General features: G+C 32.5%; 5 protein-coding genes across 7 annotated transcripts; 1 reads left to right on the top strand and 4 right to left on the bottom strand.

Annotated features, from left to right (window-relative positions):
- Window positions 1-14,142: 14,142 nt before the first annotated feature.
- On the bottom strand, window positions 14,143-15,755 carry LOC124846784 (Kelch repeat-containing F-box family protein). Its single transcript, XM_047324130.2, has one exon. The coding sequence runs from the start codon at window positions 15,571-15,573 to the stop codon at window positions 14,407-14,409; it is 1,167 nt and encodes a 388-aa protein (XP_047180086.1). The 5' UTR covers window positions 15,574-15,755; the 3' UTR covers window positions 14,143-14,406.
- Window positions 15,756-30,319: 14,564 nt separating this feature from the next.
- On the bottom strand, window positions 30,320-33,473 carry LOC124846783 (uncharacterized). Of its 2 annotated transcripts, none has more exons than XM_088113095.1 (9): window positions 33,342-33,473; window positions 32,695-33,181; window positions 32,407-32,440; window positions 32,154-32,291; window positions 31,925-32,017; window positions 31,363-31,428; window positions 30,878-30,969; window positions 30,758-30,805; window positions 30,320-30,697 (listed from the first exon to the last, which is right to left on the bottom strand). In XM_088113095.1, exons 2-9 carry the CDS (start codon window positions 33,060-33,062, stop codon window positions 30,565-30,567), a joined length of 972 nt encoding a protein of 323 aa, XP_087969221.1. In that variant the 5' UTR covers window positions 33,063-33,181; window positions 33,342-33,473; the 3' UTR covers window positions 30,320-30,564. The 2 variants fall into 2 exon arrangements, with proteins under 2 accessions (XP_087969221.1, XP_047180085.1); XM_047324129.2 differs by having other exon boundaries at window positions 30,320-30,678.
- A 1,641-nt stretch (window positions 33,474-35,114) lies between these two features.
- Window positions 35,115-47,716, bottom strand: CAF2 (RNA-binding CRS1 / YhbY (CRM) domain-containing protein). 2 transcript variants are annotated; one of them, XM_088104187.1, is made up of 7 exons: window positions 47,244-47,716; window positions 47,086-47,160; window positions 45,239-46,162; window positions 41,596-41,821; window positions 39,771-39,898; window positions 36,552-36,696; window positions 35,115-35,591 (listed from the first exon to the last, which is right to left on the bottom strand). In XM_088104187.1, the coding sequence occupies exons 3-7, from the start codon at window positions 46,031-46,033 to the stop codon at window positions 35,170-35,172; spliced, it is 1,716 nt and encodes a 571-aa protein (XP_087960313.1). In that variant the 5' UTR covers window positions 46,034-46,162; window positions 47,086-47,160; window positions 47,244-47,716; the 3' UTR covers window positions 35,115-35,169. The 2 variants fall into 2 exon arrangements, with proteins under 2 accessions (XP_087960313.1, XP_047180084.1); XM_047324128.2 differs by having other exon boundaries at window positions 47,332-47,716.
- Window positions 47,717-56,698: 8,982 nt separating this feature from the next.
- On the top strand, window positions 56,699-58,019 carry LOC124846785 (uncharacterized). The gene is made up of 4 exons (XM_047324131.2): window positions 56,699-56,857; window positions 57,006-57,111; window positions 57,243-57,320; window positions 57,483-58,019. The coding sequence occupies exons 1-4, from the start codon at window positions 56,792-56,794 to the stop codon at window positions 57,539-57,541; spliced, it is 309 nt and encodes a 102-aa protein (XP_047180087.1). The 5' UTR covers window positions 56,699-56,791; the 3' UTR covers window positions 57,542-58,019.
- A 660-nt stretch (window positions 58,020-58,679) lies between these two features.
- INO (Plant-specific transcription factor YABBY family protein) lies at window positions 58,680-65,714 on the bottom strand. Its single transcript, XM_088107485.1, has 7 exons — window positions 65,601-65,714; window positions 65,380-65,514; window positions 64,526-64,649; window positions 64,393-64,441; window positions 64,216-64,291; window positions 64,049-64,144; window positions 58,680-58,736 (listed from the first exon to the last, which is right to left on the bottom strand). Exons 1-7 carry the CDS (start codon window positions 65,679-65,681, stop codon window positions 58,680-58,682), a joined length of 618 nt encoding a protein of 205 aa, XP_087963611.1. The 5' UTR covers window positions 65,682-65,714.
- Between the last annotated feature and the right edge of the window lie 6,375 nt (window positions 65,715-72,089).

Raw genomic sequence — 72,089 nt, 5'->3', positions numbered from 1 at the left:
TTGCTTAATTTATGTTTTTGGATCATTTATACATAAATTATGATTTCCGCCTCATTAACCGTTGGATTGGACTGAAAATTTTACCATATGAGTTAAACATGTTGTTTATTAGTTTGATTGGTTCAGATCTGTAATTAATGATATGAGTGAAGAGTAATATTTTCACGAAATAGTAAATTTATTTGTATTGGGTAAAAACTTGGATAATTATATTCTTAAATTGTATGTGTAGTTGTATTTTGGAGATTGGAGGATGAGTAATATAATATATTCTATATTAGAAAATTTAATTATATTGAACATTCTGAGTTGTAATAATTATTTGAGTTAAATCATGAATTGTAAATAAGTTGATGGTAAATTTGGATGGGTGGTATAGGCATTATTGCCATAATTGTAAATCTGAAATTTTATTTATTTTCCTACGACTTTGGTAAGTCGGGAGAGGAGAGGTTTGAAGTCGGACACTACTTTGGTAAGTAGGTGGGAAAATGAGAGGTGAATTTGACATAAACCGCACTGCTTTGGTAAGTAGGCGGAGTGTTCCACGCTATGCTACTTTGGTAAGTAGATAATATTACATTATTGTGCTACTTTGGTAAGTAGACAATATCACCTTGTTATACTACTTTGGTAAGTAGATCACCTCGTTAGATTACTTTGGTAAGTAGTCAGTATCACATGGTTATACTACTTTGGTAAGTAGATCACCTTGTTAGATTACTTTGGTAAGTAATCAGTATATCATGGTTATACTACTTTGGTAAGTAGACAGAAGGATTGTTGACTGCTGTGCTTTGGTAAGTAGGCAGATTAATAATATGTTATATTGACTCTAGTGAATCGACTGATGATTTTGACTGGAGAAATATTATAAAGTATCAGTGTAATAGTTGGTTTTTTGAGTATGTTTGAGATGCATGTATTTGACTGATTGCCACACTTGTGATGTTAGTAAGATTGTGGATGATGTATATTTCTTGAATCGGTTAGCTCACCCTACTGTTTGTGTTTGTGTTTGTGCATGTGAATGCGATGATCGTATAATGTGTGATATTATACGGGAGCAGAAACTATATCAGATGAATTAGCAGATGGTTCTGGACTCGCTTAGAAGATGAGAGATCTGTGGGGAAAAGGAGACATGGGGAATTTCTAAAATAAATCTGTGTTTGAATTTCCGAACTGTGAGAAATTTTAAATTTCAGAAGTTTATGAACTGTGTGGAATTTTATTTTCAGAAGACTTGTGCTGTAATAAAGAACTTAATATTTTATGGGTGTTGAAATTTGTTAAAGACGAATTACATATGTATTTTGTGGAAAATAAATTGTAACGCCTAAATCGGGGTGTTACACTCTAGCCCTAATCCCTTAGGTGAAAGAGCCTAGGTTTTCCTTAAAATTTAAAGTGCAGTTACAAAAATTATTTAGATATACTTTCCCTTACTATTTTTATCTTCTCAACAATATATATCTTTCCTCAGAAGATATATCATTACATTTTAGTATATTTATTTTCTTAAATAAGATGGACGTACTAAAGATTACTCTCATTGAGAGATACCCAATTTCTTTTAAAAAGAAGAAAGAAATAGTCGAAATCTAATTCCATTAAATAGCCGGGAAATAATCATGAGCGTTGGGAGACATATCTAAAAGGGACAAAGAAAGTATTCTAGCATGAGGTTTGTCAGAGCATTGATGAGAAAAGGAAGAAGATAAGAAAAAAAATTGAAAGGTAGTTACACATTATATCTCAAAGTTCTTATCACTTTGGATTCAATCATGTTTTGGATAACGATCTTCATCATCGCCATTCTACACATACACTATAGTCACAACTTTTGAACCATAGAAAAAATGTATTCGTACAAACTCAACTTTAAGGCATTCCACGAACAGGTGAATGCATTAAAGGGTATAATAACTCAATTCATTTCTGCCAGAATCCTCATCCTATCAACAGATCTTCATCCTCTTATCTAATAGAATATAGGAAATTTTAAAAATCGATAAAATATCAAAAATAAATAAAAGCTAAAAACCTAACTTCCTTTTAGTAAAATTTGAAGAATAATAATTAAACTAAAATATGCTAAAATATAGTGTTTGTGTTTTATACTTTTTGCGATTATATATTTTAAAATACTTATTTTAATCTTTTAATTTTCTTAATTTGGAGAATATAGTCCTCAAAACCTCCACATGTCAATTTCTCTTTGAGATTCTTTTCTCTTCCCTTCGTTGTCTTTGCCCACTGTATTATACGGGCCTTAAACACATGTCGGGGTAACAAGATATGATATTTGAGGCTAAAATAAAACCATATAAGTATCAAGATTTATGTAAAATAGATTTTTTATTATTATATGATCAAATATTATACAAATAATATATTTACAAGAAAGATGTTAGATTGTTTAAGGCATACAAAATTATGAATGATAATCATCAATCTCACATGTCACTAATTTTTATAACATTTAATTATAATATTTATAACTCTATAACAATTATAATAAATTTCCCGTTTTATATATTTAAAATATTCTTAAATATATTTTTCTCTGTGTATAAGTCACACAATATCTGAGTATCCTCCAACCATTCCATTTAGTTTTTATATTTTCAAAGTCTTTTTGTATCATAAAAAAACGACCAAAAATATATTTTAAAGAATTGTTTATGACGTTTTAATTATAATATTTAAAACTGACTTAAATTATAAAGATGTAGAAAATAATATTTTAAAAGTGGCAGTGGTTTAAATATAGTAAAACTTGATAATTTTAATACTAAATGGTTTTAATATAAATAATTTTGTTATAGATGAGTTTCATTATTTTAATACACATCATCTTTATAAATCACTTTTTTATAATTATCTGACTTCTCTCTAAGGATTATTTTTCCTGGTTATCTAATTGAAGAACCAAGATCATAGGATTGATCATTGTGGCGAGCTCTTCAATCTCAGCCGATCAGTTTCTCTGTTTAAGTAAGTTGAGTTTTCAACCAGTTTCCTTAGTCTTTTCTTATATTTGTTGCATGTGGGCATTGCTAAGCTTGCATGTGTCTTTTGAGTCTTTAGTATGAGTATTTGCTGATTAGTGGTTCTAACAGTGTATCCTGATCGTGTTTTTGTTGTTTCTTGAAGCATATACTAGGCTTTTGGAGCTATTTTAGGACCACTACAGTTGTTTGATGATCTCTCAGGTAGGGGAGCTAGTTTTATTTGATTTTTATTCATAGAAAATTTTCATTTGATGTTTCTATGATGGTATGGTGGTTGATTTGTGAAATTAAATTTTTCTATGAGATTTGGTATGTTGAGTTACTTGTTGGAGTTTGGTATGTTGAGTTGAGTTTCTTGAATTCTTGTGTGTAGATGAAATTTTGATATTGTGCTTGATATTTTAATGAATTGGGAATGTTATATTGGCTATTTTTTTTTGGTAGATTGTTGTAAAACCTTGGTTTGATCATAGGTTAGAAGAATGATGCATTTTTGGTTAAAAATAGGGTTTTAATAGGTGAAATTCTAGAGGAGTGGTTATTAGTGTAAGTTTGAAGTTTGGGGACTATTTTTAGGTAATTTAAGACATGGTTGACTTCTAACTTTGCAAACAATCTGGTTTCTATAGATTCAAAATTGTTATATGAATTTTTAGGTAGTTAGGTTGGTTTAATGAACTCAATTCATGTTCAAATAGGAAAATTTGTATTCAATATGAGTGATAAACGTGTTTACCAGTCAATTTTAGCTTTAAGAATACCAATTTAGTTATTTGAATAGGTTTATAGTGCATTTAAATCAAATTTGTATTCAATATGAGTGATAAACGTGTTTACTAGTCAATTTTAGCGTTAAGAATACCAATTTAGTTATTTGAATAGGTTTATAGTGCATTTAAATCAAATTTATATTCAATATGAGTGATAAACGTGTTTACAAGTCAATTTTAGCGTTAAGAATACCAATTTAGTTATTTGAATAGGTTTATAGTGCATTTAAATCAAATTTATATTTAATATGAGTGATAAACGTGTTTACAAGTCAATTTTAGCGTTAAGAATACCAATTTAGTTATTTGAATAGGTTTATAGTGCATTTAAATCAAATTTTGAGTTGTTTTCATCTGATATAGTGTTGAGCGGCCTTGTAGGGCCTTGAACGCTATAAAACGCGAGAGCTACTCAGTTCTAGGACGTTGAGCACCACTTTGGGCATTGAGCAATAGGAAGTCAAATAGCTCTTTGACTTGTAGACATTGAGCGATGGAATTTTGCGTTGAGTGCCATTTTTATACTACAACCTAAAACCTTTTTTTCCTTTTAATTCGCTGGACCCGAACACTCTTCTAATTTTGTTAATTCATTTTAAAGCTTTATGATGTATGTATTGTTTGAATTGGTTTCAAGTGAATATATTTTGATATCTACTAATGCGTTTGGAACGGTATAATTATGTTTATGAGAATGAAAGATATGTGTTGTGAGAAGAATCTCAAGGAGAGATTCTATATTTGAGTAAGTTGTGGTGAATGCTTGACAGTGAGATTTCTGAAAGGAGGTATGATATTCTATCAACCATTCAACTCATGTAGAGATGAATGGGGTGACAAAGAGAATAGAAAGAGGTCTTTACCCTAGACTTTCGAGTCTTAGGATTGGAAGATTAAACTCATATGTAGTAGGTCTAGCTATCCTTGTTTATAACTCTACAGACTATAAATACTACCATGGGTGTAAACCTTCATTGACGTCTATGTCAAAGCATCGCATCCAGATAATTGAGTTTAGAGTCAAATGATTGCATGTTTATATAAGTTATAAAATGTTTCAATGTTGAACTAATATGTGATGTATTATATTGTTTATATAGTTTTCTTTTGAACATTATTTTACCTTATTTTCGCTTTTGTTGTTCTTCGTGTACTGTATGTTTCTTCTACTACGATCACCTTATTGGTGGGAGCAGATAAGGGATAAGTGTTGAAGTATGCTAGTGGAGGACGATGATGTTGCAGAGCATCTTGTTTGTCTAGTGGTTAAGTTTAGTTCTTATTCATATAATTATTATTAAAGTTATTTTATTTTAGACAATTGTAATAATACTATATATATTAGTGATGACAAATATGTTTTGTTTTATCAATTTTATTAGGGTTATTGATATAATTATTATTTGGGCTATTTTATTTTAGACAATTGTAGTAATACTATATCTATGAGTGATGACAAATATGTTTTGTTTTATCAATTTTATAACGTCTTATTTTATCAGTGGTAAACTGCTGGAATATTATTTAAATTAAAAAAAATGTGAACTTACATTCTCACAATTGCATTTTCACTAATTTGTTATAACATATATATCAAAAATTAAGTTGTTAATTATTATAATATTTGTAGGTTTGATAGATTAACAAATTTATTATATAATATTGAATTTTTAAATTGATAAAATTTTTAATTAAATATTTCTATTATAAATTAAGATATTTCTATTCATTTGTGTAAAATGTAATTCTCATAATATAAACACTACAAAGGAGTTATCACATGATTAATAATATAGAACAATTAATAAGACGAGGAATAAAAGTTTCATTACAGACATATAACAACCAAAAATTAAACTTTATATACAATTGCTAAACCAAAACTATATACAGAGATTTTCTAATAGATCCAAACAAAACATAAAAGGAATAAAGATATATGTGTCAGCACCTTCTCCACCTAAGACTTGCTCCATTGACACGTCACACCCACTAGATGATCATAGTCGATGCATGAACAAAAGATAAAACCCAAGCATAGAGAAGACAAGTAGGGTAAGCTAATGATACAGAAAAATTCATAATATACATTAACATTTCATACATGAGTCAAATTTCACATAAAGCAACATCTTAATAATGCCAAGACCTAAATTGGACTATCCGGATATTGTATGAACATAGAGCTATGGCCGGTTCTTCACTTGCCTAGTGGAACAACTGACTCACTCAAAGCTATCACACAAGGTTAGTTCGTTAAAGCGCCTTTTGCCAATTGGAGAAAGGCCCCCAAACTAGGATCTCCTGCTACTTTCACCACATGATTCATGTCTCTTTATTTTAGCCCAGATGATCATTAGAATGTTAGAATAACCCCAAGAATTAAGTTGCATAAATTCATACCACCAACACTTGAAACCGCTCATAAGAATTTCACGTTAGAAATTCTTTACAAACCACACTTTACTTCAATCATAACCTCATTCATAAATCATTCAAACAATTCATATACTATATCAAACACATATTAAATCATCAATGTAATCATTATTCACAAAATCATAAAACAAAGAAACTCAAAACTCACCAAAGGAACATGGCCCACAACGCCAGAAATCCATTGCTCAGCCCCAGCGTCACTAGAAAATTGGTGCTTAGCACCACTATTATGGTGCTCAACCCCAGCGCCATTGGAAAAATGATGCTCAACACTACTATCTTGGCGCTCAACCCCATACCAGATGACAACACCCTATTTTTATGGTTTTTGATACGCCTAAAACTGATCCAATTGATCAAATGGATTCCTTACACCCTAGAATTGATGTAAGAATACGTTTATAGTTAAAGCAAAGTACCCCTTTGATTATTAAACCCGAAACTAGGTGCATTAAACCCATTTGATATCTCTAAAAGTACCCAAACTCAAATCTACACCTTTTTACATCAAATTCTGCAAACTAAAGGTTTGAACAAGTCATAATACTTAATAACATACCCTAAAACCTCATTTTCAGCACAACATCTATACTTTAGATTTTCACTAGTTAGGACCTCCGAAATGAACTAAAACGCGACAGAAATTCAACATATGATCAAGTTACCAGTTCCACCTCAAATTTTGCCTAACTCAACATCTAAACAAGTCCTAAATGAATTAAAAATTAACCCTAAACTTTTGGTTTTCCCATTCAACCATTATCTCAAAATCTCTACTGTCAAAATCCCTAAAATTGAACATAAAACCTTCTAAAAACACCCTATTAACTAACACTTATTTTTATCTCAAATTTGTACTCATTCTAAGCTCTAACAAGTTCAATTGACATAAAACCAGAGCTGAAATCCTAGATTTCTCACTCCAACCATTATCTCACAAACTTGCGTATCAAAACCTTTATTTTAACTACAAAAACCTATAACTTTGATAACTCACTACCCCGTAAACATTTTAGCCAATTTCAATCATCAACACAACTTCATAACATACTATTCATTACAATAATAACATCAAAATCACATCATACCAGAAATCAATCATCAAATAACCAAATACACTCATTTAAATGAACTAATAGTAACATAAATATTGTAATTATAATTAAATCAACTTAACATACATGAAAGCACCAAACTTACACCACAAACATAATTTAAAGATCGATGACTAATTTTCTTTACCTTACACTAAAGCTACCAAGCTCTAAAAATACCAAAACTCTTGCTTCCGACTCGAGGAATCTTCAAAACGCCTACAAACCATGGAATTGAAAAAATAGTGAGTCCTTAGGATCACTGATCAATAAGGAACAAGAAAAGAGAGGTGGGCAACACATGCGTCACCCTTAAACCAAAGATTTTAGGAACAAAATAGCAAAAAGAAATCAATCGGGTAAAAATATATAACTCGTTGTTTTGGTCATTTAGGTGCTTCCTGATCATGAAAGAGATGATTCAGAAGTTATAAAAGGTAAAGAGAAGGAAAAAAAAACTCAGACACAAAATTTTGAAAAAAATACGAGTATTTTAGATAATAAGACGAGTTTAAAAATTCTATTTATATTATTAAATTATTTTAAAATTAAAACATCAGGTATCATTATTTCAAAATACTTATAAATCTAATACTCAAATTTAGTTCTTTGTATTTAATAAATCGTACTTTTAAAAAATTTAATTGTCGATAATGTTTTGTTGTGCTGGAATTATACTGTTTATCTGTTATACTTTTAAAATATAATGATAAATAGTGAGTTTGATGTTTTAAAATATATTAAAAAAGATTTAAAATATAAATATTAGTGTATTGTTATTGAGCAACAGGACAGTACTAAAATAAATCTGTTATCCAATAGCGAATGTCTACTCTTAACAAAACCAAGAAAAATATTCATTAATGAGTTGTCCCAAAACATATATGATTATAATGAGAATGAAAGATTTAAAAATCTAACTTCAGTGTAACAACAAAATATAGAAAAAGGTTCTCCACGAAAACATCATTATAAAAGATGAAAAAAGTCCGTGTTTTCACGGCATCAACAAATATTCATCGTGGGAGAAGAGGACCTACGTCACAACAACTTTCGCAATAATTGTCCCTCCTTCTTAAATATAAAAAGAAAACAATACCACAGACTAAGAAAATCTTAAAGAAAAAATATTTTATTATTTTTTACTAAAATACTAGAAAAGAAAACAAGGAATTTATTATTTTTATTAAAAATACTGTGCTCTTTTTATAAAATAAAATAGTTTTTTAATAAAATAACGTTGTGTTCCTTTGGAGGGAAAACACTATTCACGTGAATTACCGCGGATGGATTTCCAAAAGCAAGGTCGTTCGTTTTGGTGGATTTGCTCAGATTTGGTAAGACGGATATACGCTGATTTACGAGATTCCATTGTTTAGCTCATCTCGCAAATGTGAGAGGATTTGCGATGATTTATGAGGGAAAGACGTATATACCCATCTTTGCTTCCATACATCAACCAAAAATATCAGTTAAAAATAACGAAGTTATTCGATTCTGCACATTAATAACCAGTTACAGCAGAGTGTAACGGTTACAGAGAAGAATGAACTTTTGCTTGCACACGCGTAACCGGTTACGCGATATATATTTTTTCAGTTTTTTTTATAATTATTTTAATATTATAATTTAAAAAGATGCACATTTTAATAAAATTAGGTATATTATATTTTCTAATTTATTAAAAATAAGTTGATTATTTAATTTTTATAATTTTTAAACATTAATTTTATAAATTATTCATAATTTTTTTTTTCTTTATAAACATTTTTACAATTAAATATAACATTTTATATTACTTTTATAACTAGGGGCATTTTGGTAATCTTTAATTTCTACCAATTAAACTAATTTTTAAAATCTATCACATCAATCAAATCCTACACTAATTCTCACAAACTTTATTACCAAATTCACTCTCAATTACCCACAAATCTACTCAAAACAACAACTAAAAAATTACCCTCAAATCCACTCAAATCCATTCAAATCATCTCCCCCAAATCATCTCTCCCAAATCTACCCAAAAGAACACAGCCTAAGAGAAATAACAAAATAAAATTCTCCCATAATGTAGGTCGTCTTGTCTATATTTAGGGTTAGATTAAAGGTGTATATTAATAGACTAAACCTTTCTATGCATGCATTAAGTTGGTGTTATCCAAGTGGTGCATAAGAATTATGTTGTGTTCATATATAGATATTGTTTATGAAGATGAACTATAAATAGAAATACAAAAAGCAAATTTAACTTTTTAGCTTTCTTTTCTTAAGTCCAAACAATTTAACTTTTAACTGTCTTTCCCTTTTTTTTCTTACCTCTGATAGAGCGTTAATGAATAGTATAGGTAGTTCATGACAACCTTCTTGAATCAATTTTTCGTGGCCAACAAACGTAAGATACTGAATCATATATCCGCAAGGTTGTATCTGCTTCTGCATGTTGCTTTCACCCATAAATACATATTGAATCTCAACATTCTCCCTTCGTCCATCACAATACCATACAATTTAGTACATATTTCATCTCATATTTTTTCCTTCTTTTATTTCTCTTAAATACTAAAATTTATTTTATAAAGGGAATAAGTAATATGGAACTAACATTATTCTTCAAAGAAAAGCAGGACTCGAACAGTGACTAAATTTTAATGGCCATAATTTGACGAAGAAACAGGTTTGCTGTATTATTTGATGTTAGATTTTACATCTCTTGATTTTTATTGCTGAAAAGACGTCCGCTATCTATTTTAATAATTGGTTGAATTAAAAACAAGTAATTGTCCTTTGAAATTATAATTATTTTGTAATCATTAAACTGTTTGTTCCTTCTTGTTAAAAATCATTTTAGCGGAAGAGTTTATATATCTACCCTAAATTGTAACTTGATTCATTATATGAAAGTAAAATTTATGTTATTTAATTTATGTCTGATAATGAGAAAGATCACTTTAAAAGAATAACATTTTTATGAATAAGTATAAAGGTATTTATATTGTTTGATGCAAAATTTACATCAAAATGACGTAAGATAAATCATCTGCATTAAACATAAAGTTTGATGAAAATAATTTATTAGAAAAACATATATTAATGTTTATGTAACATCCCAGTAATAAATATTTAATTATAAAGAAACTATCACATGATTAATAAATTAGATTGGTTAATAGATAGAAAATATAAAGTTAGTTTACAGGCATCTAATTAACTATAAAAACTAACTTTATATATAACTTACAAGTATCAAAACTAATTAACTATAAAAACTAACTTTATATACAACTTACAAGTATCAAAACTATGTACAATAACGACTCTTTATTCAAACCAACAAAACATAACAAAAGGGAATATAAATCCTAAAACTACTATGCATCTGAGTTGTCTTCACCTAATGTTTGCTCAATAGATACATCTTCTTCCTCTACTCACACTCGATGATCATCACCAACACATCAAAGCACCAATACAAAGAGATAAGATACAAATAGAAGGGTAAGCTGTTGATAGAAAAAAAAATCATAAAATACATTAATATTTAATCTAGGACTCAACTTTCACACAAAACAATCCAAATATCTTAATCATGCTAAGACCTAGATTGAACTATTCGGATATGGTATGAATATACACTAGTGCAGTAAAAGAAAACAACACCGATTATTTTCGTCTATACGCAGCGGTTCATGAACCGAGGTATATACAGGCGAGGTAAAAAGAGGTAGCCTTTTTGCCTCGGTTCAGAACCGAGGCAATATGTGGGGCTCTTTTACCTCGATTGGATTCAAACCGAGGCGGTAGATGCTTTTTATTTAAAAAAATGGGGACTTTTGGCTATTCAGAAAAAGGGCGATTGACGGTGAAGTCGCCCTAGTAGGTGTCGGGGACGACGGTGGGGAGGGAGATCTGCTGGCTACGGTAGGAGGCGTGGAGGTGGAGTGCATGTTAGTAGACACCGATGCGGGAGTTAGGGTTGTGGGCGGATAGGGTAACCTGCATGGTGAGAGAGAGAGTGTTGGGGATGGGGGAAGAGAGGTTGAAGGTGAAGAGGGTGACGTCTTGGAGGGTGAAGTGGAGCTTGGTAGCGCGGAGGATGACCCATATGAGGAAGACAAGGAAGAGGACTAGGAGGATGAAGGCGACGACGCCGATGAGTATGAAGCGGAGGAGACGATGACCAATGGTGGAGGCAACAGCGATGACCAATGGTGGAGGCAACGGTGGGAAGCGACAAACTGTTCGGGCAAGATTGGAAGCAACAGTTCGCGTTCTCTGGCGCAAGAAGAAGAAGAAGAAAGACCGAAAATGTGCTTACTATGTTTACGCTTCTGGAATTTAACTATCAAAGAGGTTATTACCTCGGTTATAAAAATAACCGATACGTAAACCTTTTAGAAAAAATTCAAAATAAAATTGAAAATGAAAATTTTGAAAATATCTACTAACTATAGGCCTCGGTTCGTGCCTAAACCGAGACATAAAGGTAAAGGGCCTATGACATCAGTTAAAATGGAACCGAGGCAATAAAGGTTGACAAGATGGATTTGAAACGTTCAGAATTAGTTTCTTGTAGGACATATTGCCTCGGTTGGTCAGAGAACCGAGGCAGTAGACCTATTTCGAAAAAGTTGTCAGATTTTTTTGCCTCGGTTGGTCAGAGAACCGAGGCAGTAGACCTGTTTCAAAAAAGCTATCAGGTGAAAAGTCTGATTCAGCAAGGTGTTTGGCCTTGGTTGGTCAGAGAACCGAGGCAGTATACCCCTTAGGCATGAGTTCAAATTGAGCCAAGGCATATAGTGTCGCAAGAATTACAAAATTGTCACCGCTTTTTTATACGCTTCGGGTTTTTTAAAACCAATGCGTAACGCACGATTTAAAATGTCGTTTATTTACTAGTGATAGAGCTATGGAAGGTTTTTCACTTGTGTGGTGGAACAGTTGACCATTTCAAAGCTACCACATAAGGTTAGTCCATTAAAACGTCATTTGTCAATTGAAAAAAGACCCCAAACTAGGACCTTCTGCTACTCTCACCACATGAATTAGAGCGCCTGGATAACCCTCGAGAATTAAGCTGCCTACATTCATACTAACAACGCTTGAAACTACCAATAAGAATTTCCTCCTTGAAACTCTTTTTCACACATCTCATTCACATATATGTAACTTCATATAACATAAAATACAATCACATAACACCATTTAAACATCCATCAAAGTACCATAAACAATGCATACAAAAATCACAAACAACCTAAAACACCATAAATGAATAACTTGAAAAAAAGGTGCTCACGAGGCGCTTAGGGATGCTTAGTGCCAAATCTTGCGCAAAAAGGGCGCTCAAGAAGGCGTTCAACACCAAACCTTGCACAAAAAGGGCGCTCAAGAGGCGCTCAACATCATACCAGAATTTAAATTCCTTTAATCTGACCTTTGCTACTCTCTATATAGGTTTAACTTATTCCTATGAACTTCTAGACATTGTAAAACCTTTGAAAACATATTCCTAACTCAGAATAGTCACTCCAAACCCATTTGATCATTATAAACTACTCAAACTCACTTATACTCCTTTTACTCCAAAACTTTGAAGGCTAGGGGTCTAATCCAGTTTGAATAAGCATAACAACTCACTTTAAACCATCCAATTCAACACAAATATACTCCTTTAGAAATTCACCACTCAAAACCCCTTATTTGTACCAAAACATCCAAGTACACACTCATTATTCCACTATTGAATTCCACATCAAAATTGACTAGATTTAGAGTTTTAACAAGTCTTAAATGACTTAAAAACTACCCCTCAAACTTATTTTTTCTCCAACCAACAATTTTCTCATAAATTCACCTATTAAAACCTCTAAGGTACCTTTAAAAAACATGGTAATCAATCTATAATGACCATCATTCTAGTCTAAACCATCTATCAACTCATTCTCATTCTAAACAAATCACAAAAAGCCCAATTAAATGTCCTAAACCTCAAATCTTTCCCTTAGACCAATATTTCAGCAATTCATCTTTAAACCCTCAAATTTAGATTACAAATGGACTTATAATTGTACTTATGTCTTTACTCTTAACATTGTAACCAAGATTTACACCAACAACTTCACACCAATTATTTCCACACAATTCACACAATACAAGGAATCAAGCTTCACTCATTCGTTATTTTCAATCAAACACAATTGGCACCAAAACAAGTATTTCATACATAGTCAACCATATATACAACAACATACATCCTCATAATCACAATTTCATACATTATAATCCAATTTAAGTACGAACACTAGTTTTCATTACCTTACATTGTGCTATAGAGCTTTAAAACACTGACACATATCTATTGTAATACCTATTTTCTATTGTAATACCATTTTCTAGATTCTTACCGTTTATATATATAATTTCTTATTTTTAAATATAATTTTAATTTTAATTTATCTTTTATTAAAAATATAAACTTCTTAAATTAAAAGATGTGATAAGGAAATTATTTTAAATTAAGTTCATGTTTGAAGAAAGACATTGAGTTGTATACATACACATATTTATTTTTTCATTTTGCTTACTTCAAAAGTGATGAAACACTAAATACAACGAATAGAAATTTAAATATTAGTACAATTTAAAAATTTTCATTATAGAAATGAATGTGCTCATTATTTATGAATGAGTGAGTACATAGATCCGCGAATCACACCAAATAATGAGAAAAAATAGTGTAGAAATCAGTGGCAGTGGTTTCTACATTCAGCGCATCTCATATGGCAACAATTATATCATGTCATGAACTGCAGCAAACAATAGGAAAAGAAAACTCACCTAATAAAAATCATATTTTCAGTGCATACAAGTGAAGTTTATTTAACACATGAATGACCAGCTCAGTTCGACAGAGCAGATAAAAGCAGCGAAGCACTGCCAGAGAGTCCGTCATCATAATTTCAACAACTGGTCCAATCTAATGACAATGACATACTATGGATGTCGGTACCAAAGAACCATTTATCTATTTCAATCCACGTTAAACCTATTTTCACTACCATTCATTTCGTATACGAACCCCAGTTACACTGTTTTTTCCACAAACATACATTTTTTCTTCATCGCCCTCTTCAAATCTTCAAGACTCACATGGGCACCACAAAACACCCTTCTCTGCATGCGACTCACGTCACTCACCGTCACGTTCCTCAGGCTTTCCCATTCGCAATTTCCGCCATTCCCAACCTCGCACACAAAAATCTCCTCCCCTTCCCAATGGTTCTGAAAATACACACAATTCCCAATCCAGTTAACCACAATGGAACCACCGCCCTCACCCATAATCTTCACCATCATCTCCTTCGGCATCGCCGCTAACTCCTCACACCAATACCCTAATTCACTTTCCACCGCTAATTCCCCTTTCACTTCCCACAACTTCACCTCCTCCACCTTCTCCACCTCTCCCACCATCCCCGCTACCATCAAACGACCGCCTATCGCTCCGGTCACGCAGTGGAAAACGCTCAGATTCGGACGCACCTCCAACGGACCCTGCCACGTCATCGTGTTGCAATCCAGCGAGTACGTCAAGCCGGAGGTTTTCTCCGTCACGTACATCTTCTCTCCGGCGACGGCCGCAGAGAGCCATGTGGAAGCGGAGGAGTCCTTGAGAATGGCCGGCATAGACTGGCAGCGGGTCCACGCGCGGGACTCCGTGTCGTAAGCCTCCACTGCAAGAGGATCGTCCTCGAAGTCGCACGCGCCTCCGGCCACCACAATTCGTGGTCCCACTCGCGCAACGATAGGGTCAGTGCGACACACGCGTGGGGGACACGCTTGGTGCCAGTGGAGATGGAGGGGGTCGATGGAGAAGGCGAACTCGCAGAAGGAGAGCGTGTAGAGGAGCGTGGAGTTGGAGGCACGGAGAGTGGAGGTGTGGTTGGGATGCGGCGCGTGGATCTGGAACCAGGTGCGGGAGCGTGGGTCGTAGGCGAAGGTGGTGGTGACGTGCAGTGCACGGGGGTTCTGGATGTGCAGCGTGAGCCATGGCTTGATGGGGTTGACGTGGCGGAGGGAGATGGAGAGCGCACGGTTCCAGGCCCTTGAGACGTGAGAAGCTGGGACGAGATGGATGAGTGGGACGTGAGAGAATATGGTCTCTAAGATGTCTTGGTTTATGGGAGCTTCTCTTTGGTCTTGAACGTTGGTGTTGGTGTTGTTGTTCTTGATTTCACTGCATGTTGCCATCTCTCAGTGACTCTGTTAAGGTTATCCTTCTCACTGACCATGAATCATGCTTTCCGGTCTTTATATAGAGTGCAGAGCAGGATCATTGACTTCTAAGAGGATCCCACCATAGCAATTTTTTTTTTCAGTTAAAATAATAAGGTCCCACTCAATTCTTGCCAGTTTCCAAATGCTTAATTATCGATTTTCGTAAAAGACAGAACATCTATTCGTAGCATTTGTAGTTTATGAACTAAGATCATTCATGATATTTTGACGATCAATAATTAATACATACAGCAGCAATTAGAAAAAAAAAAAAAAAAAAAAAAGGTCTGAGGTCTTACAGTAGGTATAGAGAAATTTTTAAAACAATATAATAATTGGCGATAAAGCAAGTACTTTATATGATTACATTTATAACAAAACAAATTTTAAAATATAAATTATTTGTAACTTTTTAAATAAATAAAAAGTAATTTATATTGTAATCCAATCATTTTAAAATATTTAATAATGTAACGACCTAATTGTATGATTACATAATAGATAATAATCATAAATAAATATATAAATATATAAGATGCATGCACAATTAAACTTTTAAAATATTAAAAAAAAACATTCTCATAAATCACATATAAAACAATCCATTAGTATAATTCATTTTAATTCACTTATTAGTTATTTTTATTTCATTAAAATAAGTTACTCACATTCAGCGCTTCTTCATTTTTTTTGTTAAATAAAGTTAAAATAGATGTTTTGTGAAATTTAAGTTTAAGTAGTTCATATCTAACATTATCATGGTTTTCATGTTCAACTTTTTATTTAAGTACTAAACGACATTTAGCTGATACCTAACCATTTAAACCCTTAAAGCTCTCTAGAGATTATTTTTTAGATGGTGTCCAACCATACTTAGTTGATGTCTAGCATCCCAAACCTTTGGAGTGTAATTTATTTATTTTTTGTTTTGCGTCAAGCGATCTTGAGGTCGTATCCAACGTCATATCAAATTTTTAAAATCTGATATGTATATCAGATTAGTCATTTATGTTTACTCTTTTCTACCATCAAAAAATATATAATTTAATTCAAAAATATGTTCAAATAGTATCAATTCACCAATTGGATACATAACTCATATTCTAAACTTTTACCGTTCAAAACTATATACTCATTAACACATCAATTTAAAATCAAACACTTTAAGTGAATAATTTAAAAGTTTAATATACCAAATCAAACATTGTAACTTTCTTCTTATCCAAACATTAATTGTATATTTATAATATTAGATAATATTATAATTTATTCTTCTTATCCAAACATTAATAGTATATTTATAATATTAGATAATATTATAATTTATTAGGTTCTTTGAGCCACTAACATAGAGTTTCATTATCTTTAGAAACATTTATTCACATAGGATGTGTTACTATGGGCTTATAGCCGATCGGGTATGAATGCAAATTGATTGGACAAAATCGAGCAGTTAGTGTAGAAGAAAGTGTCTCACGGCCGCTCGGTTTCGATAGTAGTTGAGGAGAATTAATGCACAACTAATATTACAAAGGCTACTGATGAGTGGTAAAGGTTTGCATTAATGACCATTAAGAGGTAAATTAATTAGTCAGATTCTTCTAAACTCTATAAATAAGGATTTAATTTTGAGGTAAACGAACTTTTTGACTCACTATTGAATTACAAAAGACCTGCAGGTCACACCCCACAACCGATCAATCACGCGGAGCAAGAAGCTAGAAGAACGTTTGACACACCGGAACATCACTTAGGCGACATCCTCGTCCCAATTCAACCAAAATAGGATGCATTTGCGAATAGAAAACTCAAGTAAAAGATTTGATCGCACCCTAACAATTATAACCAAACAAAAATTCATTATGAGCCCTTAAACATCATATGTATGCCCAACAACTCTCACATACAATAGATAACCAAAAATACTTCATATATGATTATAATATTCTTTGACATGATTCTTGTAGCAGATTCCAATAATCAAATAGATGAGTAGATCGACTAAAAATTTTAAAAAATGTTATAAAAAGAAAATGAAACAGTTTTAAAGAAACGATGATCTTTATAAGATGAAGCTCAATTAATTAATTTTATTTATTTACAAGCTCAACTTTTATTGATAAAATTAGCAAAATCTACTTTTAAAGACTTCTCTACTCTTAGATGCTTATTGTTGAATATAATGAAAAACTATATATGAGATTAATCTCCCTTGTGTTGAATACACACACAGTGTCCTCTATTTATAATAGAAGAAATATGGGCTAAGCCCAAAATAGAAATAAGAATAAATAACAAACTAACTAAAGATAAAAGATAAATATAAAATAAAGAGAATATATCTAACACTCTCCATCAAGATAGTACATACACATGTCTCAAGCTTGTTACTAATTAATTCATCAAGTCTTAGTGAAAATATCTGCTTCTGCACTCGAGTGACACCAAATTGCTAATGATTTGAAAGACATCTTTTAGCATTATACACTGCTTCATATCTCTAAACCAATGGTCTGCCTCATCTGGACTAACTTTTCCATTAAACTTGGCAGGATGATATTGTAGAAAGCTCTCAAGGCTCCACTCTTGAGGTTGAGTGGAAGAAGAAGAAGAAGAAAGCTCGACTGCTATTGTGTCACTACTCATCAACTCAACATATTGCTTCTGGGATGCCTTAGCTGACACCCTAACAACATCCAACTACAGTAAAGCCACAATATTCTGCTGGTCTAAAGCGACATTCTATTGTTGCATTGCAGTTATAACTGACTCCATCATCCTCATAAAATCTGGTGCATCAGGATTTGTGGGTGGGGGAGGAGGAGGTCAAGGTGCCATCTTTTATTCACATAGAGAGAAAAGTCATTAGTCCAACTCAAAGAAACAAAGATACTAACAAGACATAACTATGAGTACACAACACAAACATAGCACACTCACAACCTACAAGATTCCTAAGGAAAGAACTACTCTGATACCAAAAATATAACATCCCAAAATATAGTATAAAACTATAAAAAGTTATTTGCACTTATATATAAAACTATATAAAACTACAAAGGATGGAAAATAAAGTTATTTACACTCCTATACATAAATATAAATTTAAAACTTTATTTACAACATCACTAACCAAAACTATATATAATACGACTAACTAATATTACTAAGCATCAACGACTCCTCCATCTAGCGTCTGCTCCAGACAAGTCTCATCAACCTCTGCTCATATTCACCAGATGATCATAGCAAAAAAAAGAAGCACAAGAACCACAAAAACACAAGCAAAATGGTAAGCTATAGTAAATAGAAACATCCTAAAACAATTATTAAATCAATCATGAAATACAATTTCAATACAGGGAATCACACCTACTACACATTTAACTATCAATAGATTTGACTCATCAGGATATAATATGAATGTCGAACTAGGGTAGTTTATGCACTTGTAATGGTAATACAGCTGGATCACCCCAAGTTAGCATACAAGGTTAGTCTAAAAATGTCTTTGGTCAAGGTAAAGCCCCTATATTGGACCTCCTGCTACTCTCCACGACATAACCAACCACCTCTACTTGAGGTAGGGTTATTGAGAGCGTCAGGATAAAATCCCAGTACAAAGCTCCATACATTCATACAACAACAACACATGGCACCACCACCATGTAACCTCTCCAAGAGGATCATGAAATTACGTTCATCAATACCATTCGCACAATTAACCACATATTCATCATCATAATATCCTTCTCATAATCATATATATATATATATATATATATATATATATATATATATATGTGTGTGTGTGTGTGTGTGTGTGTGTGTGTGTGTGTGTGTGTGTGTGTGTACTTTACACAAACATTTCATACTATCACATGAAACATCTGATTATACATTAAACAACCAAAAATAGCCTTACAAGTCATCAGAGGTCACAAAATAAGACAATTTCTTCAAGGCATCTTATTACCCACATTTAGGTAAGAAAAATAGCTTTGAAACCCTCACCAATAGTTCCAAAAGGGTTCAAAACCCTTAAAATGACCTAAAGATCGTCCAAAATGGACATACAGAACCCTGAAAACTCTCCAAAACTGTTGTAGTGATACTAAACGAAAATCCTTTTTGAAACCTTAACTCCCTATATCCCAGGTGCGGAGAGGTAGAAGTCTCCTCTCTTGCTCTCTTTCTCTCACACCCAATAACTTTCCATCACTCTATGGTTTTAAAAAAATAGAAAAGGAAAGAAGAAAGAGAGAAGAGTGATGAGGGAAGAAAAAAAAGAAGGAAAAATGGAAGAAGAAAAAAAGAGAGAAGAGAAAGAAAGATAAGGAGAAGGGATAAAAAAAAGAAGAAAGAGATAGGGAAAACAAGTGTTTTTACATTAATTTTATTTTAACGTCATCATTTATATTTAATGTTATATCATATTTATTTTTAAGTGTAAAGTAATAATTTTTAATTTTATCTATTAAAAAAAATTTAATTTATCATGGACAAATTTTTATAATTGTTTTTCAAATTCTTTCGTGCATTCTTTCAAATTTATTATTTTAAATAAATCTACAATCTCAGTTTCATAAACCCAATCCATAGGTTAGTGATTGAGACGTAATTTGAATGGAAAAACATGGGCAGTTGCCTCCATAGGACTGACATGTGTTTCAACTTTGAAGGAAAGTAATGAATGAGATAGCAACATGTTGGTTGGGATCCAACCACGCGTATGGCCCTGTATCATTTCTGGCCTACAAATCCTCAAATGCCTCTCTCAGTCAAATCCTTTTCATTCTTTCTTTTTCCCACATTTTGCCTCTTTCCAATTCTCTTGCTACATTTCCTTACTAATATATACAATTTCCACTTATCATAAGGAGTTATTGCAGGAAAGGGTTGGTATTATCACTTCTACATATCAAATTTAATGATTTCAAATTTCTTTTTTCTTTTTAAATAGACTAAAAAATGAAATTCTATGAATAAAGTTATAAAAAATTATTTACTTTTGTACTAATTATTTTAAATATATTTTATTTACTTACGTATTTATGTTTCATTACATTGTATGACTACTTATCTAGTCAAATTTTACTAAATAAGAAATGAGATTCATATGATTTATAAATATTGATACATTTCAGTTAATTATAAAGAGCATGTGTTTTATTATAATTTATATTTAAGAACTAGTTAGTATTAAATTCTATTATTTATTTTTTAAAAAGATATTTTCAGAAACAATTTTGAATTCATAATTTTTTATGCAATTGGAAAGGAGAAATTCAATCTCACATATACAAAATCTTAAAATGTGTTGTTTTAGTTTTAATAAAACATACAAACTATACAATAATATTTTATCTATTTTTTTATGTTTAAAAATTATTTTATTTTATATTTTATATTGATTATCCTAACAATTTACTCTTGCTTTGTATAGACTCTGTATAGAAATCTCCTATAACAGTTTTTTTGTTTATATTCTATTACGTATCAACAACTCTTGACTTTTGATTTGATGTTAAAAATCTCTATTGACTCTTAATATTTGATACTTTTAGTATATAAATGATACTTGCAATCTCAACCTTCTAACTTAATACTTACTTTTACACCATGAACTCAGTAACATTTCCTCGATTACTATCTTCATAACATATCATTTCCATAAGTAAATCTCACTCTCACTACGAAAAGTACGTATTTTAGAAGGGGTTTTTTATCGAGGGTTTTGAAAACCTAAGATAATTTTCGACGGATTTTCTAAAACCGCAGTTATGTTTTGTTTATTTTTTTTAATTTTAAATTTTTTGGCAGTTATGTTTTATTTAGTTATATTTTTTAATTCTAAAACCTTGGATCACTTTGTGCCTCCATGATTTTCTTGGCTAATGGTTTCTCTTTGTCTCTCAATTTCTCATCCTTCACGGCTTTCTCCTCATTTAAATATCTAATTCTTTGGTTTTTCTCTCTTTGAAATCCTTCCTCCATCTATCTTTTAAAAATCTAGGGACCCGCAATAAACCTCTCAAACCAACATAGTTTCATTCCCTTCAACAATTTTCAACAAGACTTTTTACAACGGCCAAAACATGGCACCGCAACCACTGCCTCTCTATTGTCATCAAAATACACAAGGAAACCATGGTCCTTAAAGTTGCGTTGAAGGTTTAAGAAGATCCATATCAGCAATTACAATCACAAGTAAGGTTTTTGTCCTTTTTTTTCCTTCAAAATTTTTTTATCGTAGTTTTAAGAAGTGACTAAGACTTGGGAGTGAGTTTGTATAAGGAAAATGGTAGAATCGCGATTGTTCTCGACTCAATATGTTTTGTCACAATTATGGTTTCTGGTAATTGCAGGGCACTCTAATATCAACGTGATTTTGTACTAAAGTTCCAAGTTTCAGGAATCTTTTTAAATTGTCACTGACCTAGTTGGTGAAATTTTGTAGAACGCGATTTCTTTTTAATTTTATATTTTTGTGTCGCATGCGTTCAAGGTAGAGCTAGATATATGCATATTAGTAAGTAGCATTGTTGTATACTACTGGTTCATACCTTACCATTGCCTATGACAGAATCCTTACCATTTTTGTGGCGAACCAGACAAAGAAAGCTAGAAAGGGAACCATCCTTGCAAAGAAAATAAATGATGCGTCAGGATGCCTCTGATTTTGGGAACACTGAAGTGGAGCCTAATCTTGGAGTTTCTTTCGCTGTCAAAGATGAAAAGGATGTTAATGACCACGAGCTTGAAAACGACATTGGGGAGCCTATTTCTTTACGAAGGGATGAAGATACTCATTACTCTACTGATACTGGCACTGGTCAGTCTCCTAAAAAAGGGAACAAGAAGGATGTTGTAGGTGCATTAGGTATGGAAATGGAAATTATGTTCTCTTTTTCATCTCTTACATCTATTATACATATTTACCTTTTATAATTTCCTTTAAAAATATTTAATTGGATTACACAATTGATTAATATACCTTAGTCACATATCTTTATGTCTTGGGCCATGAGATTTATTAAGAGAAGGAAATGACTATTGGCAGAAATCATGTTTTAGTAAATTAATTGAAATGGTGTGGCGAGGCAAGTAATTCATACTTAAACTGGATTAATTGAAGACTGAACCAGATTACATTCAAATACTCAAAAAATCATCACAATTTGCAACAATTAGTAGACAAAATTTAAGAACACACACTCCTCACTTCATCCAATCTTGTCGTTGAAGTAAGAATATCATTAATAAGTTCATCCAAGTTTACACAATGAATTTATTACTTTTGAAGCATAGACTAATATGTCCACTTGCAAATGCAAGGTAAGGTAGTGAGCAAGTGATCCACATGGTGGTGAGACCATTCATTGGACCTCAACACAGACAAATTACCCATGTTTCCAGCCTAAGGTATTTTTCATTCTTATCCTCAAGCCAAACACATCATTGTTCTCATTGTCTTCCTTAGATGTTCAACCCATGGCTTGATTTGTTGTAGAATTCTGGTCATCTTTGAGGCTCCTAATTTTAAACTGCAAGTCATCTCTTTTGTGTTTTCTTCCTTTCTCCTGAAAATGTTTTCTTTCAATAAGAACAAAAGAAAGAGCAAACAGAAGCATGCAAAAAAGGTAACTCATTTTGTTTATCCATACAAAAAAATTACATGTATCTGCTCTGAATGTGATCAAAGTATACGTAGTTAATTACTTGTAGAGCCGAAGGCTGTATTTTTCAAGAAATGTTGAAACAACAACCAATTTTTTACTCATATTCCAGAATCTACTACTCTTCATTCTCCTAGCTTTTGCCTGAAGTATATAATGTTAACAAAATAATGTTAAGTTTTAACACATATTCTTTGTACATGCAGGGGTAAAATTCAAATTGGAAAAGGAGATCGTGGACCTAAGTGATTATGAAGATGATGATGATAAGTACACATCACAAGGATTGCACGGAGGGAAAGCTATTTCTCAAATAATTGAAGAAAATCAACATCTACAAAGGATTGAAGAAAACCGCAAATCCCGACGGTTTTTCGAAAACCCCCGCTAATACCGGTGGTTTTTTGAGAAACTGTCGGTAATTACTTAACGACGTAGCTTTTCCCAACGATTTTCCTAACCGCGGGTAATGCACTTTCCGGGGGTTAAAACCGCTGGAAACGAAAAAAATAACCCTCGAAAAAATTAGATTTTTTTTAGTGTCTAGTCATTACTAATTAATCAACATTAATTTATTGTTCATTATACCATACATCACTTGTACAAAAATAGTGTATAAAGCCACGCGTTCAACGTCCAACCACTAAATAGCTAACGTTAAAAATGAGCGGTGACATTTTTGTAAATAAATGCAATTATTAAACGTTGTTTAGAATTGTAATTCGAGGTAAAAGGATATAAAATGTCAAATGCCCTTTAAATTCAACGTTAAAAGGCTAGTGAATTCAATAAAAATTTGAGCGGGAGATTGAAAATTCATTCACTTTATCTTAGCGCGCGATACCATTTTTTCTTCTCAAACATTTCTCGAACGAAGTTTGACGAGCATCACATGTAATCTTTCTTTCATTTGATACAAATGCATGTTAATTAACTACTTTATGTATGATTTTTGTTTGTTTTTAACCGATTATTTTTGTGCTATTGTCCTTCATAGGCGCATTCTGCTTTCTCTCTCACTAGTGACGAAACTTTATCCCGATGAACCCATCTTTTGAAGGTTAGTTTTTGTTTTCGTTTTGAAGAACTTATGTGTTGAACTTGTTTGTTGTTGTTGTTTGGTTGGACTTGTTTGTTGTTGTTGTTTGGTTGGACTTGTTTGTTGTTGTTGTTTGGTTGAACTTGTTTGTTGTTGTTTGATTGAACTTGTTTGTTGTTGGTTATTATTGTTTGTTGTTGATACTACACTACACGTTCATAGTTCATGCTTTACAAAATACCAAAAACTAAAATTTGTTGTTTTTCTGCTTTTCAGATTTCGTAGAATTGTAAAAAAGGATCAAAATTTATTAAAAAAAACAAAAAAAAATTATTAACGTCAAATATTAACAAAATTCAACGTTAACGTTAACGTCGTATATTGAGAAAATTTGACGTTAATTTAATGTCGAATGTTTTAAATTCGACGTCAATTTAACGTCTCCTGATATAACTTCGTTCGCGAATTCACCGTTAAAAGCCCAAAATATTTGACGTTGCACGCGATTTTTGTATTAGTGCATATTCAATTTCGTATATTACCATTAATGATACATGTTCATTAATCATGCTTTCTGATTTTACATTAATATTCTCACAGTAACTTACATAATCCTTCTGGGCAATATACTAATTAAGTATTCAACTTAAATTAAACTACAATAAATAAATACATTTTAAACTAATAATTTTAAGGCATGAGGAGAGTAACCCATCACTTGAGCAAAATGATATATTTCTTAAGTATTTTGTTAACCTTTGAGCAATACATATTTAAAAGAGAAAATTGGTTAGTATTTTGTAACACATTTTGTACATATTTTTATAATTTTATTATACAATGACAGTACTTTTTAAATGTTTTATTGTCTATTTTAGCTCATTTTTATTTTTTTAGAAATAAATTGTGTTATATGACACATTTGTTTTAATTTTCTGTTTCATTCACTGTTTTGGTTATATTTTTCTTTAGATATCATTTTTGGATGATTCCAGTTATATATATATTGGATTCTACATTTTTAGATTTTAATTTGAATATATGATTTGCTAAAAACTTTCTATGATCTTTAGAGATTGAAGTAACTACGATGAAAATTTGTATATAAAACCTTGTGATGAATCTTTTCCAGCTTTAGCTTTTGTAATTTAACTTAGAAACTTGATTAGAGTCTAATTACCTTCAGACTTCAAAGGCTATATAACCTTTAATGTATTAAGAAAAGATAGGACAAAAATTATTTGCAAAATTTAGAGTTTTAATATTTTTATTTTTTGTTTAATAGCATTTTTTATTTTTATTTTCGTCGATTTTATTCAATGCGAGACTCATATTTTTTAGTATTCAATATGGTTACAATTTTCATAATTTATGTTCAATTTGGTTATTTTTCATGATACTGTTTAAATCGTTAATGATAGAATGTACACGTGAGCAATGACTGAATGATGTATTCCATTTTTTGTTACATGGCTCATCATGTCATATCATCTTCTTTCCAACACACCTAGAAACTCTAGGTAACCACTATGACCTCCACACCATCGTACCACCACCAACCATCGCAAATTAGAGTGTTTCTTCAACCATCACTTCAAGACACAACATTCATGACACCACTGTTGATTGCACCACCATCACCATCTTTGTTCATACCAAATCTGCAAAAAAACAAACAAACAAACAAACCCAAATCGCACCACCATTTTCACCATCTTCGTTCACACAAAACTTATAGAAAAACCATACCCAAATGGCGTCATTATCGTCGTCATCTTTGTTTATGCAAAACTTGCAAAAAAACCAGACTCATATCGCCACCATTGTCACCATCTTTGTTCACGCGAAACCTGCAGATAAACCAGACCCAAATCGCGCCATCATATTCATTCACCACACACATAACCACCTACAAATTGTAGTAAACAAAACCAAGAAGAGGAAAACAGAAATATGTGTGGACTTAATTCCTCTGAATGAAAAAAGAGACTTGGAAATCATAAGCAACACTACGGCACCACCATCATAGAAAGCCTAATTTTGGGAGTGAGTTTGGGGTTTGCGATTGGGGAAGATGGATATTCATAAAGCTTTCATTCAGACTTAAAAAACATGGTGGTGTAGTGCCAAACGACTTAATTTCATGTTTCAATTTTGACTTCAAGCAATTCCAATGGCATTTTACACAAATCTTCCATCTTGTCTTGCTTTCAAAGTAGAAATATTATTTTTTAGAGAAATAAAAAGGACCTTGGTTGTGCTGATCCTGTTGGAGTGGCCTAGGGGAGGGGGACTCGGGAACGAGATGTGTGAAGGAGATGATAAGGAAGCGAAAGCAACAAAGATACGATTGTGGAGGAATAAAGTTGCTTTACTGATGGCTCAAATGGTGGTTGCATTCACGGTGGTAAAACAACGAATCAACATCGCATGGCCACGTAAGCAATTATGCAGGACAACCACATAAGTAACAATTCAACCTCTCATTCAAACATTGTCTACGTATACAGTCTGTCATTAACGATTTAGACGATGTCATGAAAAAGAACCAAATTGAACACAAATTACAAAAATTAAAACCACATAAAACACTAAAAAAATAGTTCCACATTAAATAAAATCAATAAAATAGAGACAAATATGATATTAAACCTTTATTTTCTTTTGTCTATTTTCTCTTTTGTTTTTTCACTACAAAATAGTTTATGTTTATTTACATAAAAATCTATAAATAATAAAAGATTATCCACAAATTACTAACGAGATCTCTGTATGTAATCAAAATGTGAGTAAATTTGAATGAAATTTTGATCTATAAACAGTATTAGTCTGGGAGTAATACATATGGACCACCTACCATAAATAATTTTTCACGACTAAACTTTTGTGGCCAATTTTCCATGACTCAACATCCGTGAATGATGGATATGGACATGTGAGTAATTTCCCACATCTCACTTTGCATGTAGGGAATCCACGTGGGTAGTTAAATGTCATCTCAACATTGTTGTGCACACCTGGACTGTCTATCGTTAACGATTTAAACGACATTTACAAAAAGGACCAAATTGAACAAATTTTACATTCTTTAGGATAATATTGAACGCAAAAAAAAAACAGGAACCAAATCGAACGCAGTTGACGAAAATAGGGATCATCAGGGGTATTAAGCCTACATATGGACCACCTACCATAAATAATTTTTCACAACTAAACTTTTGTGGCCAATTTTCCATGACTCAACATCCGTGAGTGATGGATACAGACATGTGAGTAATTTCCCACGTCTCAACTTCTATAAATAAGAGGAAAAAAATTTAACAATTTTGTTTACAACTTTTTTATAGCAACTTATGTGGCAGTTATGATTGATCTATTTCAAATATACAAATCAATAAAAGAATGACATATAATTAATTGTCAAAAGGTTGTTAAAATAAGTTCTTAACGTATCATGGTCCTGTAAATAATATATATAACCATAATGTATATCTAATTTCTCACTTCTTAGCATATGTGGATAATTCATATCTGTTTTTTTTTTCACGATAGTGTCTTTCATTTTAAATTTTGTATTTTGAAAGATTATTATAAATAAAATAGGAGGAAAATTCGGGTACACAGAGTAAAAAAATTATTCATATACTTTTCAGAAGACACAATTCAAAATTAATTTCACTCTTATTCAAATTAAATCAAACTAAAGCCAGCTAAATTTCAAATCATATTGAAACATAATCAAGAGTATGAAAATCATAAATCCAAAAGTAATGTAAATTGTTTACTCTAACTAATATTAAAGCATCAATATAGCAGAAGTAAACACAAAGCTCTTAAAAATTAATCAAAAGCTGGAACATAACTTGTGACACAATATAAACCTCTGTAACAAGGTTTTCTATTTCTTTTATCAGAACTCTACAATTGGAGCCTTGTGCTCTTCAAGGATAGAAACTGCATTGTAAAGAAGTTGAGGGTCTTTCTCATAATCTTTTTCAGATTTTGCCAAAGTCCATGACTTTATTAACCTCTTCTTCTGAACAAGCTGCACCGACACCATTTTAGAGAGCTTATCAGACACACTCATCTTCACTTACTCTGTATTTTCAAATATTTTCTCAATAAATATTTTGATTACTATAATTATAATCATTTTAGTAAATTCATCGTTAATAATTGAAATTACCAAATATGATTCCTTTTTAGTATTTTTTTTAACGATGAAGCTTCTAATAAGTCTACGTAATTATAAGTGTAGAAAAAATAAAACTAATAACTAAAAGTAAATTTAAAGGTATTATTTTATAGTATGGATGATAAAAGTATAATAAAACGAGAGTTGAAGTAAATAGATCATTTATGTTGTTGACTTAGGAAGATGGTTTTTAAGAAAATTGCAGAGTGCTATAACCAGCTACACTAAGTATTATTACCCAAACCATAAGATAACACCCATACCCTCAACAAAAAAACCAGACATCAATTTATCCCATAAGTGTATAACATTAGGATATAATATGTCAAATTTATTTATCCATAGCACCTTTAATCTTGAATGTCGGGTAGTAAATAGTCAACAAGAACACACCCTGTATGAGTAAACATAAAATAGAAAATACATTGAAGATGGTATAATTTCACATGAGGTGAACAGAACCAATTTATTGCATACCAAGATTAACTCACTACACGGTAGCAGTTGGCTGGTTCTAATTTTGTCCACAACGAAGCATATATTGGTTTACCTTTTGTATAGTAAGATATTTATTGGATAAAATATCTTAGATATTTTAAGCGGTTAAGATATTTATGAGTAACTAACCAGATTTTCAGGTAATTAAGGTTATTTTTATTTGGCTTATGAAACACTTATAAATAGAAGGACAAGGTCAAACACCAGATACGTTTTCACTTACGCTCTATTGTCACTAGATAATATTCTACAGTGATAATAAAATCACTTTCTTGAGAGCTTGAGGCTCCATAACTAATGCCTGACTTGAGCATCGAAGTATCTTCGCACGTACCTCCCCCTCAGCTGGTGAAAGTGGACGAGCGGTACGAACTGAAGGAGTGCGAACAACTTCCAGAAAGGACAAGCGAGCAACACATCGAAGGACGAGCGAGCGGCATAAACGTCCGGAAGCAAGGAAGACACGTCGACAAGGTATGTTTCTCGGTCCCATAAAATATGTACTGAAACACTTCTTAATTCATCTTTAAGAAAATTTCATAACACAATACTAATGTTAAAAATTTTAATATGAATATAAGTTCTACATTAGATAAAAATGAAAAAATAGAGCATTATAAAATTTGTGAGAATTAGTATAGAATTGTATTGACGTGACAAATTAAAAAAATTTATTTCCAAATTCACTCTCATTTATCTCCAAATTCACTCAAATAAACGACAAAAAAATTTATCTTCAAATCCCCTCAAATCCACTCAAAAGAACAAGGCCTTAAGGGGGTTTTACCCCCGAAACTTAACCTCTACTAAAATTTAATATTTTTGTAGTGTCTCATGTGGAATTTATCTAAGAAGATACATGGAGAAAACTAGTTGTAAATAATTGGAGTCTTTTATATGAGTGATGACATTCCTTTCTGATCTTTTGGCTACCCTTTTCCTTTTATCGGGCTTCATCTATCCATGGACACACTTTATAAAATTTTTATGATATCTCAGTAGCAAAATGTTACCCCATGATGCAAGCAAACAACTACAAAGACCCTCTTTACTTAAGAATAAGGGAACGTATAATACCGACTTGCTTGTTATATACACAAGTAAGTAATATCTAGCATAAATATATATTACCGTAATCTTCATTCTAAATATAAAGTAAATAAGCTTACAAAGCACCAAGACAATGCTTTTAATATCTGCGGTCGTTCTAATAAATTTCTTTCTTAAGAGTTGTATTGTGATGTTCAATTTAGTGGTGATGCATTAAATATTCATGGACATTTGTCCTGAGATACCAAACCATGTTTGATATGAAATGATGATACATGTTTTATGCTAATTACGATTATGAAATATTATCCTCTTTGTCTGTGTACATGTTTAAAGCAACATTTCAGATAATGTGCTAAAAAGCTATAATAGAAAAGATTGTAGAAGCTATAAAAAGCTGCTTCTAGTTGTCAAACACGTTACAGAATTAAAGTGGTAGGGATGAATTTACATAGCAGCAGGAATAATCTAGTTCTGATCTTCAAAATCAGTCATTATTTCACCTAACAAAGCGGGAAGAGCGAGGAAATGATCTTGATAGCCACAAGTGTTTCATCCTTATTATTAAAACAAAGACGCCATAGCATGGAAAGTGCATCAAAGCCACAGCCAAGTACCTGAATTTGAAGATTACACCTTATGCATTTCCATTAATGGGTTATGTTAAACTTTATGAAGCAATGAGAAGAAAATTACCATAAGGGTGCATAGGGAGAGGATAGATCAAGGAAAGGATAAGGCCACCTGTAACAGAGGTTGGTAAGTTATGAAAGGAACAAATTCTCTTGGACTAAAACAGGGGATAGAAGAATTTACCAAAGTGAAACGCAAACGTGGATGATCCACTGAAAAATCACAAAAGTAGCCGTCCACAACACAAAATATGCAAATCGAAACATTGGAAATCTCTGCACTTGTTAACAATAAATACTTGTCTTATTATTCTTCAATTATATTTCAAGTTTTATATCACATATATGTCTAATCAAGAATTACGTAATATAAATACGTATTGCTCCTACAAACTCTAACACAAACGACAGAATCATACAAACAAAATTTGTTTAAATTGTTTCCTAAACAGTAATAATAATTATTGGGTGATTAATAGGGGTCCTTGAAATCATTGCTTTGATTTTATTTAAGATAAATTTATTATAAAAACTTTGCAATTTTATTGAAAATTAAAAGCATTTATAGAACATCTTTTAATCCTAAAATATCCAAAAAAAAAAGAGTAAAATTAACATAATGAATTTGATTCAAATAAAAACAAAAATGTGTATAAACCTAAAACTCACCATGCAATTCAATGACGTGTCACCGAGGAGGAAAAGCGCATTAATTGAGTGCATGCAAAAAACCAACTGCAAAATGACGAAAAAGCAAATATTTTCAGATGAAAGAAAGACGGGCCTAACATTTGCAATTTAACATTTTATATGTTTGGACCATCTTCTTAATTAAAAAATAATAATATTTTAAATATAAATAAAATTAGTTTATGTATAAGTTAACTTATAAAAAATTTATTTATTTTTAACATGTATTTATGAAAAAACTAATTTCTTGAGAAAAAGAAATCCTGCAAACATGATAAATAAAGAATTTCGAAACAATCATGGTGCTCTTATAGTTTATTTTGAAAAATGAATTTAATGATAAAAAAAGTGTAAAAGGAAATTAACAAAAGTACTGTAACTAATATAGAAAAAATATTTTTATTTGTTTAGTATTGAAGGAGAAGTAATAATATTTATGTGAAGCTAGGTGGAAAGTTGAAACATTTTTTTTATGATATTTGAAGAATTTGGCAGGAAAAAGGATAAATGAGAGAGAAAGGAGAATGTTGATTATACTTACAAAATCAACACTATAATCTTTGGAGGAGCTGAGACGAGGATAAAGGATGAACCAGAACACTGAATCCGTTAACACCACAGCACCTGCACAACTCTATATATTTAAAAGAAAAATCAAAAATAAAAACAAATTAACCACACCCCAACAAAACCAAAAAAAAAACATTCTCTTTTGGTTTTAAGATATTATGCTTGATAAGGAAAAAAAGTTGAAAAAAACTCCCAATTACCTGAAATATAATTTGAAAAACGTAACCCCATAAAGAAGCAATTTTTCTATCATGGGTAACAATACCAACTTCTGCATCATTCACTGTGATTTTATCTTGTTTCAGGGAACATCCATATAAGGAGAAATATGATCCTAGCTGAAAATCAATTTCAGATAACAGAAAACAAAAAACAACTAAATTAGTGCATTTTCAATTTTTCATACTAATATTTTCTGCTACATCTATCAGAGTCGGCAATGTGAAGCTTTACCCCAAAGTAAATAGTCACCAATGTAAAGGTCCATCTGCTCAGCACAAGAAAACAGAAAACGATTAGAACCCTTCTGGATTTGAAAAATTTTAAATTTGGTTTTGGTTCTCTAAAGGGTATTTTGTAATAGTTTATAATCACTGTTAAATGTTAATTATGATTACTTTATAATAAAGGTGACATCATTTTTAAACCAGAAATGAGAGATTTTGTTAGATACATTGTTAATGTTAAGGCAGTTTTGATTGAACAAAATAAGACAGAACATGGTTAACCAAAGTAGCTTACTGAGTGTAGAAGTAAAATATGACTGCACCATCTGCAGCAACACTGGCAATGATCAAAGCCAAAAGCACAATAAAACAAATTACTCTATAAATTAGCAGCCATGAAGGATCAATTCCTATGAGACAGGTATTCCATGCCTCGTCCTCATGTAACAATTCTGTTTCTTCTCCTTCGCTTTCAACACTGTTTGATCTTGATTTGTTGAATCCTTCATACTTGAATATCAAGAAAAATGCCAGAGCCATGGATCCTAAAATCCATAGAGCACAAAATAAGAACCTCCAGTTCAACCAATAACTTAAGGCAGTGGTGTCTGCACTCTTGGTGGGTTGCCATGAGTGGCTAGAAGGCCAGGATAAGAAACTCATGGCTTCAGAAATAAATGTTCTTCTTGATGAGTTTCTTAGAACAACACTAGGCACAGTGGTGGGAGGATCATGCTTTTGATTACCCTTTTCAATTATAACATTCAGTTCCGATTACAACACTGCAATAGCAAGATAAAATGGATGAAAAGTCTACAAAGACACCACAAAGATAAGCAACATTGAACACGTGTAAAGAAAGATATGAATTTCATCATGCATGCAAACAGAAAATGGGAAATAAAAAGCATGGATTATGTATATAGGAAAGTAATCAATCACCTCTAGCACATTGTTAGAAAAGAATGTAGTATGAGCTACTTCACAGATGAATGTAATCAGAACTGAAGCAGAAAATTGAAACTCAGGTGGGATGGGAAAGAATGAGTGTAAACTAAGGTGAGATAGAAAAGAAGACTGATGATGAATTTTTGAAGGCAATGAAATGTAGATTCCTTACTTGAGAAGGGTTCGTCCCAATGTTCGAAAAGTTCATTACTTGATCCAATTGGAGAAAGAACAAAATAAAATAGGTGTGGAACTCACTGTTTACAAGTAAAATTTAGAGGGCAGAAGATGCTTTGCTTTATTCTTTTATGTGAGTGCAGAAGGAATTTGATGACTATATAAGAAGAGGAAGGGTAATAATAGAGCAGACAAAAACAATATACGCTATTCACAGCATTTCCTACTTTTTCTTAAAGCTAAATTCAGTTTGAAGCTTCAAGTTTTTGCATTGAATCTTTGAGTCTGAATATGATGTGCCAAATTCTTGGTTCCTGTTATTTTATTCTTTTACGTGTGTTTGAGTTTGGTCAGTCTTTCAGTTAAGTTTTCGTGAAGAGAATAAACTGGCTAGTTCAGAACATCAATTTTGAATGACAGAGTATATTTTTTAATTAAAACTTCCTATGTTGTTATTTATAAGTCTATTACAGCTAAATAGTATTTTCTGGCCATTATTTCAGTGTATATAAAATATCCTTTCTACTACACTTTTCTCAAAATGAATTCTTCCTGTCGTTTATTGTGTGATCCATAACAATCTAACCTCATTTGGTTCATTTAATAACAATTCAATTCACTCATTAATAGTTTTTTTTTTTCAATCTAAAATCATATTTTTTAAATATTAAAAAAATTAATTATTGATAAATAAATTTAATGAAACGAGAGATTCAAATGTTAGATAAAATTTATCAAAATTCACAATTTTCAATAAATCAAAATTAGTATGATTAAAAGAATATTATATTTCATTTTGAACTACGTTTGTAAATCGCGTTCACAATTTCTTTATATACTACATTTTTGTAAATTGAATTATAATGTGTTTAGTTGCATAAAATAGTAAATAAGATTTCAATATCCATGCAATTTCTTATCTAAATTTTAATTGCCTACGAAAGAATTCATATACATGTACAAAATCAAATTACATTTTTCTTACCAAAATAAAAAAAAAAAACCATTTCGTTAGCTAAGAGGTTACTCAAATATTTAACATAATAAAAGTTTAAATAATTAATAAAAGTTCATTTATACTCTCACATTTAACATTTGAAATGAGCAGATATACTATTTTACAACGTTTTAATGCGCTCTCGTGTGGGGTTTCTTTTATAAGAAAAAGCGTTTTACTTTTTTAACGTGTATTCTTGAAGTAGCGACAAAATGAAAATGTATAATATATTAAAAAAGAACCGTTTAATTAACAGAATTTTAGAAGTGATTTGATTTAGATGAATTAAACCACAATATATCGTATTAATAAATTTAATCAAAACGAACTACTCTGAATTAATATTTAATCACTTAAATTATCTAAATCATTCAAATTATAATCAATAAATGTGTCATTTTAAAACATATATTCAATTTCATAAATTATAGTAAAACTTAAAAATATTATTTAGGAACAATTCAGTTTTTTAAAACAAAATCTAAATAACATTTTTTTCATGCAAATGCCGTTTTTTTTAAAACAAATCTAGTTATTTAGGTATGAGATAACTTATTTCCTTTTTTACTCAATTTAATATTTTAAGCCTGCTATTTTTCTCAATTCAAATGCTCTTGAAATTACCATTTTTAATGTCGAATTAAGTATTTACTCAAATGGTCTTTGTTTTAGCTTTTTGACAATCATATCAATGCCTAATGATCCGGGTTGAGCTGATGTGTCCACTACATCATCGTCTTCATCATCATGGTAGTCATCATAATCTTCTTCATCCTCCTCTTCAGCAGGAAAGTCCTCACTAGAATAACTATTTTCAAAGTTTGCAGTTGAAGCTTCTGGGTCATTTTCTTTAACTGACATGCTAAAGGCTGGATGGGAGTGCTCCAACGCCTGTGAAGCAATCTCAAATTCCTCTACCCTCTCCAACAAACAATCAGGACCAAGATCATATTCATCCAGCAGCAAAGCTTTGCTAGATTCAATTGCATGCTTCCACAGAGATAACATTTTTGGGCTTGTGTTCACCACATTGTTGTCGCCATGATTAGTTTGGTTGTCATCAGTCTCACCTGATGTCAAAAACATTACCACCTCGTTCAGCATATGTTCAACTGATATTTTACCAATATCAAACAAAGAGACAAAAATATTATATATAATTCATATGTGACACAAGATAGAAATTAACAATTCTTGAAGGCTGATTATAACAGACAGCAGTTGAATAATCAACGAGCGGCAAGGAAAAGACCACCGAATATAGTATGTTTATCATCAATGCTTCTTAGGAAAATGGTTATTGGGGTCATCACATTTGTAACTTAGAGGATAAAGAGAGAGAAAGCTTAATCTCAATGCAATGAAAAATCATCCGGGTAAAATGAGTTACCTTCTCATATAAAATAACTTAAGGAAGGTAATTACAAAAGGAATTTCAAAGAACTTCAATAGATCAGATGCATCTCCACGTGTTTGTCTCGTTTGAAAACCATAAACCAACTGTAAAACTTCTTTCCTTAATTTCCTCACACTATCCCTATATAAAGGTGCCCAAGCAATTGTACAAGCATCCCTATAACATAAAATCTACTAAACTCGAGGTTAATTACACTATACCCCAAAACAAGCAATTAGCACACAAAATTCATGAAACCTCGAAGCAATGCCTTTCTAATGTGATTCTGTTAATAGTGATTCCTGAAATTTTCATAATAAACTCCACTGAAATACATAGAGAGAGCTTTGAGTGCTTGTTGGAATATTATCAGCCGGGGAATTGCATTAAATGCATGTTTTAAGAACAACCCATTTCTTTCCAAGAGCCAGGATTGCTTACAATAACCCTACGTTTTATGTATCTAGTTTAGGATTATATTGGAAACTCCCCCTTTTTTTAACGTTCCTTACACTTCCCATTATAATTATACACAAACATGTCTGCATACGGTTATTGATTTCACAAGAGTTAAATTGGGACAAGACATTCGCAAACATAATGGTTCAACCGAATTTACTTCCGGTACACGTACCTGAATTTTCTGAATTCCCTGTAAAACCAGCTTTTGAAGGTGTAAAAACTGGAACAGGTTGCTGGTACCTTGATTTCCAATCTTTGCCCCTCCACATCAATATATGTTCATCATCAAAAGACAACAGCACACAAGGTACCAAATCCTGCCAACACAAGACTATCAAAACGCATGCAGCACAGGATTCTATTTCAAATTATTGTGACAACACCTAAACTGAACATGACCTTGTATTATTATGAACAAATATATCAAAGACTTTAAAGAAAGTCCAATGCATAATTTGTTGTGTGATAAATTGTTACAAGTCGCTCATTATGCCCAGAGCTGATACTGAAGGATGGGTTGGAACCCCAATTGAAAAAAATATTAAATGACTGAAATTTTATCGGACTTGCCTAAGAAATTATCTTTTAATATTATTTAATTTCATTTTAAATTTCTTAAAACTAGATGAAGACAAGGTTGACATTCATTTTTTATTAATATATAAGATTTGTTGAAGATATAACTGTTGGATTAACATATAGAATATATTAGATTTTCATGTTGTTTTTATATTAAATAAAAGTCAAGTTGACTAATAGGATAAATCTGTTTTATCCCATATAGGTACTATCTTTCATCAGTTTATCCACTGATAGTTTCTCTTTTGCTCATGTTCTATAAATACGTTTATTTTATGAATAAAATTATGTCCTCTGCACGTACAATTCCTTTGACCAGCTCGAACAGGTTCAAAGTAGAGTGGGTGAAAATGCTCTGCATACCTCAACAGATTGTTGAAGCAACTCATTCAGGTATCTGTGGCAGTTTGTTTAAAGAGGTTGTCAAGGATGCAATTGCATCAGGCACTGATGGATATGATGCTGAAATCCAGAAAGCAGTAAGAAAAGCAGCACATGGCCAGCAACTTACTGAGGAAGTTTCTATGTCTAAAACAAGGCAGTAGCGAAGATATTTATTAGTTACATAAGTGCCTGAGCAGCTGGAAATCGTAGAGTCTGTAAAAGAACAAAAGAAGATGCTAGCTTTCAACGCCTTAGTTGTAACTAAGTTGGTGGAGGACATTACAGGGTAGCCAAGTTAGATTTCCACTGAAGAACCCGTGAAAGAAGAGGACATTACAAAAAGTGAGGATGACGACTGGGAGTCGCTTCAGACACTCAAGAAAATAAGACCAATTGAAGATCTTAAGGAAAAGTTAGGCAAACCTGGTTAGACAGAAATTACTCTTAAAGATTATATTTCTGAAAGGGATAGGCCTGACCTTTACAAAAATTACTTTTATGTCTAACTGGTGAAGTGACAAGGGTTCCATTTGGTGCTCAGATCACCAAAAAGAAGGATAATTCTAAGCATCTTCTTCCAAATCAGTTTGTTGGGATTCTGGGATTGAGTGATAATGAAATAGTGGAAGTGCACAGAGGTCTAGTTGAGCAAGCTTTTAGGAAACAAGCTGATGTCATTTTAGCTACGGAAGGTAGACAAAGGCCAGGTTGGAGCAGCTCTGTAAACTCCAGAAGCAAGTACCCTACCTCCAGAGTATGTTCAGAAAACAATCAAGATATGACTGCTGTAACTCAAGGTAGGCTCAATATGAATCAGATAAGGGAACTCAAGGAAGCCGATGTCGATTTAGACAGTATGGTATCTGAGAACTTGAGAGAGATCCTCTTCGAGAAAACTGTTGATAATATTTTCCTGTCTGGTACTGGAGAGTTTGGTGACGAGGAGTATGTAAAAAAATCCCATCAGATCTATATTAGCAAGATGAAGCAGATGGGTTGTTCACAAGCTTGCAAAAAAGACTGTCCAACTTGCTCGTTCAGGCAAGTGTCTCTACTGAGACAGAAATCACAAGGGAGTGGTTTCTTCACTGACTTGCTGGCTAGTCAAATTCATGGGAAGTGCCAGAATAGCTTACTGATACACTACATACATGGATAGCAATCAGGTTCCTGAGAATCTGTCTCGCTTGCAGTATGTGATGCAAATAAATGATTCCACAGCTGCTGCTCTCGAGGAGATTTGGGACATTTAAGTCATGAACAAAAGAAATTATGATACTACTTTCAACCCAAAATTTTAAGATAATACGTCTATGGATTTTTTTCTTTTTAAATGTTGTTTTTCTTGCCTACTTTTACCCAATGTGGACTCCAACTCTCACTCTCAGCATTTATGACTTCCTTCAACACTTTGAATTCATTTTATTAACTTGATAGTGTAGTATCTGGGAAATATACTTCATTATCAAATTTTCTGGAAAACTATCCAGAACACACAAATACAAAGACAACATTTAACTCTCACACTCAACAACAATACACTCTCTTAACTCTCACAAAATAACATGCAGCAGCATCATCCCTCTCTCTCTTTGTTTCTCACGGTGGTGCACACAATCATCACAACTCACAATAACTCAACACAATAAATAACATACTCAGTTTCTCTCTCTTGCCATAGGCTGCCCATTTATAATTAAGAAGGGCATAAACTTCCAAACATTAGTGGTGAATGCTTGGTTTAGTGGTGCACTTATTTTCACTTACAAACAAAGTACTTTGTGGCTACTTTCGGTGGTGTACTCTCCCACATATTCTTTGTTGATAAACTAGCAATTTTATGGAAATCCAGAATATTATAATCTCTCAAACTCACAATAGTAAGAGCACACTCAAAGTAACTCACAAAACACAGCAGTCCCCCTCTTTGGTTTCTTACGGTAGTGAAGCTCTCTTTCTCACACAAATAACTCACACACAAATAGCACAACCAATTTTCTCTCTTCTCTTGGTGTACGACACACACGGACACCCACTCTTTTTTCTTCTTCTCGGTGGTGTGTCTGCCTTCATTCACAGCTTCTTATTTTATAACATAGCAAAACATAAAAGTCCAAAAGAAAATATAGTGGCAGACGGTGGGCACAAGGGTAGTGGAAATAATGAGGTTATTAGAGAAACCATTTACTGAATGGAAGACCCATGGAGCTCAACTTTCCAATTCTTAATCTTTCTTTTAATTATGCTGCAAAACGTGGGCTGCTCATCGTGGAGTCCATTTGAGTTTACCAAACAGATACCCAGAAAAGATATCAAAATTGTTTCTTATGAGCATAGCTAGTAAGGAACAAAAAGAACAAAGCAAGCCACCACAGCAAACAGGGAGCAAAAGGAACATGTTGATATACAAAGCCTATCATGTTGATACCTTGAGTTTGGCACCAATTTTCTTGTAATCACTAGGATCCAATCCCTTGCAGTTAACTTTCACCAAAATACTTCCTTCAAAAGCATCTCTGACATCCTTTACAAGGGATGTATATACTCCATTTTTGGCTGTAACATTATAGAAGTACAAATTTAGAAATAAAAGCCATAACTCATGTCTTAAATTAATGTTTAATAACCTAAAATCAAGAATGTAATAGCAATAAAAATTCAAAATTGGAGAAGGTTGTGGAAATACAGATCAGAAAAAAAAAATCAAACATAATGACAGCTTATCCATTTTACTTTAGTAGATTTTAATTGTCTTTCCTTCACTATGAGATTTTGTACTAGTTCTATCTTCAACATCTTACATACTCTCACGAGACAACATACCCATTGTCTTTAAATGCTGCTGAAGCAATCAATATGTTTGCATAAGAAATGAAAATTTAATGGATTTGAATTTGAACAAGTTTCTATCATTTTTTTATAGTCACAAAAATCCAAGATTTGAGGACCCGGATTAAGTGTTGCATCTACCTATTTAATTTCTACTTCTATCATCTCTGCCACTAGGTCATTCTGTGTTCTGTCACTTATCCACATCCGCTTTTGTTTCTTGTTTTTCGAACAACCTTCCATTTTTGGTTGTTTCTTGCTGTTCTAACATCCAACTCAATGAGGCACCACTTCCGTTGAAACTAGGACCGTCTTCAACCAAGAACAACTTCGTCATTGGCAAACTATGAACACCCTTTTTCCACATTTTCCCTCTTCTTGTTCAATTGTGATGAAGTAAAGCCCTAACCACATTTGTGCTTTCGCATGTTCCTTCTTCAAGACCAATTCCATAATTCTTCAATTTCAGCAATACGCTTCAATTCCATAATTCTTAATCTTTGAAATTCTGGAAGCTAATGAAAGAAGCTGCAGGCTTGATCTGTGGTAATTTCTTCAAGAGATCAAATTTTCCATTTATTCGCCAATGAGATCCAAAAGGTTGGACAAATTGTTAAAGAGCCACCAAAGATTGATAGATATAAACAAAGAAAAAGAAAAAAATTGCAGAACAGAGAAGAGGAAACACAGTTATCTTCCAAGTGTTTCCCCCACATATCTTTTAATCTTCGTTCTCCATATTTACTTTACTGGTTCCCTTAACTAAGCAGTTGCACTAACCCTAATTACGTTCCCTTCTTTTTAGTCCTAATACATACTGTAGTGATACTCCAGTATTACTGATAAATACCCTTTATTAGTTTGTTACGTGTGTCTTAGGGAGTCAGTTAGGGTAGTTGGATGGGCTTGAGATAGTAGAAGAAATATCACATGTTGCCTATAAATAAAGAGGGCCTATAAATAAAGAGGGAAGGTTGATAAAGAAGTCATCTTATGATTTTGAAAAATGGGGACTGGAGAGAACCCTGGACTCTTGAATATCTAGGTAAATCCTTCATTTGTTTTATCTTTCAATCCTAGCCAAAGGCTGCTACCACATTGGCACAACAATAAGGATCTGGGTTCCAAAAAATTATTCGTTACTTTGGATTCTGAAGCACTTCTATCAATTATTAATCCTAATGAACTCTGAAATTGCAGAACTCAGACAAAAATTAATGGCACCAATTTATTTCCATGACCTTTAAAACATATATCAAAATAACGACTTCAAGTTTAGACAAAGTCTTGCCTCAACTTCTGTGACTTCAGTTGCTCCAGGCAAGAAAAATAAAGACAAAAGGGTACACTAAAATGTCAAATTTGTTCATGCTATGTGTTCATGTGCATGAGAAAGACAGAAATGAAACCCATTAGATGGTTACCTAATTTACAAATTGGTAAAAGACTTTTTCCCTTCATCCGTAATTCACCAGCTTCAGCTTTTGTTAATCCTTCTGGAGCATCTTCTATAAGTTTTGGGTAAACAGGAGCAGCTGGCTTCCAGAGCATCACTGGATACTGTGGACGAGTTCTATAGTTGTAATTTCTGCCACGGAAAAGGTACACTACACCACCAGCTCGATGAATTATTTTCCCCCCTGTTTTCTCCTGTCATGGCATACAAAGTTTAACTAAAAATAGACAAGGCATTGATGAAATTATTGTCAATATACCAATGAACAGAAGACTTTATTGAAGACAAGAAAATGCCTCAACTATGAAACAGAACCTGTCAGAACAGTTCGACTGAATATTGCTACCTTATTAAAAAATAATAATGTGAAAGAGAAGAAAGGGTACAATACAACAACTATCAAAGCCAGTCACCCCTGTAAATGTAATCTCCTACTCACTCAAATACAGCCAAATCATATGTATCTAAGAGCATATTTATTTCCTTACGCAATGTCATGTCAATTACTCCAATTGCAAAGTTTGTTATGTTTAAGTATAAGGAATCATTGTAAGCAATTGTGAATTGGAAATAGTCTAAAAGTTTTCTATCTTAGAGCATATTTGGATAACCTTATCCAAAAGTAGTTACAGGAGAAGAAAAGCGAAAGCTTGTGCATGTAGAAAAGAATTGTGACACACACAAAGTGAATAGATGCACTGAAACACACTCTGGTGATTTTTCATTGAACCATGGCATCCTTTAAATAGGTGCACATAAGGCCTTGGACCAAGTACAAAGAATAAAAACAAAAAATAATATATCAATTGCTTAATCTAAATAATACTACTTATTCTATCTCTATCTATATCAACAATAGAATAATATTGCACCCCATTCTAATAAAAGAAAATCAAAACTACCAATCTTTATCTTATCTCTATCAGAATCAAACTAATATTACTAGCACCAAACTTATAACTGAGAATCAAAAACACTGTGACATATGTGGCAAAGATAAAAAAAGATTTAAAACATATCCCTAATTTAAGTTTAGTCAACAAAACTCTCCCATAAACTTAAATTTTTCATCCTTCATCCTTGCACTCTAGTTTTCCATGAGCATTATCCCACATCGGGCTTGTTTCTTCCAATCAGATTTGGATTCTTCATTTCTTCATGGCTAACTTATCCATTACTTTGATCGACTTTCCAATTACCTTTTCCCACTTCATTTTCATTATGGTGGACCTCTTCTTGACCTTAACCCACTTGTCCTTGACATTTGTTGATTTGTTCTTTGCTTTGGCCATCTTCCTAATAACCTTGCTGCCACCACGGTCTCCTGTAGCTTCAACTCCTTTATGATTTTCTTCACGACTACCCCCACACTCATCATTCATCATTCTACCTCTAATATCACTGTTTCTGAAATTCAATTTGTCAAAGGCTACTTCCCTATGATGGTGGTTCTCCCTACTAACATTTGCAGGCTCATGTTTCATATTGTTGTGTGCCAACTCCCTCCATATTAGGTTCTCCATTATGAGATTCTTCACTTTTTCATGAAGCATCCAATTGAACTTCCCTAAACAAAGTATCTCCTCATATTTTTCTGAGTTTCTTCTCCATGGCTTCTTGTATCATTTTCACCAACATATTTGATTGCCTCACTTGTTGCTCCTCGAGCTCCAATACTTTATCATGCTTTATCCTTGCAATTTCCATCTCCAGGTTTGCCACTCTCATCATCATGACTTCAACCATCTCTACCAATCTCTACATCACATCAACCATTTCTACCAAGCTCTGAATCATCATGGTTGTGTTGTCCTTGCACTTTGTTGAGCTACTAACATTCTTCAACAACTTTGTCGAGCTCTGCACGTCCTCTACATCTTTGTCGAGCTCTATAATTACTCGTCTGAGCTTCCTTCTTACTTTACTAGCCTTGTTGGGCTTTCCAACTACTCGTTGTTTGAGCTCTCCATCATAGCCTCTTCTTCTTCTAAGCTCTCCACCAAGCTTTGCACTTCACTTTCCACCAAGTTGCTCTCCATTGAGCTTAGATTCAGTTCGACATCAACCAACTCGACACAATCTAGATCTAGCTCAACACAACTCGAACTAAGCTCGACATCCTCTAGCTCATAGGTTCGCCTTTGAGCTCCTTGACATCAACAGAACTATTTCTTCGCATCTTCCTCTATAAGAAGATTCTTCTCCTTCTTCTCAGCCCTACAAAACTTCACAATGTGGTCGGCCTTACTACAGTTCTAGCACTTCCCCGATCTACACTCATTTGCATAGTGGTTGTGCTTGCCACACTTAAAACACTCCACTCCTAATCGACCTCCTCAGCCTTCCCCTTGTCCTCGGCCATGCCAATTCTAATGTCCTTTGACTCCTCAATGGCACAAACTATGTTTTCGAAAACATTTGTTAAGGATCTTAGAATTTTCTCAACCACCTAGCTGAATGGCATTGGTTCTCCATTCCTACCGTGTTGGTTGACCACCTTCTCTACCCGAGTTATGTACTCGGTCACACATTCTCTGTCTTCCATCTTCAAAATTTCAAACTCCTCTATGAGAGTTTGTAGCCAAACCTGTCTAACACGGTTGTTCCCTCTATATGCAATCTCCAGAATCTCCCATACTTCTTTTGAAGATGCAGCTTTTGCTATCTTCTCAAAGCTTGATTTGCCCACCTGTACAATAGGTACAAAATCGATTTCTCTTTTAGTCGTGTTTTTTTTAACGCAACAATCCAGGCCATCGTGTCCTTCACGGATCCTTGGTACCCACTCCCCACTACATCCAATATGTCTTAAGATCCAAGAAGGACCTTCATTTGCAAACTCCAATCATTATAATTGGCTTTCTTTGACAATTGTAGTAGGGACACATCATCCACGAGGTTTGTCACCTCACTCACTCTCCTTTTCCTCTCATTGTTTCACTCTCTGTCTTTTCTCACCACTTGACACTCAAAACAAAAAGCTTTGATACCACTTTGTCGAAAAGAACTGTGACACACACAGTAAATAGATGCGCTAAAACACACCTGAGTGATTTTTCATTTAACCATTGAATCCTTTAAGTAGGTGGAGATAGGCCTTGAGCCAAGTACAAAGAATAAAAACAAAAGATAATATATCAACTATTTAATCTAAATGATACTTCTTATTCTATATCTATCTATATCAACAATAGAATAATACACAATAGAATAATCCACACTCCGATCTAATAATAGAAAATCAAAACTAGCAATCTCTATCTTATTTCTATCATAATCAAACTAATATTACGGACCCCAAACTAATAATTGAGAATCAAAACCACATATACGGCAAAGATAAAATAAGATTTAAAACCTATCCCTAATTTAAGTTTATTCAACAGTGCCTAAGTTAAAATAATAAAAAATAATCTTTTAAAGAAACAGGCCATAACGTGTTCTTATTACTTGTTCACAATCCATGTCAACATGCCCAGGAATAATCTGGTGCAAATGTTGGTATGTGGTATCAATATGCTCAAAGATTAATCTAAAATACATTCTGGTGTAAGAAATTTGCAATCACAACATACGAATCAATCCTAAAGAAAAGAAAAGGGATATTGTACCTCAATATGATGACATACATTATCCATATCAACAGTTGGAACACCTAAACAACGAATTTTACATACACGGCTACGCTTCCAATGTGAATGTACCAATTCCAGCATGTTATGCGTTAATCCGTCCCTTCCAAGATTCACCTGCCGATTATCTGACATCATCGGCTTAACAAGCATTTGTATCTCCCACCTCTTTAGAGGCTCCCCGAGAATCTCTTCCCTCGTCTTACCCTCCTTCGGAAACTGACCCATGGGAAACGGCCCCGGCATTTCCACGTGCTTCACGCCCTTCGTGCTAAGCGGTGGAGGATTGAACGAGTCGAACAACGGAATCTTCTTCTTTTTGCTCTTCAGCGGCGCCTTCCCCGTCCACGGTCGCGGCATCGTGGGCGGCGCGAACGGCAGAAACGCCGGCTCCCGAATCGCGATCGGCTTTGTCTTCGGCGTCTCCGAGTAGCTAAACTGGAACTCGAACGGTGCACCGGGGAGCAGGTACGACACGCCGGACTCACCAATAATGACGGACCGGTCCGCGTCGTCGGAGACGACTACGCCATCGTGTGGCACGGGCTTGTGATACTTGGAGTGGCGGTGGTATTTGAGGCCGGGATTCAGGGTCGGGGGTTGAGGAGGACGGTTTTGGGATTTGCGGGGTGGGGGATACTTGGGGACGGGTATTGGCGGTGGTGGAGTGGCAGAGACTGCAGGAGTGCGGTCGGCGGGTGGCGGCGTTGATGGTAAGGAAGAGAAGAGGTTTCTCCCGACGGGAAGAGAGGAGGATAATGCAACTACGACCATTGGAAGTTGGGACTTGGAAGCGAGAAAATTTGAAAGTGTGTTATTCCAACCTCATTGCTTTCTTAAAATATCTCAGTGAAGTGCTGCACCTCTCGCTTCTTACTGCAGCTCTCAAAAGATCTTTTTGTCCTTTGAATGAAAACGAAAAATAAAACACAAAAATATAAATAAATAAAAAACATAATTAATAAATAATCCTTTCTTTTTTATCGTATTTATTTTATTTTATTTCATTTAATTTATTTTGATTCGACAGATTTTATTTGGTTTGGTTTTTATTATATTTTTATTTTATTTTATTTTATTTTATTCCTTTTTAATTTATTTTGATTTGATTTGATTTATGTGATTAGATTTTATTTTATGGATTTTATTTTTATTTTGTTTGAGTTGTTTTGATTTTATGTTATTCTATTGTGTTTTATTTCATTTTATTTTATTTTGTATGATTTTATTTTATTTTGTATGATTTTATTCTATTTTGTTTGATTTTACTTATTATGTTTTATTTGATTTCATTATTTTGTTTTATTTGATTTTAGTTTTTTTATGGTTTCTTTCTTCATTTTGGGAAAGAAGTCACGAACACTTGCTGTTTATTCCACTGTTCTTCCACTTTTACTTGATACCACTTCCAGCCAAATTTTCTTTCGCAAGAAGGAATTGAAGCAATCAAAACAGAAAGAGCCTAGAAGAAACGAAAGGGCCTAGAAGAAAAACAAAATGAGTCTGGAACAGAGGGGAGAATTAGAGAAGGCTTCAAAAGAGCAATCAACTTGGCAAAAGGAAAGAGTGATGGTACATTCATCTTAATAGTTTAAATGTGTTATAATAGATGAATTTCTGTTTGTGTATTATGGACTATGATGTTAAATCTTTTTTGTCACTCTTATTTCATCCATCATCATTATTCCATTTCATTCATATTCTGTTTATTCACCATTAACTCAACCATAACTGCTCCCACAAGATTCTTAAGACAAAAAATTAATTTCACACAAAAGACAATTCATTACATAAAACATCTTCAAGTGACTCAACCAGTAACCCACCTTCATGACATCCTCATACACCCCTGCACTACCATCAGCCATCACACTACCATCCTTTACCAACATCTTTTGAACCTGCAACCAGAAACCATCAACAAAGCAATGCCTAGATAAGAATTATAACAATTCGAGAAAGCAGAAGTCAATCAACATAGTACCCTCTCCGGAAACAAATTCAATTCTCTTTTATCATATCTCTTTTCACTCCTTAAGCCAATCACAAGAAATACAAGATAGAACGCGAACCCTCTCGCCGGCAACCCAATCGCGACCTTATCTCCTTCTCAGAACTGCAGAGCCACCATGAAGGCTGTTTCGCGAGAACGTCGCACCTCCGTTCAACTCCACCATCGCGCCACCTTCGGCCATCTCCTCCACATCTGTCCCCTCCTAACTCCAATGTTCACTCACGTCGATTTCGGTCGCCGTAATTTCCGTCATAACCGTCGTCTCCGTCCATGCGGCGCCGCTCTTGCTTCGGTCACGAAGAATGAAGGAGAGGCTGCTCTCCTTAGGGTTTGTGGGATTCTGAAGAGGAAAAGAGAAGGAGTCACCCTGCCGTAGCTGGCCAAGAGGGGAAGGAATGGGGCAACCTTCTTCTCCTTGTTTCTGATTAAGGAAGGAAACCCTAAATGGGTTTGGCTTTAGGCCCGTTTTGGTTTCTTAAAACTAAAAATGCAGTTTGGACCTTGGGGCATTTCGTTTTTGACACCCTGGGAATTCATAAAAAATAGGTTTAATGTCTCGGTAGGTCCCTATTTTCGGCGTGAATCTCAAATAGGTCCCTTTTCTTTTCGGCGTCTCAATTGGGTCCCCATTTTTGTAAAATTGTAACAATTAGGGGTCTGCCGTCAAATTGGACAAACGGCCGTTTAATTGTTTCTTACGTGGCATGAACAGTGTTTTCAGTAATGACACGTGGCATGATTCCCATCTGACACGTAAGAAACAATTAAACGGCCGTTTGTCCAATTTGACGGCAGACCCCTAATTGTTACAATTTTACAAAAATGGGGACCCAATTGAGACGCCGAAAAGAAAAGGGACCTATTTGAGATTCACGCCGAAAATAGGGACCTACCGAGACATTAAACCTAAAAAATATATAAAATAATAAAAAGATTAAAATTAAAATAAAAAAGAATGGTTTTAGAACTTCATCTTTGTTTGTAAATAAATAAATAAATAGAATTTTGATTTGTTAGTTTAATTGTTGTGTGGATATTGTTTCTTTTAATAAAATAATAAATAAAAATTATAAAACCACAAATATTTGTTAAACTTTTATTGTTGTCTTTCTTTTTAAAATATGGTTTTTCTTAAATATAAAAATCTAAAATCTCATAAAAAAAGTATGGAATGGCAATGTTAGGGGTAGATTTTACTGGATTCACTCTCTTGCACACACCGAAACATCTCATCTCCATCAAATACTAATGTCAACCCTCTAAAACACTCAAATCCTCCGTTAGGTGAGAAAGGCTAGGTTTTTTAGCTAAGCGTCAATCCCTTGATCACTCAACAAGAAAACTCACATTAGGACCTAGGGTTTAAGACAACTAATGGGTTAAGCTACATTCTTAGACACTAGCCCCCACTAGATTTCTTGTTTCAAGTCTAGGGTTCACTAGATTCTTTCCAAAACTTAGAAAATCACAAATCAAGCTATCCATGTCCCTATTTCAAGCAAGCATTAAGAATGAAAACAAGATATTAGCATATAATGGAAGATGCATTTATATAATCAAATCGTTTACAAAATACAAGAGAGTTCAATTGCTACAAAATCTCCTAACAAGATGATTTGACTTTCCATTTCCATGGAGGGCGTCAAAGTTTACAAAAATGGATGATGAAAGAAGAAGGAGACCCAAGGAGGGAGAACAGGATGTTCCCACATGCGCTAAGCAACTTCCATGAGATCTAAAAGTGAAATCGCGCCTCCACAACGCGTTCCTGAGCTTCAGTTGTGTTCCCATATCCACAACTCACTTTTTCTTCCACTCTCGCAACTTTAAAACCCTCTCCAAAAAGTGCATTATCGCTGGGCCACAAAATCCTCTTAATGTGCTAGAGGTGTTCTGCTGGCAAGGCTAGCGGTGTTTGTGGCTCGAAAAGCAACTTCTGGCAACAACTCTCTATTATTTTCCCATCTTCCAATTTTCTACAAAATAAAACCAAAAATAGATAATTAAATCTGTCTGTGAAGACTATACACAAATCTCACATCTTTTCATGGAATTCAACACAAAACACATGATATAAGACAAATAAGGGATTCTAATAAGTGTGAATATATAATAGTTAATTATCACAGTTATCATTGGCTCCTCCTAACAATTGAACTTTCAAAGAATATATATAAAGGGAAGTTCTTCCATGGATAATCAACTAATCAAAACATAAATGATCACATAAATTTTCGTGTGTAAAAAAAGTAAAAAAAAAAAATTCAAATGTTAAGGAAAACCAATGTGTTTAGAGGACCAATTTATAAAGCTTAAATTTATAAATTTTTCATTCAATGAAGTTAAGACTTTAAAAAGGATGAATGTTTATTTGTAATATTGCCTCAACGAATGTCACTTTGGAGGTAATAGACTCACCCAACGGACCATGAAACTTGCTCAGCGAGCTGGTGCCCAACGTCATTCATTCTACACTCATCGTGAGTGTCTTATCCAAAGTTTCACGAGGAGCTTGCTTTCCATGTGCTTCTAGCATTAAACACAACACGTGTGTTTTTACGTGGCCTTTGATCCATCATTTGTACCTAATCATAAGGAACGTATCTAAGCATTGTGGGGAGGCTTGGATCGTTCTATAAAACAACCTCTCCCACACCATTATAAATGAATTTTGAGTTTTGGTAACGATATGTTGTGGAGATTACTCCAGCAATCATTCTTCTCATTGTCACCATCTAGAGAAAGAACTCAACCTCTTCTAACCACCCTTCCTTAGCTAAGAATCCTAGCTAAGCTTCTAGACTCTCCACCACACATCAAACACATTCACCGAACCACCTCTTTGCACCTCCTTCATGATTTTGTTTGATCCCTGCATCCATCTTTATCCATCTTCGTTCTGATACCATTAATCATGTTGCATCTCTGGATCTAGATTTGTGGATCTTTTTCCTTGTATCATTGCACCAAAACACTACCTACATAGCCTTTATCCATTTCCATAGAATTCCATTGAACACCGCTTCATCCCCATCTGTCTTCTATTCGAATCATCTAGTTAGCATTTAGTTTCCGCTGCATAAATCTAATTTCACTCTAGTTCAACTCACAGATTGGTTTGAGACTTCCAAGCACTCCTAGAGCGAGTCATCAAGGTTTGTCGGGTGAGTCTAGTACCTCCAAAGTGAGGTTTTGCCTCCCTTCTTCCTCTTTAGATGCTTCTTTAAGCCTTTCTTGGAACTCTTTTCCCTGTAAGTGATGGACCTTTGAGTGTGTTTTAGGCTTGGACCCAAGTCATCAGATGTTGTATACTTTGTACTTAATCTTACGTAGAGATTAAAAAATTGCTTAGAGAGACTTACTTTATAAGTCATAAGTAGCAAAGAATAATATTTATAATAATTTTTATTTGTATAACCCTTTGTATGTTTTAAAAGAGAGCTAAATGTAACCCAAACTTGGGTGAACTAATATAAAAGTGTAGTTTTTACTATCTTTTCTATTCCTTGAGTTATTTCTCTCTTATTACCTTAAAGCTTTCTAAATGTTTTTATGAACTTATTTCATAGACGACTTTATTAATGTCCAATGTCCAATTGGATTTACGTATAAAAATTTTCCAAAACCTTTTTAAGTTCTAGTTAAACTTTTATTTCGAGAACTAACAATTTTTTCCATAATTGTCATTCATGATAATGGTGGAGAGAATTTTTTGAAAGCTAATGTGGAACTTAATGTTGACGTTCAAATCAATCAATATCATTTTTGTTTTGTCTTTTTAATTTTGTACAATCTTAATTTTAGTCTATAAGAGGTTTAAGAATACTCTTAATTTAAAATTTTTAAAATAGTCGTACTTTTTACTATTTGACATTGTTTTTTAAGTTATTCTCATATATTTTAATATTATACATTCGCTTAATTCCACACCCTTTTAAGTCTATATCCCACCTAAATCTATATTTGGAAAGAGAAAAATATTGGATCGATAATTTTGTGACACATCAGACTTGGAGACAACACAAGTGACATTCGATATTTTGCATCAATCCATTCAAACAATTTCTTCTCAAGTTTAGGAGACATGACCTGAGCCGAAATGTTATTTATTGAGTGGCTTGATAGACTCTTTAGGATCATTGCGAACCACATCTTTGTTTAATTTCAAGTTTCGAACGACTTTCTCATCAACTCTGTATTATTGAACAATACTTCATATGGATTGAGGTTTGGGTTGCTCCAACAAAGATATAATCTCAGTGCTAACAATCATTGAGATGTAGACCTTAGCTTTTGCATTTCGTACCTCCCTGATTACTATTTTTTGCAATGAAACGAATTACTTTTTCAATAAATATAGTTTATTATATGACTCCTAATATTCCATAATTCTATGACTCTAATAATTTATAAATTCACATCCCACTTAATCCCCGCACCAAATTCTTCGTATAAAAATGTGGACTTAAGCAAATGTTATATCATACCATTTTCTTAGGTGTTAGCTTCTTTAAATATATAACATTATTTCTTTGTAAATTATTTCTTTATAAGACTGGGGACAATTTTGTTTTACCTTACAAAAATGTTGATTTTAAACTTTGATTCTTAAAAAGTAAAAAAAAAACAAAAGGTTAATATTTTTTTTGAAAAGTGAATTTTTTCAACTATGTATGGAATATAATTGATATGTTCACTAGTAAAAAATTGTATTTTTAACTCGCACATTACGCTTCGGTTTTTCTGGAACCGAAGCGTATCAAAACGCGATGACAGACTCGTAATTTTTGAAACACTATATGCCTCGGTTGCTTAACAATCGGTGTCTAAAGCGAATACGGCCTCGATTGCCAGAATGAAGTGAGGCATAAACCAAAGATACTGCCTCGGTTGGCAGATAGACCGAGGCATATAAGCCTTTCTAGCTTGGATTGTGGGACCTTAAAAGCCAGGAAAACCTAGCCTCGTGGCAGAGGAAACTTTTCCCCAAAAACGTAGCACCTCTCCTCTTCTCCTTTTTCTCGACGATGTGCGATGGCGATGAGAGCGTGGACGGTGCGACGAGAGAGCAGCGACGATGCTGCGATGGCGGAAACTCTTTTCTCATAGAGCGGTGAGGACGCGGCGGCGGCGGTGGCGTGGTGGCGATTAGGCGCTAGATCTGCGTTTCTCTTCATTGGGTTTTTGGTTTTGTTTCTCTACAGGTGGATGGCGAAATGAATTTGGGGGTTCTGCTTCTTAGTTTGCTCTGTAGCTTCTGATTGCTCGCTGGGGAAGAAGAGACCGAAAGAAGGGAGCATCTTGATGGCAACAGTGAAGTGGTTGAAGCATCCCTGGTAAACATTGCTCCAATCTCCGCCGGATTTCAACCTCAACCGCTCGGAGAAGTTTTCGGTGGCCAACCAGATCTCCTCCGCCGCGAAAGGTGCAGCGCGTGTCGACACATCACTCTTCCTCCCTTTGCAAATTCCGACCACCGTGACCTCCATGCATTCATGGCTTCTCTCCTTCCTTCAGTCCCCAACCCTCCCCTCTACCTTCCCCCATTCCAAACCCCAAAACCTCACGCCGAAACAATTCTCTCACAACCACTTATCTTTGCTCTACGAAGATGGCCGAATTCGCGAAGCCAAAGATTCCCTCTCTGAAATGCAATGGCGGAACCTCCAGGCTGGCCCCAACGTTTATGGAACGCTCCTTAAGGGCTGCGTCTACGAAGCCAGAACGTCTTCTCCTGGGCCGCCATTATCGGGTTGCACACGCGAACGGGCCGTTGCGAAGAAGCACTTTTGGGTTACATTGAAATGCAAAACCATGGGTTCTTACCTGACAACTTCGTTGTGCCCAATGTTATGAAGGCTTGCGGGTTTCTTCAATGGGTCAGATTTGGTAAAGGGGTTCACGCGTTCGTCGTGAAGACAACAGGGTTAAGTGAATGTGTTTATGTTGCGAGTAGTCTTGTGGACATGTATGGGAAGTGTGGGGCTTTGGAGGATGCGGAGAGGGTGTTTGATGGAATGGCTGAGAGAAACAATCATAGGTTCTGTCATAGGTTCTGTTTTTTTCCAGCACAATCATAGGTTTTGTTTATATATACTTTATTTGTTAAGTTTGTGGCTTCATACTTTCCATTGAATAGTGAGAACTCAGCAGCAAGTTTGATATGTGGATGATTTTCCTTTTCAGTATGTTATCTTTATATTCAAGTTGCCAATGGTAAAGAGCTTCTTTCTTGCTATGTTTGATCAAGAATTCTAGACTTGGTTGAGATTAAAAAGAGAAGAAAAAGAGAAAGCAAAAACACATAGAAAAACAGAACATAACGAGGAAACGATCTGGGTTAAGATTAAAGAAATTAAAAATTAAAAACACTTTACTACCTTGGTTGACTGTAAACCGAGGCATAATCTGAATCCTTTTGACTCGGTTCAGAACCGATGCAAAAAGCTTATCTTTTTTACCTCGCCTGTATATGCCTCGATTGCAGAACTATTGTCTATAAGCAAAAATAACCGCTATCGTTTTCCTTGACTGTACTAATGGTTATATCTTTCTATTTAATGAACAAAATGATTTACATTGAGTTGAAAACACATGACAATATTGTACTAGACAAGAACAAAGTACTTTCGATTTGATTTGAAGAGAACTTTTGAACAAAGTTATCCAATTTAAACAAAATTAATTTAAAAGACTATATTCAAGAAATAATTTTCAGACTTGCATAACTTGAAACTAGTTTCAAAGATACTTAGTCCAATATAGATACACTCCAACAAATATAAGATTCGAAAAACATATATCCAACAAAATTGAAACAAAACTATGTTCAAAGTTTAAAAGAAAGTTTGGTAAAGGGAAGAATGAATTTTGAACTAAAGAACGAAAATAGAAAAAATTGTAAGACAAAAAATAGTTATTACCACGTTTTCTACGTGAAAGTTATCATTACTAGAATGTGTGAAAAACATTAAATATTATCAATTACCACACCTAAATTTGCTAGTTATCACTACCTGGTTATCCTAAACATAGAAGTAATCATTAGCTACTCATGAAAAAGAAGTTATATATTCTCTGAATATCCCTAAAAGAAGCCGTTAGGAAACATTGATGCATTTCCAGTCTAGATCTTCATGTACTGTTTTCTATAAATAAAGCAAATTATTTATAGAAATTATGATCTACTTTGAATTACGAAATTTGTTATACTTTTCTCATCACATTAGTTTTTTATTTTTTATGTACATCTACCCAATTGAAAATAAGAATATATTACTAATTAATTAAAAGAATTTTAAAAGTACTTCAACTTAACTTTGTTCCTAACGGAAAATCCTTATTTATTCATAAAATTAGAGCTGTCAAAATGGGTAACCAGACCCAGCACGGTTGGTCACTTAGTGAACTAATCCAATCCGACTCATTTATTAGCAAGCCGAAAAAATTTGAATTCGACCCGACCCACCACGGGTTGGTGAGTTAAACGGGTTGGCTCATTGGCTCACTTAACTTTTTTTTCACCCTCTTTTTCTGAGATTTTTATAACATGTTACTTTGATCGATCAAATTGAAACAGTAATAATTGGACCAATTGATATAAAAGAAAATGAAACAAAAGAACTCTATTGTTATATATTCTAAGTTATCAAGCATAAAATTTTGTCAATTTAGTTTAATGAGACATCCACAACCGTATCACCAACCAAGAAACTACATATAGTCATTAACAAAAATATATAATAGAGGGGAACTTTTGGATATACAACATTACAACGCAACACTAAAAGCTCTGCGAAGTAAAGATTGTGCGTTTTGAATAATTAATTTAATTAATTTGATTTCAATAAAAAAATAGGATTTGAATAATTAATTTAATTTCAATAAAAAAAACAGGTGGGTTGGTGAGCCAACCCGACTCACCACGGGTTCAACCCGGATGAGCCGGGTTCTTAACGAGCCGGGTCAAAATTGACTCGCATCAAGCACTACATAAAATTTTATGTTAATTTATTATTTTCAAACTAAAATCTAAGCTTTTAATTAATTACAAGAATTTTCAATCAATACTCGTGTATTGAAGATACTCATAGTACCGAAATTTTCTCTGTTTTCTTAAAATCTAATATTAGGAATTCATGATTTAATTTTTGGAAGATAATATTACCAAAAAATTTTTTTGTAGAGAATTCTTTTGTTATGATTTTAACAAAATTATTTTCATGGAGATAAAATTGATACTTTTACGAACTAAGCAAAAAAGGAGTCCTACCGCGATGAACATATCACATTAATTTTATCAAATGATTTAATATAATAAGTTGTCAAAGCTTTTACTAAAAATATGAATTTGTTTGTTAATTTCAATTAAACTTACATAAACATTTTAAAAAATATTTATAATAATCTAAATAGATATGAATTATTTCCAAAAATCATAATTTTCTCGTACCAAAAAGATGCTTAAATTAATTCCAATCCAAATTAAATAGAAAATATTCACACAAATGATTGAATCCCATTCACTTTAATTCGCATTTAAGAGAACCTACCATTTGTATAGTGTAGACTTTTGGTTATAGGATATGGTTTTGAGCCACCTATAAAATGTATATTCTGGCGACCAAATTCAAACACGCAGTTCCATTGCATTTCACATCTTTTACCTCTTTTATTTATTTTTCAATATATGATTTTGCCTGAATTGTAGTAGCAGGTGAGGTCAAGTAATCATATTCCTCACACTTTTTTCTTTTGTTTTGTTGTTTTTCACTCTTACGTTGATTTGAATCTATCGTTTCACTAACACGGGAGCAAGTGTTATTATTTCCACTTTTTTGCATTTGTTTTTTTCCCTTTTTGTCGTGATTTGCATCTCTATTGTTTCACTCACACGGAAGCAAGTGGCATCTAGACGAGGACCACATGCCTCTTTCAAGATCGTAGGACCTTCAAATGTTGCCGCAACAAATGAGGCATTTACTTTCACTTTTAATCCGTTTTTCTTTTTCTGTCATCACTTTTTTCAACTTATTACTGCATAATATATGTTAGTCTCAGTTCTAATACTGGTTTAATGAGTTCTTATATATAACAAGAGATTCTTCGTTAAATAGAAACATCATAAGATGTTTGGTTACTACTTCAATAATCGAATTTTGAGGTTGCAAGTTTAAGTGGTCGTTGGCATGTACACATATTGTCGTAAATAGCACACATTCACTCTTTTAAGAAAAAGAAGAAAAAGAGAGAAAAAAGAGTGGAAGACGGGGGAACACCACTCCTCTTATCCCTTTAAAGATGAGGTGAATCTATCGTTAGGATTTCTCGAGCTATTTTGGCCCTTCACTCTAGATATGTGTGGATAAGACAATGTTACACTAATTTGAATGTTCTCTACTATATAAAACCCTCCATCAAAAATATCTTAATTCTCGTGTACTTTTGCCCTTTGTTTTCTTTCTTCTATTCCTTTCTTTATTCTCTTTGTTTTTTCCATAACTAGCTACACCAACACAATGCATCACAGTCACCAATACCCGCTTCCTTGTTTGTATTGCCACCCACATAGCTATATTAGGATGGTAATATATTCTACTCGCTGCCCTTTTCTGATATAATGTTATATATAGAACTGACAAAGTTTACTTTAAAGACTATTTTTACCTTGATTACTTATTTATATTATTATAAGCTCCAAGTAATAACCTTCGTGCATGGAAAATAGTGCAGGTTCAGAATCTCATTGAGAGGTGCATGCTGTTTCACATGAGTCAAGAACAGTGCATAAGGGCTCTGGCACAACATGCAGGGATTAAACCACTTGTTACTGTTACAGGTCATTATCTTCACTTGATTTGTTTGAGGTCGGACGCTCTCAAAACAGAAGAAAGTAGCACTTGTCTGTGTTACGCTTGGTGTTTCTTAGACGGCTTGATCGTGTGGATTAAACTGTGTTATTTTGTGCAGTGTGGAAAGAGTTGCAAAAGGAGAACAGGGAATTCTTTAGAGAATATTTGCAGGTTGTCACTCCCAGACCATCCATAAGTAAGATCCTTTGAACTAAGATGTGTTTCATCTTTTGAACTGAGACGTGTACGAACATATAAACTAATTATCAAGATTTTATGACCATTAACCTTTTCTATGATTAGGCTGCAATTGTTATCACCAGTATAATGATATCAGTTCTGGTTTTTTTCCTTTCAGGTAGATATTTTCAAAGGGCATCAAAATTGGCTAGAAGAAAGCACTGGAAGATGAAGTGAATGTAGGCTCATGAGTAATCCTACAAGGGAAAAGTGAGCTAGATTTCTCTGTTACCATTTAGTGAAAAGATGGATCAGGGAAATATTAGCAATGACTAATCATTGCAATAAAGTTACTAAGCCTAATTTTGTGGGCTTCCCTCTCTAATGGTTTGTGGGTGCAGACTCTTCTTCTTGCCACATATAGCGTGTGTAGTTCTTTAATACAAGATGCTTTTCTGGGAAGCATTAAAGAATAAAATTGTACCATAGTCGCATTAGGTTTAACTTTTGGTGTGTAAGAATGCAATATGTGATTAAAGTCTTTTACATTTCTTTTTGTGTAATTTTCCAATTTCAGGTTAGATTTCTTGGTTTTATTTTTTCTTTTTTTTCGTGTCTGTGTTATCCTTGTTTCTAGCATTATGATTGCCAGAAATCTGTTATTGCTACTTGTATAATTTTGACAGTTAGTTCAAATGTACCAAACTTAAGTGTAGAGCCTTTTGGTAAAAGTTAGTAGTAATAATTTTCGGTTTTTTTCTGCCAGTTTTGGACTCAAACAAATTACACCTTGGCAACCAGCTGATTGTGTTACTGCAGATTTGGTAACTCCATTGACATCACAGTGATTTTCTAAAGCAACAAATACTTTTTTTTATTGTAATTTCACCTTAATTTTATTCTCAACTAGATTCAAACCACCAATCCAAACACAATTAGAGATATATATGGAGAAATTTTCACTTGACCAATAAACATTTGTGTGATCCTGAAAAAAATGATGTTGATATGTTGGATCAGAAAAGGGTGTCAGTCAAAACTATGAATCAGTACTACAAGACACTTTCTAAAGGTTAAAGTCTAAAAGATAATGAATGTTTTATCATTCACACTCTTTTGGGAAGTATACTCCATCATTTACACCCATGTAAATGAGTTAAATGTAAAGTCACAATAAGATACGATATGGGAAAGTAAGAGAGATAGCAGAGGTGTAAAGCGAGTGTGAAAACAAAATTGAAGTTTCAGGTTTCAAATTGTTAGCTATCTAGAGTACTCAACTCGTTTTCATTCGATGCAGTGGCAACTTCAGCTTTAAGACAAAAAACAGATTGTTGTGATGTGTGCTGAGCCTTCACTCGAAAGGTGTCCTTGATTAGACAGAATTCCTTGGAACCTTTCTTCCACGGAAACCTTGGCCTTCTTTGTTGACCTTAAAGTTTCACAAATGAAGTTAAGTCATATGCACTCTGGCAAAAGTACTGTATTATAAACAGGGTAGGCTTACATTACCTTAGAAATTCACTACATTACATATACGGTACAGTGTGGGGACCGTGACTAATCACATTACGAGAATGGCATTTTTTTTATATACAACAATATTGCTATTCTTTTTTAGCAGAGTTACAGTTACTGGCAAAAGTTATGATTTCTTGGTGAAAGATCTTCTTTCAGTACATTCCATTATTAAAACCATTCTCTAACATAAGCATCGTAAATCAATTGCGTGCATAAATGCTTCTAATAATAATACTGGGAAAAACATGTTTTTGTTGCCTGTACTTTCACTTAAATTGCTCTTAAATATTAAATACTGAGTAATAAAGTAATAATGAAAGAACTCAACTAAAATAAAAAGATGAATAGAGAGAAAAAATATAATAGACTATAATGTAATTTTATTATATCTTTTTCTAACTTCAATGAGAAAACAATAACCTTCTCTCTTAGAATTACAAAAAACAATTATAAGAATAATTAAAAAAAAAAACTTATTTTGGTGAAATTAGTCAAATTCTCGTACCCTATTTTAATCTTGCTATTATGTTGTTTATTTTTTCGACACCACGTTAGTATCAATTCGTATAAACTCATAAAGTTATCAATATTAATTACTTTGTCATAATATCTTATAGGTTTTTGTTAGTGTAAATATTTTTCATATTCACACTTCATTTCTTTCTTTATCACTTTTGGAATGAAGCCGTAGTGTATACCTATGTGTTTTATCCTAAAATACAATATATGATTTCTTGCAATGCTCAACATATTCCGATTGCTATAATATATAACAAGTTTTTGTTGTTTGTATTCAAGTTCCTCGTTCTTAACCTCTGAATCCAAATAACTTTTTTTGCATGCTTGAGTAGTTGTCATGTTCCAACTAGACAAAGCTACAACATCTTACAAAGTGGATACCAACTTCTCGTCTCTATTATAAGTGTAAACATATAGTCAATACTGAATATTCTTTTATCAAAATTTGAATTAACATAGCATTTGACAACTAATTTTGATAATTCAAAACATAATGCAACACTTAAGGTTCCTTTGATGTATTATATAAGGGTTCTCTTAACAACACTCTAATGTTCTCTACCAAGATTTGTAATGAACTTGTAATCACTCTCATTATTTATGCACTGTCTAATCTTGTACAAATCATGTCATAATAAGGCTTCTATCCACTTGAAACATTTTCATTCTCTTTGTTTCATTTCTAGGACTCATAATTGAGAATAACCTACAATTGATATGAAATGAGGGTATAAATTGGTTTGCAACCTTACATGTTAAAGCGCCACAAGAATTATAGTAAGTAATTATTTTGAGAAAGTCAAATCTTCTCATATTTTTGTCTCAGGTAAATTTGCAACCCAAAAATCTTATTTGTTGGTCTCAAGTTTGTCATATCAAACTTTCAAGCTAATTATGCCATCAATTCTTTTATTTGAACTTTATCGGAGCCTACCTCTAATATATCATCCACATAGAATAATAGGATGATGAAATAATTCTCATCAAACTTATTAATAGGTACAATGATCTAGACTCAATATTTTGTAACCAAGACTTCTAATAGAGGAATCAAATCTCTTGTTCCAACAATTGACATTTACAAAGTTTTCTAGTTCCTTAAAGTCTTTTGGTTGCATCATATATATATATATATATATATATATGTAATTCAAGTTTTTAATGAATAAAAAGTAATTTTTACATCCAAATGCTCAAGATATAAAACAAATGCAATACACAAGGCCAAAAAAACTCTAATTATTGTCAATCTAACAAATAGCAAGAATATCTCACTAAAATGCCTTCTTTTTTAGCATACTCCATTATTTTCAATGTAGCACGATATTGTTCCACTTAATCATTGTTATCTCATTCGATCTTATATGCCCATTTGAAACTAATGATTTTTCTACCTTTTGGAGCTTAATAAACTCTCATGTATTGTTTCCATAAGCAACCTCTATTTTTTCTTGAACACTATCATCAACAAAGAAGTATCTAAAACACTTACATCACTTGAAAAGTTAAAGACTCTCCTTCATTTAGAAGACAATACAAATCATAGCTTGTTATAACAAATTGTGAGTGCCAAGATAGTTTAACCTTTCCTCTTGTGGACCATCAAAATCCTCCATTACTAATCTCATTTGACTCTTGTTCTTCATGCTCTTGTTCAATAAGAAAAATCGTCAAAAGGCATATTCCTTGTATATGCTATGGTAGTATCCTTTGGGAAGATGTAATTTATTTGTTCATTTTGTAGTTTATTTATTTTGCAAAGACTACATCTCTAAAACCACCTTATAGGTAATAGGATCATATAGGTGATACTCTTTCATATTAGCAGCATAATCCAAATATACACATTTTTTTGGATTTTAGGCACAACTTTACTCTTTTGTGGGAGTTATACATCACATACATAGGACAACCTAATACATGTAAGGAAGAACAATGAGTTGGTTTGCCATTTGAGCTTTCAAACCTTTCATAGTGATCAACTTATCACGTAATAAATAAATTTAACTACCTATAAAGAATTTGTCACTCTTCCTATTCTTAGCATAATTCTTGTTCTAGTCCAAAAGTGCTCTATCACACCATTTTGTTGAGGTGTACGTGGAATAAGAAGTGGTCTCTTAATAACTTCTTACTTTTAGAATGCTAAAAAAAATCTCCATTTACATATTTTCCTGCATTATTTTTCCTCTCACACTTAATTCCTTTTTCAATTTCAAGCTCTACTCATGCTTTGAATTTCTTAAATACTAGAAACACATCTAACTAACTTTATCTTGATAGGGTATATCAAAAATCCCCTAGAATAATCATTAATAAATGATACAACATATTTTTCGCCTTCGAGAGATTATAATAGTGATTCCCAAACATTATAATAAATTAAGTATGATATTTGTCTGCATCTAGTATCCATGCTAGCAAACTTCAATTTATGTTACTTGTTTATCACATAATGCTTGTAAGAGGGTAAAATAACCATTTTGAGCCTAGAGATTATGTTCTACAAGTATTTTCATACCTCGCTCTAACATATGACACTCTATAATGACACATCATCATCACTTCCTTTTGACTTGTTGATGCAATAATTGTTGTATTTTCTTCTTACAATGCATCTCCCAAAACCACATGCAAATTGCTCACAATCTTCTCGTCTTTCATTACTATCAATTAAGATCCCACCTTTAGTATGGATCTTACGCTCAAGGTTATCTAATTGTCTCATAAAAAATAGATTATTCTTGAAGTTCTTCACATGGTATACTCCTTAAACTATGTGTACAATATCATCTTACTTTTTTATTTTGACGGTATTGATGTAATGAGTTTTAAGGCATGGTCATTTTCCATGAACACTGATCCACCTAAGATTGATTTATAAGTGTAAAGCCAATATCAATTTGAAGTCATGTGATAAGTTACACTTGACTCTACTATCCACTTATCTTGTAATTGTTTTCCATTATTAGAACTAATTACTACATCACTCACTAAAATATCTCTGTCTTCTAAGGTATTTGCAACACAACCTTGTGAACTTAATTCTTTAGAGTTCTTTTATCCATTCTTTATATGAAAACAATCTTCCTCTAAAAGTTCTCTTTTGCCATAATGCTAGCATTTGGTATACTTCTTACTTAGAGATTTTGATCTATCATGAGTTAAACTTTCACTAGTCACATTTATTGATCTACCTCGAATCATCATCAAAGCTTTTGCTTGCTTTGAACTCTCCTCCCCTTTTTCTTTACTTTTTTCACTTGGATTCTTTTTCAAGAATAACTTTGACAATATCTTCAAAGTGTAGGTATATTATATTGATGTGGTCATGAGAGTATATAGTATACATTTTTTTCTTCAAGACTATTATCATGTGAAGTAACTTAACCTCATACATGAATTAAAATTAAGTCTAAGTAGAAACATGTAAACACTTTTTTTCTGTAATGTAATAACAATGTAGAATGCTTTTGTAATAAACAATTCGTTATATATGGATTATGTTTGTCTATGTGTTTACTAAAAGAGATTTAAAAATTTAAAGAAAATATAAATATTTTTAAGTTTATATTAAATAAAATAAATGTGAGAAATAATTTGAAAACTTTAAAAATTAAAATTTTTATAAAAATATAAATAATAAATTTTTACGAAAATATAATAATAAAATTGACTCTTTAAAAATATAAAAAAATATGTAAAATAAACTTATTAAAAAGACAAATCAGTTGATGAATAAATTATGTTAATATATATTGCTAGATTAATTTAATATTATTTAGAAAAAATGTAATTTTAACGGTATTTTATTAATAAAGGTTATAATAACGTGTATAAATACACAGCTGTTACTCAAACCTCCGGTAAGTTTAGAGGTTTGTAAATTTGGGAGGTTTTATAGAAACGCTAGTAATTTTTCCGGAGGTCTTTTTTTTTTGTAATGCAATAATAATAATAATAATAATAATAATAATAATAATAATAATAATAATAATAATAATAATAATAATAATAATAATAATAATAATAATATAGAATGTTTTTATAATAAATAAACAGTTCCATCTGACTATGATAGACGAGTGTGATGATGATAAGTCTTTTCTACTGAAATAATTAATAAGTCTTATTAAGAAATTGTACTATTTCTCTGTAGGATAAATTGACACTACATACACTCTGCCAAAACAAATCAGCTACTATTCAAACACGTGTTTGGATCGAATGAAAAAAAAATCATTTGAATAAGAAAAAAATAAAGACAAATTAGAAAAAATCATTTTTATTTATATACTATTATATTTTACTTATTAATAGACTTGATATTAGAATAATTTTTATTGAACTTCGTAATAACTAAATATTTACCAAATATATCATTGTTGGAAAAATTACCTTTTATAAAATGTTTTGGTATGAAAATGATTATAAAATATTGTGTTTTATTAGAAATTAAATTATAAAATATTTCCTTTATATATTTTATGAAACTCACATAAAATATCATTTATAACAAATTATATATGAAAGTTACATTACAGTTTATTATGAAAAATTGCTTATTTTTTTATGCTCTTCCCATATCACACACATTATATACTTATAAATTTATAACTTGTATTCCTTATCTAAATATATATTAAGAGTTGGTGAATATTTTTCCTTTTTATTATCACTGAAAAAAAAATGATATGGTTTTACCTGGGAAGCATTGGGAGACTCTACATGGCAATCCAGATGCAGAATTTTACAGCTGTCTGCTTCTCCTTTGCAGTGAGAAGGGGGGAAATTGGCCCACTAAAAATCACCAAAAGCAAACATAAACAAAAGTACCTTTCTTCACCACAACTTACTGTCAAAAGCCTTACATTTTTTGCCGCAGTGCTGAAAGCTTCTCTGTGGGCCATTTTAGGGTTTTCAGCTTTTAGCCTTTTAATCTCTTCTCTGCATATTTAACTAATATTAGTGTTAGAATTATTCCTAGTTTTGAATTTATGGTTTCTTTTGTAGTCTATGCACACAACTTTGTGCTGTTAAAACATTACTTGATGAAGCAGTTATAAGCAGATGGTGTCCTCTGTCTCTTCTCTGGGGCTGAAAACATTCCAACATGAAAAAATGAATAAATTAACAAAACTTGCTTCAAGCTTAGTAATATTTATCAAAGTTTTTACGTACGTTTATTCACAACGCTGGAAGTTTGAGGCGTGTTCTCTTCCTCACAATCAGAATAGGTTACTACGGATGAACTGTAGTTCTTCAAAGTCTTGGCTGCACCATCTTCTGAACTACCTTCGTTTGGCTGCAGAATGAGAATATTCACAAATGCATTCAAATTTAATCCCCTTGAAGTTATAAATAAGGTTTAAATATGTTCATTTTCATAAATTTTTTTTTATTCATTTCTGGACATTCCTTCGGTTCCCTTTTTAAGAAAAAAAAGAATTTTGGTATTTCACATGTACATAAGGAAAACATGTGATGACATTATTTTAGTTGAAAGTAAAAAAAAAGACTGAGTCATAGAAAGAGATGAAAAGATTAAGTGTCACCACCCTCCAATTATACTGTCTATCCCACCATTCAACCCAATGCGATTTACCCAGTTTTTTGTTGGCTTTCAGTATTTCAGTTGTCTTCTAATATTCATGATTTATTATTTCGGAGGCGAGATGTGGTGGAGGTGAGATACGGAAGGTAAAATTGCCGCCGACAAAGACTGACCGGCGTTGGGTTGAATGGCGTGTCACACAGTGTGGCTGCAGGTGGTGGTGACACTCATTCTCTTCATTCCCTATTACTAAATAAGGTTTGACTGCAAACTAAAATAATGACATATGTCATCATGTTTTCATATATGCACATAAAAAGCGCACAAAAAACCCATTCTTTACCTATAGTTTTAGTTTCTTCTTAGATGCTACAAGACATTCTAACATAAAATTTGACAACTTTTTTGAAGTTAAAAAGGTAAATATGTGGGTCATTGTGCTACTTCTAGAAATAAAGAATTGAAAGGTAACGAAGATGACCTCAACATGAGAAAGAGAAGCAAGAAGCTGGAAAGGGACAAAGGAAGTTTTGTTCATATTAACAGAGAGAAGGCTTGTGCAGTGGCCGCATCTGACTGTCACCACCGTTGATAAACTGCTGCATGGGACGCTTACCTGCACCTCACAACATTGAATTGGAAACAGAAATACGAAAAAGAAGAATTAAAAGCAATCGGTAAGGTCTTTAGAGAACTCGTTACCATTAATATTGTGGTGCAGAATCCACATTCTACGTAGCATATCTGTTCTGGAAGATCGAAAAGATGGTTCAGTGTTGACATGGTTGTCGTGCACGTGTTTGAAGTGTTTGAGAAAGAGAGAGATTGAAGATGTAGCTCACTGTACACAAGTAAGAATTTATAGCTGAAAGTCATAATTTCTCTCTCCCTTTAATGATTTGAGGTAGGGGTACTTAAATGGTGATTTTTATTGCCGGAATGCACTCCAACATTCACGCTAAGTACCACGAACCTTTCATGATATTTAGAGGTTCAGGACCAAAATTACAGTCACTCCCTTATAAGAAGATCGTTTATGATCATTTCTAATTTAAAGGTGATATTTAAATTTGACAAATTATATATTTTATTCAAAAGTGGATGGAATAATCAATGGTTAACTAAACCAAAACTCATGAATAATGAACAAATATAGTTTGTGACTCATCGTGGAAAATAAGAACTAGTTGCCCAAGAAACATGAGTCTCTTCAAAACAAAATATAAAATTAAATATATTTTATTTTAAGATGCGAATTAAAATTCGATTCTATTTCAAATTTTGATATATTTTGATTTTCAAATTTTAAAGATTAAGGTATATATAATTTTTTTTAAATTAACAAAAAAATATTTGTTGGGTTTGTTAAATGATATTTTAATTTAACAATTGAGTTAACTTGTTAAATTAATGTAAATAACTTAAACGTCGTCCTAAAATAAGTTTAACAAGTAAAAAAATAATACAGTTGGATTAGAATAACTATATTTTTTTTTTTAAATTTAAAAATAAAATTATATCAAAATTTGAAATAGAGACAAAATTTAAATTTGGATCAAAGGTTAAAAATTAAAAATATATTTTACCCTAGAATATAAGCACAGTAAAAATTAGTCAGATGAAAGAAAACTCTTACAAATAAAAATTAAAAGAAATAGTTTTATACTCAAGATACTCAAATAAATCCACAAATAAATAATATTTCTTTCTTTTGAATGCAACTTACAAGATAGTGTCATTTTGAAGATTAGTTGAGCCCAGATAGATTAAAAATGAGTTTCAAACAATAGCACATGAAAAAAATATCGTAAGTAATAAAGCACCTAGTATGAACACTTTCCCAACAATAATGTCTAAACTAATAATTACACTTAATGTCTCACTACTCTTATGATTGATATACAAAGTTATCTTTTTAAGTTTGATTTAGCACATGAATGACCCTTAAAAAATAGAAAAAAAAACATGTGAAATAATTTCAACATTCGCATACACTTAAAAGTAACATGTACATTATGTAATCTTTTAAGATGTGACATGTACATTATGTAATCTTTTAAGATTTGTAGAATATTGTTTGATTTTTTTTAGAATATTTTATAATCTTTAACCAAGTTACATTTTATTTTGTCTCTTTATTTCTTCCCACATTTCCTTAAATTTTTCTAAGTAAATCTTTATTGAAACTTCTTTTTCCTTCTTGATATTTTTGTTTGAAATTTTTATTCTTCTTTAACTTTAGTTTTACTTCTTCATTTGATTCTCCTCCACTTCAAGCCACACCTAAAAAAAGGTCAAAAGTGAATATTTCAAGAATATCCTAGGCGTGAATGGATCCATTGTAGCCAATCTATTATGTTTAGTTTTTTTATCTTGGTGATTGATATGCATTTCCATAGCAATAAAAAGTAATTAATTTTGCATTTCTTTCGTCAGATAAGATTTTTAACGTTATTATTTTTCTTATGCACCTATAAGGTTAATAAAGTGTTAATACTATAACATATTAAATCAAAGTAAACGTGGATAAGTTTAGGTAGAACTTGTATATAAGATAAAAATGAAGAAATATTTGGTATATATTTTATTTTATGAGAATGTTTCACAATCACAACTATTTTAAGTAAGTCATAATAGTTTTTTTTTTTAAGTATGTATGTTTATCATTGGTAAAAAGTAATAACTATAATTACTCTCATTTATTCAAGAGGTAATGCTGGTAAAAGAAAATTCAAAGAAAGAAATAAAAAGTAAACTATAGGTCTTCTATAGTGCAACGAAACGAAAAGATATTGTCTCGGTTGTTTTGCCTTTATGACAGCGGTTGCAGAACTGAGATATATTTAGGCGAAGTAAAAAGTTGACAATTTTTGTCTTATTTCAAAAATCGAGACAAAAAATGTTACGATTTTGCCTTGGTTCAAAAAACTCGGAGTTATAAAGGAAAAAAGAAAAATTGGGTCTATTGCCTCAGTTGCAAAAACATTGTCATCAACTCTTAAATATTTTTTTCTTGGTCAGCATCTCACAAAATTTTTCTATATCAAATGGTTTTATTTATTTTAATAGCTATTGAAATATATTCTAGTTGTAGGTTGATAAACTTACACCTTGCTCCTTTTAGTATCCATAGAAAACTCCTCTCAAATGAAGGTATATACCTTGTTTTACTTTCTTTCTCGTTTGAGTTTCATGTCCTATCCCTCCTACTAGATAGTCTTCAAAATTGTTCGTAACTCTTTACTAGAAACTTCAAAGCAATGAATTAATGAATTTCAATCTTATATGGTGTTCTATTTTTTTATTTCTATTGGGACTTAGACTCATACTTGAAATTTTGACAGCATTCACTACATTTTATGACTTCTTTGGTAGTTTCTATAGTGATGAAATATCATCTACAAATTTACTTGTACAATAAGTGATTTTTCCTCCGTCATTTAATTATTGTGAATTTTAAGTTATGATATTCTAAAGTTTTTAAATAACTGAGTTTGAATACTACAAATTTTCACATTATTTCATACTTGAGCTCTTAAATAAATTTTCATGTTTGCAATGCAAAAATGAATTTTCATCGAAAAAACATGAGTTAAAAGTGATAAGCCTCGATATTAAAATGAGAGGGGACATTAATTAATACAATCATAACAAGAGGCTACATAACAATGATAAAATCTTATCGTAGAGAAGGATAAGATTACACAAAATAACCCACCAACCACACAACAATGTACTACTAAGTGATGAAATGTGCAAGACAACTCGTTACAAAACAAATCCAGATTCTACGGGAAAGCACAAGAAGCGAGATGAAGAAGGATATCAACAATAAATAAACCAATGAGAAACTAATGAAGAAATGGACAAATGACTAACACCACTTGTCATTAATTATATTTTATATGTGTTAGTACTTAGTGTTTTGGAATGACTTTTAAATATATCAAAAGAATATAAAATGGAAATATTTTGATTATATATATATAAACTTCTGTGCAGTACGAGAATCTAACTTTAAATAAACAATGTACATAATTTTTTAAATGCGAATTGAAATACCTCAAGCACTCCAATATTTATATACAATATACTCTGCTGATAAAAAAAATTGTTTTGAAAGTTTATCATTTTGAGATTTTTTGTGTGTGATTTTTTTTTTCACTAGTCTTTTTTTATTTTTCTCTCACAATCCCTAAAGGAATATTTAAACTCTTGGTACGATGTGAAGGTTAAAGTGTTAAGAACGAAGGACACTATAGATGAATAAATTTGGTGGAGCACGTATATGGTATGGGAAAGAAATATCTAAGGAAGAAAAGTCTAAGACGGTAACTTTTCATAATATTGTCAAATTCTTACGAATAGAAGTAATGACTATGGTTGATTTTGCCATCATTTGGTCCTTAAAATGTGAGTGAAATGCACGGATGGTAAATTACTCCTTATTGCAGTGGCCCAAAGTTCTATGGTACTTGGCTGAGTGACTTTAAATAACTTGTTTGTTTCATGTGTTGTTTTCTCTTTTATCGATACTCGTAGCTCGAGCCCTCTCCTTGTCCTAGATCAAATTCAAAGTGTAGAAAGATCTCCCCGTGGAGGAAAGGGAAGGTTTCAGAAGGGTACATGTGAAACAGTAGAAGGTAAATGGACATCTTAGGATTTGTCTTTCGTGAAAGACAGAAAAAATAATTGACCATTCAAAAAGGTATCTCCTCGCTTTCGGTGCTCTCAAACTATTTCTTAACCATGTCTCTTAACAAAATGAGAAACTGGTTCAAACAGTAGCCATGAAAACTGCAATATGTCTATTATGGGAAAGCTTGAAATCAGGGATTTGATGAAGATCTTAGTGACAATATCCTTGAAATGCATAGCATTCGTTTCATGAACTTGATACACAACAGAGAAAATTCAATACGAAAGTTGGCCTTGTTTTCTTTAGTGCAGACAAGGCTCATGGATATAATCCTGTTGAAGGAAGCGTATTCCCATGATCTAGAATGCATGGGACCGTGTTGTTATTAGAAAGGATCAAATTATGTGAAAGGAATCTTTATGAGTCGTGTTAATGGGCACTTCCAACAAATAAAATGAATGAAAGGTGCATGGTTGGTGGGAATCAAGAGCCGCTATTTGCTTCTCTTGTTGATTTATTTGGTGAGTGTATCTGACTAACACACATGCATCTTATCTTTGTTATTTCTAAGTACTGCATACCTTGAAAAGTTTCTTCATTTCACTTTTTTCCATTTTGACGATTTTGGCTTTACACTCAAGGATGGTCCCTCTGCTTACCTGTTCATTTATTGCATGTGCTCCTATTCATCCCAATCTTGTAAAAGCCGCGTGGCCCAGAGAAAAAGAAAGAAAACAACAACCTTGTAAGTTTTTGAATTAACAACAGAAATATTTCTCGATAAATTCTATCGATAAAATTTATAAATAATCTAAAATTGTTATTATCGATGAATTTATCTATCAATAAAATAATGCTATATTTTCCACTTCAAGCTTTGATAAAAATTCATTGATAGAATATATAATCTTGATTGTCAATAAGTCTGGAAAACCTGGTGCCAAATTTTTCGTTTATTATGATGAAATATGTTTATAAATTAACTAGAGATGTGTAAAAAAGAAGAAGAGATGAAGTAGAAAGAAAAGTAGGAAAAGAAGGTGAAAAGGAAGGAGGAGGAGAAGAGAAAAGTTAGAAATGATATAACAACAATGACGATACTATAATGACAATAATAAACAATAGCAAATTTTGCTGAAATATATAAACAACTTATTTTAATGAAATATTTTTTAATATTTCATGATTCTCACTTATCTACGTACTATTTTTACAAATAAAAATAAAAATATTTCTATTTCTCGATTCATTAAATAAAAAACTTAATTATATAAAAAAGTAAATAACTAGTAAAATTGTGATCATGGTTGAAATCAGACCTCCAATGTCACTTAAGCTAATGATAAAGGGGGTAAACAAACAAATGAAGAAGAGCAGTATGATGAAATGTTCCAATAAGATAACAAAGAACACATTTCACAGCTTTGCGGTGGTTTTGTATTGGTTTGGTTGATGCATGCAGTGGCAGAGCTTGTTGACAGAGTAAAAACAGAGTAAGTAAGCTTAGGACACGGATTGCAAAGCTCCCATAATTGATCTGTACAAAGTCATGTCATGAAAGGTTATGTGTCATCTTGAGTGACACTCAAAGATGTTATCGGTGGAGCAGATGGAGGTTTTGGCTTCATGCATGGTGAAAAAGGTCTTTGATGTATTGAGTTTGAGATAAACGAAATTGTCCTTGGTCCACACAGCCTCTATGCCAAGAGAATAATGTAAGGGATTAAGATCTTTTAAAGGGAAAGGATTGTTTAGAGATAAAATAAGAGAAGAAATTTCATGTGTAATTATATCATCAACATATGTCAGAAAACCGTGGTTTTAACATCAAATTTGGTGAATCGGTTATTTAGATGAGATGGCATGGGCAAGCACAACATGATAACAACAGACTTAATGATTGTACTGAATGTCTTAGTATAATCAAATCTCACCACTTGATGAAAACCAACCTACTAAGCTTTATGACATCCAAAAAAACTCAATCTACCTTAATTTTGCATCCCACAATACTGGCTAGCCCCTTCGCAAGACTCCAAAAATTATTTTTATAAGAGCATCATGTCCAAAAATTATCTTAGGTGAATTATTTGATTTTTTTTATTATATTTTTAATATAGTATAATTTATTTTGCATATAATTGGTTAATAGAAATAGTTAGATAGAAGTGCATAATCTGTGGTGAGGTTTCATCTTCTCATGGTGAGTCTTCATCTTCATCACATAATAAAAGGAGACGACCTACAACATCTGCTCGTAAAAAATGTATAGAAAAATATTGTGTGTACGTCATTCATGAATATGAGCGTGAATAGCTTGACGAGTATATACATCAAAGATATGCAATAAATAAAACATAACAAAAAATATTCTAAACTAAATACTAAATAATAAAAAATTAAACTTATTCAAAATTAAATATAACTTCAAATCATTAACCCGAATAAAACAAATAAAAAAAATTCATAACAAAATATTAACTATTACGAGTAAAAAATAACACCTAAATTATTAACCAATACATTAAAATAAAATAAAATATTTTAAATTA

Source organism: Vigna umbellata, chromosome 1, assembly GCF_029865625.1.
Source record: "Vigna umbellata cultivar VRB3 chromosome 1, Vumbellata_1.0, whole genome shotgun sequence".
Taxonomy (NCBI): domain Eukaryota; kingdom Viridiplantae; phylum Streptophyta; class Magnoliopsida; order Fabales; family Fabaceae; genus Vigna; species Vigna umbellata.
The sequence above is the reverse complement of the archived record's forward strand: the minus strand, read 5'-3'. Positions and strand labels throughout refer to the sequence as shown.

Excerpts from the sequence above, each read along its gene's own strand:
- LOC124846784 (XM_047324130.2), bottom strand. The coding sequence starts at position 15,573 with ATGGCAACATGCAGTGAAATCAAGAACAACAACACCAACACCAACGTT.
- LOC124846783 (XM_088113095.1), bottom strand. The coding sequence starts at position 33,062 with ATGAGTTTCTTATCCTGGCCTTCTAGCCACTCATGGCAACCCACCAAG. Across the intron at positions 32,292-32,406 it reads TGGTGACTATTTACTTTGGG|CTAGGATCATATTTCTCCTT; the intron begins GTAAAGCTTCAC and ends ATTGATTTTCAG. Across the intron at positions 32,018-32,153 it reads TTTTTCAAATTATATTTCAG|AGTTGTGCAGGTGCTGTGGT; the intron begins GTAATTGGGAGT and ends TTAAATATATAG.
- CAF2 (XM_088104187.1), bottom strand. The coding sequence starts at position 46,033 with ATGGTCGTAGTTGCATTATCCTCCTCTCTTCCCGTCGGGAGAAACCTC. Across the intron at positions 39,899-41,595 it reads TTTACCAATTTGTAAATTAG|CCAAAAATGGAGTATATACA; the intron begins GTAACCATCTAA and ends ATAATGTTACAG. Across the intron at positions 36,697-39,770 it reads AAATTGGTGCCAAACTCAAG|GATTTGGTACCTTGTGTGCT; the intron begins GTATCAACATGA and ends TTGTGTTGGCAG.
- LOC124846785 (XM_047324131.2), top strand. The coding sequence starts at position 56,792 with ATGCATCACAGTCACCAATACCCGCTTCCTTGTTTGTATTGCCACCCA. Across the intron at positions 56,858-57,005 it reads CACATAGCTATATTAGGATG|GTTCAGAATCTCATTGAGAG; the intron begins GTAATATATTCT and ends AAAATAGTGCAG. Across the intron at positions 57,321-57,482 it reads CACTCCCAGACCATCCATAA|GTAGATATTTTCAAAGGGCA; the intron begins GTAAGATCCTTT and ends TTTTCCTTTCAG.
- INO (XM_088107485.1), bottom strand. The coding sequence starts at position 65,681 with ATGTCAACACTGAACCATCTTTTCGATCTTCCAGAACAGATATGCTAC. Across the intron at positions 64,650-65,379 it reads CTTCTCTTTCTCATGTTGAG|CCAAACGAAGGTAGTTCAGA; the intron begins GTCATCTTCGTT and ends CTCATTCTGCAG. Across the intron at positions 58,737-64,048 it reads AGTCTCCCAATGCTTCCCAG|GTCAACAAAGAAGGCCAAGG; the intron begins GTAAAACCATAT and ends TGAAACTTTAAG.